Raw genomic sequence first — 72,089 nt, forward strand, 5'->3', positions numbered from 1 at the left:
CTGGCCAACATCCCCTAAACCCCTCCCCCTCCACTACTATATGGGTGTTCCCCTCCCCATTACGGCCCTCCCACCAACAATCACGTTCACTGGGGGTTCAGTCTTGGCAGGACCAAGTGCTTTCCCTTCCACTGGTGTACTTACTAGGCTATTCATTGCTACCTATGCAATTGGAGTCCAGGGTCAGTCCATGTATAGTCTTTGGGTACTGGCTTAGTCCCTGGAAGCTCTGCTTGGTTGGCATTGTTGTTCATATGGGTTCTAAATCCCCTTCAAGATCTTTCAGTCCTTTCTCTTATTCCTTCAACGGAGGTCCCGTTCTCAGTTCAGTGGTTTGCTGCTGGCATTCGCCTATGTATTTGCTGTATTCTGGCTGTGTCTCTCAGGAGAGATCTACATCCGGTTCCTGTCAGCCTGCACTTCTTTGCTTCATCCATCTTATCTAGTTTGGTGGCTGTATATGTATGGGCCACATGTGAGGCAGGCTCTGAATGGGTGTTCCTTCAGCCTCTGTTCTAAACTTTGCCTCCCTATTTCCTCCCAAGGTATTCTTGTTCCCCTGTTAAAGAAGGAGTGAAGCATTCACATTTTGGTCATCCTTCTTGAGTTTCATGTATTCTGTGAGTCTAGGGTAATTCAGGCATTTGGGCTAATAGCCTCTTATCAATGAGTGCATACCATGTGTGTTTTTCTGTGATTGGGTTACCTCACTCAGGATGATATTTTCCAGTTCCATCCATTTGCCTATGAATTTCACAGTCATTGTTGTTGATAGCTGAGTAATATTCCATTGTGTAAATGTGCCACATTTTCTGTATCCATTCCTCTGTTGAAGGGCATCTGGGTTCTTTCCAGCTTCTGGCTATTATAAATAAGGCTGCTATGAACATAGTGGAGCACGTGTCTTTGTTATATGTTGGGGCATCTTTTGGGTATATGCCCAAGAGAAGTATAGCTGGGTCTCAGGTAGTTCAATGTCCAATTCTCTGAGGAACCTCCAGACTGATTTCCAGAATGGTTGGACCAGTCTGCAATCCCACCAACAATGGCGGAGTGTTCCTCTTTCTCCACATCCTCGCCAGCATTTGCTGTCACCTGAGTTTTTGACCTTAGCCATTCTCAATGGTGTGAGGTGGAATCTCAGGGTTGTTTTGATTTGCATTTCCCTTATGCCTAAAGATGTTGAACATATCTTTATGGGTTTCTCAGTCATTCGGCATTCCTCAGCTGTGAATTCCTTGTTTAGCTCTGAACCCCATTTTGTAGTAGGGTTATTTGTCCCCCTGCAGTATAAATTCTTGAGTTCTTTGTATATTTTGGATATAAGCCCTCTATCAGTTATAGGATTGGTAAAGATCTTTTCCCAATGTGTTGGTTGCCATTTTGTCCTAACCACAGTGTCCTTTGCCTTACAGAAGCTTTGCAGTTTTATGAGATTCCATTTGTCTATTCTTGATCTTAGAGCATGAGCTTTTGGTGTTTTGTTCAGGAAATTTTCTCCAGTGCCCGTGTGTTCAAGATTCTTCCCCACTTTTTGTTCTATTAGTTTGAGTGTATCTGGTTTGATGTGGAGGTCCTTGATCCACTTGGACTTAAGCTTTGTACAGGGTGATAAGAATGGATCGATCTGCATTCTTCTACATGTTGACCTCCAGTTGAACCAGCACCATTTGCTGAAAATGCTATCTTTTTTCCATTGGATGGTTTTGGTTCCTTTGTCAAAATTCAAGTGACCATAGGTGTGTGGGTTCATTTCTGGGTCTTCAATTCTATTCCACTGGTCTATCTGTCTGTCTCTGTACTAATACCATGCAGTTTTTATCACTATTGCTCTGTAATACTGCTTGAGTTCAGGGAGGGTGATTCCCCCAGAAGTCCTTTTATTGTTGAGGATAGTTTTAGCTATCCTGGGATTTATGTTATTCCAGATGAATTTGCAAATTTTTCTGTCTAACTCTACAAAGAATTGGGTTGGAATTTTGATGGGGATTGCATTGAATCTGTAGATCGCTTTTGGTAAAATGGCCATTTTTCCTATATTAATCCTGCCAATCCATGAGCATGGGAGATCTTTCCATCTTCTGAGATCTTCTTCAATTTCTTTCTTCAGAGGCTTGAAGTTCTTATCATACAGATCTTTCACTTGCTTGGTTAAAGTCACACTGAGGTATTTTATATTATTTGGGACTATTGTGAAGGGTGTCATTTCCCTAATTTCTTTCTTCCCTTGTTTCTCTTTTGTTTAGAGAAAGGCTACTGATTTATTTGAGTTAATTGTATACCCAGCCACTTTGCTGAAGGTGTTTCTCAGGTTTAGTAGTTCTCTGGTGGAACTTTTGGGATCACTTAAGTATACAATCACATCGTCTGCAAATAGTGATATTTTGACTTCTTCCTTTCCAATCTGTATCCATTTGATCTCCTTTTGTTGTCTGATTGCTCTGGCTAGGACTTAGTAGGGAGAGAGTGGGCGGCCTTGTCTAGTCCCTGATTTTAGTGGGATTGCTTCAAGTTTCTCTCCATTTAGTTTAATGTTAGCTATTGGTTTTCTGTATATGGCTTTTACCAGGCTTAGGTATGGGCCTTGAATTCCTGTTCTTTCCAGGACTTTTATCATGAAGGGGTGTTGAATTTTGTCAAATGCTTTCTTAGCATCTAATGAAATGATCATGTGGTTTTTATCTTTCAGTTTGTTTATGTAGTGGATTACGTTGATGGTTTTCCATATATTTAACCATCCCTGCATCCCTGGAATGAAGCCTAATTGATCATGTTTTGATGTGCTCTTGGATTTGGTTTGCCAGAATTTTATTGAGTATCTTTGCATCGATATTCATAAGGGAAATTGGTCTGAAATTGGTCTCTTTCTTTGTTGGGTCTTTGTGTGGTTTAGGTATAAGAGTGATTGTGCCTTCATTGAAGGAATTCGGTAGTGCTCCATCTGTTTCAATTTTGTGGAATAGTTTGGATAATATTGGTATGAGGTCTACTATGAAGGGCTGATAGAATTCTTCACTGAACCCATCTGGGCCTGGCCTCTTTTTGGTTTGGAGACCTTTAATGGCTGCTTCTATTTCTTTAGGAGTTATGGGGTTGTTTAAATGGTTTATTTGTTCCTGATTTAACTTGGGTACCTGATATCTGTCTAGGAAAATGTCAGTTTCCTCTAGATTTTCAAGTTTTGTTGAATATAGGCTTTTGTAGTAGGATATGATGATTTTTTGAATTTCCTCTGGCTCTGTTGTTATGTGTCACTTTTCATATCTGATTTAATTAATTTGGAGAAACTCTCTGTGTCCTCTCATTAGTCTGGCTAAGGGTTTATCTATCTTGTTGATTTTCTCAAAGAACCAGCTTTTGGTTCTGTTGATTCTTTGTGTAGTCCTTTTTGTTTCTACTTGGTTGATTTCAGCTCTGAGTTTGATTATTTCCTTCCTTCTACTCCTCCTGGGTGTGTTTTCTTCCTTTTTGTCTAGGGCTTTTAGGTGTGCTGTCAAGTTGCTGATATGTGCTCTCTCCTGTTTCTTTCTGCAGGCACTCGGAGCTATGAGTTTTCCTCTTAGCACATCTTTCATTGTGTCCCATAAGTTTGGGTATGTTGTACCTTCATTTTCATTAAATTCTAAGAAGTCTTTAATTTCTTTCTTTTTTTTCATCTTTTTAAACTTGGGTATTTCTTGTTTACACTTCAATTGTTATTCCCTTTCCCGGTTTCCTGGTCAACATCCCCCTAACCCCTCCCCATCCACTTCTATATAGGTGTTCCCCTCCCCATCCTCCCCCCATTACCGCCTTCCCCCCAACAATCATGTTCACTGGGGGTTCAGTCTTGGCAGAACCAAGGGCTTCCCCTTCCACTTGTGCTCTTACTAGGTTATTCATTGCTACCTGTGAGGTTGGAGCCCAGAGTCACTCCATGTATAGTCTTTGGGTAGTGGTTTGTCCCTGGAAGCTCTGGTTGGTTGGCATTGTTGTTCATACGGATTCTCAAGCCCCTTCAAGCTCTTTCAGTCCTTTTCAAGTTTCCTTCAACGAGGCTCCTTTAATTTCTTTCTTTATTTCTTCCTTGACCAGGTTATAATTGAATAGAGCATTGTTCAACTTCCATGTATATGTGGGCGTTCTTCCCTTATTGTTATTGAAGACCAGCTTTAGCCCGTGGTGGTCTGATAGGATGCATGGGATTATTTCTATCTTTCTCTATCTGTTGAGGCCCGTTTTATGACCAATTATTTGGTCAATATTGGAGAAAGTACCATGAGTTGGTGAGAAGAAGGTATATCCTTTTGTTTTAGGATAGAATGTTCTATAAATATTTGTTAAGTCCATTTGGTTCATGACTTCTCTTAGTCTGCCCATGTCTCTGTTTAAATTCTGTTTCCATGATCTGTCCATTGATGAAGTGGAGTGTTGTAATCTCCTACTATTATTGTGTGAGTTGCAATATGTGCTTTGAGCTTTAGTAAGGTTTCTTTTATGTATGTAGGTGCCCTTGTCTTTGGAGCACAGATATTTAAGATTGAGAGTTCATCTTGGTAGATTTTTCCTTTGATGAATATGAAGTGTCCTTCCTTATCTTTTTTGATGACTTTTAGTTGAAAATCGATTTTATTCGATATTAGAATGGCTACTCCAGCTTGCTTCTTCAGACCATTTGCTTTGAAAGTTGTTTTCCAGCCTCTTACTCTGAGGTAGAGTCTGTCTTTGTCTCTGAGGTTTGTTTCCTGTATGCAGGAAAATGCTGTGTCCTCATTGCGTATCCAGTTTGTTAATCTGTGTCTTTTTATTGGGGGAGTTGAGACCATTGCTTTTGAGAGGTATTAAGGAATAGTGATTGCTGCTTCCTGTTATATTCATGTTTGGATGTGAGATTATGTTTCTGTGCTTGTCTTCTCTTTGTTTTGTGGCAAAATGATTAGTTTCTTGCTTTGTCTAGGGTGTATCTTGCCTCCTGTGTTGTGCTTTACCATTTATTATCCTTTGTAGGGCTGGATTTGTAGAAAGATATTGTGTAAATTTGGTTTTGTCATGGAATATCTTGGTTTCTCCATCTATGTTAATTGAGAGCTTTGCAGGATACAATAACCTGGGCTGGCATTTGTGTTCTCTTAGGGTCTGTATGACATCTGTCCAGGATCTTCTGGCTTTCATAGTCTCTAGTGAGAAGTCTGCTGTACTTCTGATAGGTTTGCCTTTATATGTTACTTGACCTTTTCCCCTTACTGCTTTTAATATTCTTTCTTTGTTTTGTGCATTTGGTGTTTTGACTATTATGTGACGGGAAGAGTTTCTTTTCTGGTCCAATCTATTTGGAGTTCTGTAGGCTTCTTGTATGTTTAAGGGCATCTCTTTCTTTAGGTTAGGGAAGTTTTCTTCTATGATTTTGTTGAAGATATTTACTGGTCCTTTGAGTTGGGAGTCTTCACTCTTTTCTATACCTATTATCCTTAGGTTTGACCTTCTCATTGTGTCCTGGGTTTCCTGTATGTTTTGGGCCAGTATCTTTTTCCATTTTACATTATCTTTGACAACTGTGTCGATGATTTCTATGGAATCTTCTGCTCCTGAGAGTCTCTCTTCTATCTCTTGTATTCTGTTGGTGATGCTTGTATCTATGGTGCCTTGTCTCTTCCTTTGGTTTTCTATATCCAGGGTTGTCTCCCTTTGTGCTTTCTTTATTGCTTCTATTTCCATTTTTAATTCCTTCACCTGTTTGATTGTGTTTTCATGTTATTCTTTCAGGGATTTTTGCATTTCCTCTCTATAGGCTTCTGCTTGTTTATTTGTGTTTTCTTGCATTTCTCTAAGGGAGTTCTTCATGTCTTTCTTGAAGTCCTCCAGCATCATGATCAAATGTGATTTTAAATCTAGATCTTGCTTTTCTGGTGTGTTTGGATATTCAGTGCTTGCTTTGGTGGGAGAATTGGGCTCCGATGATGCCATGTAGTTTTGGTTTCTATTACTTGGGTTCCTGCACTTGCTTCTCGCCATCAGGTTTTCTCTGGTGTTACCTTGTTCTGCTATTTCCTACAGTGGCTAGACCATCCTATAGTCCTGTGTGTCAGGAGTGCTGTAAACCTGTCTTCCTGTTCTCTCTCAGCCAGTTATGGAAAGAGAGTGTTCTGATTTCAGGCGTGTAACCATTCCTGTCTACTGGTCTTCAGGTGTTCCTGTGGGCATGTGTATTGAGACCATCAGGAAGGTCACTTGGAGTAGAAAAGTTGGTCTAGCCTCTGGTATCGGGCCTGGAGTTGCTTCTCAGATCCGGGTTTCAGCTCTCCATGAGGGCAGCAACCGGAAGGGCCTGCCCTGCTTTTTCTCGGGACCCTGTGCACAGGGGGCCCAGATGGTGTTAGGCGTTTTCCTCTAGCGTCAGAAATGTGGGCAGAGAGTAGTCTCCTCTGGCTTCCCAGGTGTGTTGAGCCTCTCTGAAGATTTTGCTCTCCCTCCCACGGGATTTGGGTGCAGGGAGCTGTTTGACTGGATCTCTTTCTGTATATTTCTTTATGAATACTTGTCAGCCATTTGAGATTGCTCTGCTGAGAAATCTGTTAGGTTCTATACATCAATTTTTATTGTTTTAAAATTTTAATTAATAATTAATTTATTTATTTTAGAATGTAATGTCTTCAGTTTTTTACCTTTTGAATATTAGCCCTCTATCAGATATATGGTTAGTGAATAACTTTTGCCAATTGTAGGTTATTGTTTATCCTATTGACAGTGCAAGTTGTCATACAAAATTCAGTTCCTTGCGTCCCCCATATATTTATTGTTGACATCACCTGAGCCATACATTTCTGCTTGGAAAAATTTCTCCTGTGCCAATGAATTCAAGATTATTTCCCACTTATTTTTCTATCAGATTTAGTGTATCTAGATGTATGCTAAGGTCCTTTTGCACTTGGACTTGGATTTGAGCCTTGTACAGGGTGATAATTATGGATCGACTTGCATTCTTCTCCATATAGACCTACAGTTTTACCAGCACTGTTTGCTGAAGATGCCTTTTTTTTCTTTCTATGGATTTGGCTTTAATGTCAAAGATCCATTGACTATAGGTGTAAGAGTTTATTTATTTCTGGGTCTTTGATTCTTTTCCATGGACCTATTGCCTGCCTTTTACCAGTACCATTTGGTGGTTCTCAGCAGTGCTCTGTTGTCCTATGCTCCCCGTAATATTGACTCTTGATGATCCTCAGTTAAGGCATGCCTTAAATGGAGTCGTAGCCATGGAGTCATGTATGTGTTTAGAACGTGTCTCTGTACTCAAGTTTCAGCATTCCCTTAATGCTAAAGCTACCTAAGAGCTAGGGTACAAATCCATCATGCATGTTAAGATAATTCAGAAGGCCTTTTGTATATCATAGTAAATTCTATCCATAGCATCACATACCATGATATTTATTAGATCATGTTGAGGTCCTGGGAATGTGCATATTTGATAGGATTGGTATACGGCAGAAACTCTTTCTCCTATGTGCACAAGACCAGCACTGTTGGTGGCTCAAAAATTCACAACCTTTAGTCAGGACCTGAGCCCATCCCTGTTCCTGATAATATCTATGGATATTGGACATTTATATGTTGGATTCTTGCATGAAGACTATTCAGGGGCACTGTTCGTGAGACTGCTGTTCGTTATTTTGTTGGGACATCAGAATGATACTGTGAGAAGTAAAATGCAGAGGTGTTAGGTGCCACTCAGGTGCAAGTTTTGAAGGACTCTGCTGACAAGCCAATAAGGGGAGACGAAATGAAGAATAAGGTAGGGTTGCCAGCCCATGTTTCTTTTTTTTTTTTTTTTTTTTTTTGGTTCTTTTTTTCGGAGCTGGGGACCGAACCCAGGGCCTTGCGCTTCCTAGGTAAGCGCTCTACCACTGAGCTAAATCCCCAGCCCCCAGCCCATGTTTCTTTAAGTTAGAAACAGCATGGATTGGTATGGAAGGTGTGGTTATTAAATGCCTGAGTACCCAGGTGTCAGTGGGAACCACAGAGAGGTGAGAATATTCCAGGGCACTACAATAATTCTGCAGGTTTGAGCGGGTCTGGCTTAGCTTAGGGTAAGTGCCGAGAGTGCAGAGAGGCCTTCTTCTCACAACTTATGCATGACTGTGTATGATGAAGACTTCCCCTCATCCCCAATCAGTGCAGCAGGCCAAATGAAAAAGATGGTCCCTGCTTGTCCAAAAATGTTATAAATGGTGGGGAAGAATGCATCGGTCTTCCTCAGGATGAATACCTGATTAAATATCTTATACATTAATGAATGTTCAGGAATTGAGGCATATTGATGGAATCCTCAGGACCCATCTAGATACATTATTAGCATGAAGAAATCTAGTCTCTATACTATTCGACCTGTTTTCAAGGCCCTATTAGTCGGATTTAATGGTCACCTGCTCCAGGACATGGGTCCTGTCAAGAGAAGTGAACCCCTGCCATCATCTCTTAGAAGATTGGGTTCAGAACTTTTGCTATACCATATAAGTTCTTCTGCATGGTAGCCTGGTCCGCTGCAACACAGGGCAGATTTCATCTGAGCATTGGCATAGATGTGTATTTCGTCATGAAAAACCTGACATAATTTCTGTTGTGGTTTGCCTTGGAGTTATCTGTATTTTGATGCTAATTCCACTGCCCTAAGGACAGTTGCTTAGTCACATACTCAGGAATCAGGTGACTTCACCAGAACCTTCTCCCCATTGAATTCGTAAAATACAGGTGAGGGGCAGGTACAGGATAGAAGGAGGCCTGTCACTGGAGGAGAAGGAAGGATGCGTGGGAGAGAAGTTTGAAGGAAAGGAGGAGAGGCTAGGGAGAGAGAGAAGCTGTGGCAGGACAATATGGTGGGTGACGTTAAGATTCCACGCTGTACCTTTACAGGTTGTTACAAACATTCTTAAGGGATGGATGTGTACTGGGCTTTGTATGTTTAGGTGGGCAATTATATCTTACCAATTAGGTCAAAGATTATTGTGTTGTGTGTTCTTTTATGTGACGATTTGAGTGTAGCAAAGTGTGTAGTGGCAAGAGACACTGGGCCACCGAGGAGTTGGGATGTGTTTCCACCAAGATATCTAGCAGATATCTTGGGGCACTGAGGTGCTGGACCTAGCAAGGTAAAAGACAACAGTACTTTTTAAATTTTTTATATTTTTACAACAACAAATCTCTTCCCCCTTTTTTTTGTACCATAATTCACGATACGTTTATTATGAATGACAAGTGGCTGCAGGAGACCTCCTGTGCTACATAGGTAGTTGCCAGAGAAGGCTCACTGTAAAATACGTACAAAAAAAAAAAAAAAAAAAAGGAAGGAAGAAAGAAAGAAAGAAAGGAAGGAAGAAGAAAAAAGGACCTTGGGATCCCAAATTCAAGAGCTACTTTTCTGGTAGGGTGTTGTTGTCATTTATAATAGATGTTGCTACAAGAACGACAGAAGTTTACCCTTTCTCAATGTAGAGTCCCATCATCTCTTATGCATTTCCCTAATAGTAACCAGAGGACTGAGAAGCTGCCAAGCAGGGTTGAGCATCTAGAGACATCTGTGATTTAATTTTTCCTCTTCAGAGTTTAACACCATACCCACAAAATACCTGGCACTATACTTTAGTTCATCCATCTTGAAGAGAATATTAAAAACCTGTTTATTGCTGTGTGGACAAAGAGGCATGGCAAGATTCAGAGTTGTTCCAAGTTTATGAAATGGAAGAATTTGTTAAGCTCTTCAAAGAAGTAAGGTGTGTGCAAGTCAAGGTATGGATTTTACTGAGGACCTTTTCGTTAAAGACAGAAGACCAAAAGAGCTATCCTGGGAGCATGGGGTGGGAGCCAAGGGAAGTGTCCTCTTATCTGTTGGAGAGTAGAATCCAGTAAGCATTGTCACACACACACACACACACACACACACACACAGATACACACACGCGTGTGCACACACACACCACTCACATACACACACATACCACATACATACATATATAGTCACACACACACGCACACACAGACATGCACATGCACATGTACACACACACACACACACACACACACACACACACACACTACTTAAGAAAAAAAGCAATAAACACGGGTAGCTTCAGGAAGTCTTCCTTTCTCCCAAGGCTAATATTCCTATTGAGGTATTTATTCTACACACTGGCCAGCAGTGTTGTGAAATGTGAAATGTGATGGTGCTTGTCGGATTTTGAGATGAATTCCCAAATAGGGTACTTCCTGTTCCACTGTCTGAATTGAGTGAAATAATGAGTGAAGTTCTGTGCTGTACTGCAGAGACAAGCTTTACAGACATGAACATGTTCTCACGAACACTTGTGCTTGTGTACCTTATATGTTAGATGAAATTGTGGTTTTAATTTTTTATCTATTAGTAATATATTCATTCTTCATGCCACTGCTACATCTTTCTAAAGACTTTTACAGAAATGCTAATGATTTAAACACATTTAAAACATCACCTGCTATAATTTAGTTCATCTCATGGGTACAGGGATGTTTCAATATACAAAGAATTAATTATAAACCAACATATAAAAGAGTGAAAGAAAAAAAAAGAAATTACACGATCATCTGAATTGATGCCAAAAAAGCCTTTGACTAAAATCTAACACCTCCACATGGTAAAAGTACTAGAGAGATCAGGGACACAAGGTTCATGATGAAGCATAATCATATCCATAATACAGCAAGCCAATATCTAACATTAAGGTAAGTGGAGAAAAATATAAAGAAATTCCACCAAAATCTGGGATGAGACAAAGCTGCCAACTCTCTCCCTTTGTATTTTACAATTCTTTTTAAATTTTCTGACCAGAGCAATAACACAACTAAACGAGATAAAGGGAATACAAATTGGAAAAGAAGAAGTCAAAGTAACACTACTTGCAATCATATTATAGTATACTTGAGTAAGCAATTATTTTTTGCAGATAACCCCAGCAGCTGTTAAACACTTTCATCAAAGTGCAAATTTGATATAAAAGTGACTCAGAACTACACCAATTACCCAATTAACCAAGAAATCAGTTGCCCTCCTTCATACAAATGATATGTGGGCTGAGAAATAAATTAGGGAAACAAAACACTTTACAATATCCACAGATAATACACAAATATCTTGGCAGGGGTGTAACCAAGCAAGTGAGAAATCTGTATGACAATAACTTTAAGTTCCTGAAGAAAGAAATGGCAGAAGATATCAAAGAATAGTAGGATTTACAGATTAAAAATGGCTGTTTTACCAAAAGGCATCCACAGATTCAAATCAATCCCCATAAAAATATCAACACAATTTTTATGTATGTAATTTATGTACATAATGTATTTTTTAATTATAATTCTTAAATTCATATGGAAAAAGTTAAGGATAGCTAAAACAATCCTAAATAGTAAAAGAACTTTGCAGAAATCACACACAGACACACACACACACACACACACAGATGCACACAGACACACACAACACACACACAGACACACACAGACATACACCACACACACATACACACACACACAGACACACACCACACACACACACCCAGATGCACACAGACACACAGAACACACACACACACACACAGATGCACACAGACACACAGAATACACACACACACACCCAGATGCACACAGAATACACACACACACACACACACACACACACACACACACACACACACACACACACACACACACACACACAAAGAGGTGGTAACCTGGGGCACACAGTGTGAAATCATCTGACAGCGTCCGGATTCCAATTTGTATGCAGAGCAAAGCGCACCTTGCACTACCAAACCTTAGAGGCTGCGCCGGCCCCATGCTCAGCCACTGCGGGTTCGGGGCCGGGTCTGCCTTGGCTCCGCCCTGTTCCTGGGCCCGCCACGCCCCGCTCTCACTGAGCGGACCACGCCCCCCACTTCCCTGCGCGCGGCCTTGTGGGTAACGCGGGGCCGCCAGGTGACGGCTCACGGCGGCGGCCGCCTGACGCGGGTGGTCGATCGTCGGAGCGGGGCGGAAGGGGCGCAGTCGGGGAGATCGGGGGTCACGGGAGCCGCCGGACCTGACGCGTGATGGACAGGCCGGGAGCGGCGGCGTCGGGCTGCGAAAGCGCTGCGGGCCCCGGGCCGGGACCGGGCGCCAGCTGGAGACCCGCTCGTGTTGCGGGGGGCGCTTCCGGCAGTTCCCGACACCCCAGCATGGAGACCCTGGACAGGTGAGTGGGGCTCGGGTGACACAGCCCCGCGGTGCCCAGATCGAGGCCCGGCGTCCCCTCCTGGCTCGGCGGCGACTTCTAGTAGGTTTCCCTGTCCCCATCTCGGGCCGCTGCCTGGGACTGGCTGCCCCCTTACTTCCGCCCGACAGTTCTTGGCTTCGGAGCTTACTTTCCGCCCACAGTTCTTGGCTTCGAAGCATACTTCCGCCCACAGTTCTTGGCTTCGAAGCTTACTTCCGTCCACAGTTCGTGGTTTCGAAGCTTACTTCCGCCCACAGTTCTTGGCTTCGGAGCTACCCCCTTCCCCCAACATTTCTCGGCTTCGGAGCTTCCCTCCGCCCGGCAGTTCTCGGCTTCGGAGCCGTCACACCCACGCCAATGCCTGTTCCCCTTTTGTGCGTCCCTGGCCCGAGCCGAGGATCGCCCGGGGGAAGCCACGTGGCTTTTTATTGTCACCTTCCTGTGTAAACGGTGTGATTTTAAGATCCACTTCCGCCGCCGCTGCCGCCGCCGCTCGAGGCGGAAGCTGAGTTCCCCCAGGTAGTGGATTTGTCCCGGATGGTGGTGGAGACACACAGATTTGAACACCTGAGAGGGAGGAGTGCGTGAATAAACTGAAGACCAGGACTCCCTGACAAACCTGTGCAGTTAGAGGAGGAAACTCAGAACAAGATGGGTTCCTGTTTAAACATCGTGACTTTAGGATTTTTTTTTTTTTGCACTTTAACAGAGATGCGCGTTCAAACCTGATGCGACAGAACCCTAAAGTCACGGTGTTAAACACGAACCTATTTTCCTGACGCGTACTCAGTGAGTGTCTGTGTGATTGACACTCTGAACGGCACAGTTTGTTGTTGTTGTTGTTTTGTTTTGTTTTCCTTTTAGGGTTTTTTAGGTACCCGAGTCCCCCCACCCCCCATCCCCCCTATCCCCGCTTCCGAGGTAGCTTTAAGTATGTGAGTTCGAAGCCATATCCGACCGGGAGAGGCCGCCCCCCAATCGGGTGATGACAGGAGATGTCCGCGACCTCCGAAGACGGGCAGTGGGGTGACAGGCAGCGCCCTCACCTTTCCACTGAGGCGCCATCGCAGCGCATTGTCATTTATCGATCACGGAAAACTGACCGCAGAATAAATGATCAATAACAAAGAGACATCTGAACGGCCAGGCCGCAGAGTTTTTCACTTTCCCTGGGGAAGCAGCTGCGGTCCTGGGAGAAGATGTGGCTTCCCGAAGGTCACAGACGCAGCTGTTCAGAGAAGCAGGTCCTGAGCCCGGACTATTATACCCCAGGTTAGCCCAGACCTTTTATATCCCAGGTTAGCCCAGACCTTTTATACCCCAGGTTAGCCCAGACCCTTTATACCCCATGTTAGCACAGACCATTATACCCCAGGTTAACCCAGACCATTATACCCCTGAGCCTATTAAACCCCCGTGTGACTCTCCTGGACCAGGCCATTTCCTGTTGTAGATGAGAAAATGCATGGATACCCATCACCCACTCCTCTCTCCAAACAGCACAGTCAGCGCTGAGACACAGAGGAGATTCTGTGGTTTGCAAACAGCTCCAGGGGGGAAGGGTGCAGTCAGGGGTGGTAAATATAGTAAGTTATATAATAATAATAATAAGTTATATAACAATAAGTTATGTAATAATTATAAGTTATATAATAAGTTAAATAGCAAGTTAAATAATAAGTTATATAGTAATAATAATGATAATAATAATGATAACTTATAATAACAAGTTCCAGGTCAGCCTGGGCTACAGAATAAGGCGGTCTCTGAAAAGAGACACTGTGGAAAGCAACAGGATATATAAACTATATATTACTATATGTCTTATCTATACATCCGTACCCAGGTCTAACCGTGCCGTCCCCTCAGCCCCGCAGGGTCGCACGTGGAGTGGTGCAAGCAGCTCATCGCGGCCACGATCTCCACACAGATGTCAGGCTCGGTGACGTCAGAAAACGTGTCCAGGGATTACAAGGTGAGTGCCCTGGGGCGATCGATCGCTGTCGGTGTAGAAATTGAGCCTTTGATCCGTTATTGGTATAGAAATTGAGTGATTGATCCGTTATCGGTATGGTGTTTAATCTGAAATGTTGGTGGAAAACACCGCCCATTTTCTCTCTCTTGCTCATTGATTTGTAATTGAGAGAGAAAAAATTGTCCCAAGGTTTCAATCAAAAAAAATTTTTTTAAACCGAGCTCCATTTTATGAGAAACGGTTCATGGGCACATCGGTGCCGCCTGCCGTGTACATGCCAAGCACAACTCACAAATTATAAACCTCATGCCAGATTTGCAGATTTAGTCATAAATCATGAATTTTTTTTTGTGTGGTGGAATCGGTTCGTCCTAAAACGGTTACCGGGCGCTTTTCTTAGGAAGTGAGATTCTTAGGCCCATTGGAAATCGGGGTCTCAGTCCCAACATTGGATCAAAGGCAAAACCTTCAATGGATCACTCATGTTTCGTAACTAAATCTACAGATTCGGCATTAAATCTATAATTTGCGAGTTGTTCTTCTTTTCAGAGAAATATATTTTAAAGAACAAAAGCATGAAGTCATCCTAAAGCACACAGACTGGTATACGCACAACATGGAAACTTGGAGCGACCATTTTGGGCCTCGGGCATAGAAGCCAAAAGGTCTAGGATCGAAGTTCCAGCCGTTACTAGAAAAGACTTATTTGTAAAATTAATTATTAATTAGTAATTAATAATACTAATTATCGTGTGAATTCCCTCCTCAAGACGCACACAGATGAGATGGAATTGCGGAATGACAGGTACTTGCCAGGCATTGCCGTAGCTGAGTGGGCAGGCGGGTAGGACTAGTTAATCCGTGCTCACTTTATTATTACTTGCTATTAACTACCAACCCATCCTAATATTAACTTGCTAATGAACATCGTTAAAAGAAACGCGAGAATTTTTTTTTCCCCTTTCGTTTACCCTCCCCTCGCCAACTCAGTTGCATTCATTGAACCAGGCCAATGTATAGGAAAAAAAATCTTGGGGTCGTTTTATGAATAAGATCAAAATACGTTGTATGAAGTTCCCGAAGGATTAATAAAGACGTCATTTTTAAAATTCTTGCCCTTGAATTTATTTTTTAAAAATAAGACTGTCAGGCTGGAAAGGTGGTTCAGTGGTTAGAACACTGACTGCTCTCCCAGAGGTCCTGAGTTCAGATCCCAGCAACCACAGGGTGGCTCACGATCATCTGTCATGGGATCCGATACCCTCTTCTGGTGTGTGAGGACAGCGACGGTGCACATAAATCCATAAATCTTAAGAAAAAAAAAGACTGTTATCTTCCTGTATTTTTCATAGATTAGATAAAATAATATAGTTAGAAATCACAGCAAAATATTTCCAGTGCCTCTATAGAAATGGTACAACCATTATTACACAATACACACATACACACACACACACACATACACATACACATACACACAATGCACACACATACTCATGCATACACACATACACACAGAGGCACACACACACATACATACATACACGGGCACACATACACGTGCACACACACGTACATACAAACATACACATACACGCATACACAATACACACACATACACACACACACACACATATGCGCACACGCACGGGTAAAAAAAACAAGTGTGACTTGACTGGAAGGAGGGATTTTGTTGGGTAGCACACATAGTGCTGGCTGTGTGTGATCACTGGGGTCACAGGGTCACGGCCGGAGTTTAAATGTTTACCTGCCTTTGTTTCTAGAATGTTCCACCCAACAGTGTGCTATGGGGACACCTTGCTTCCTCTGGCTGTGGAATCATCGCTGTGATGTCCCCATCCCCCGTGGCATTTGTTTCCCTTCTCGTTGTGTCTGTGGCCCTGGCTCCATTTCTTTGCAAGGTCCAAACTGAATTTTTCGAAAAATTTTCAAAAAAACTTGAATGTCAGCTCCGGCGTTTTCTTCCTTTCTTAGTTTGCATTTTCTATCCGGAGAGGAAATTCTGCTGCTGTGGAACTGTGTTCATTTCTGGATCCTCCACAGAAATTTCCGGAGGAGCTTTTTTTTATTTTATTTTTTTCAGGATTCACTATCCGACCTGAAAATCTAGGACCATCTATGCCTGAAAGCCCAGCTTTATGGGTGACTCATTATTTGTAGACTGCAGACTTGGGCATCTCCATAACAGAGAGGGCAGATATAAGAGAGATATGCAGAATCAAGGGTCCGATACGCCCCATAAACCCATTTTTACAAATCGGGTTTCCTTTTTCATTGCTGCGCAATATTCCAATCGTTCTTATAAGTATACAGTGCTATCTCAGCATGGCTTTAATTTATGCACGTCTGCGCTTTACCCCTGTTATTCCATGATACTGAAGGACTTTTTGTGATTTCCTCCCTTGCTCTGTAGCTTGTCAGCTCTTGGGTACGGAGACCCCCAGCCGCTTTCTCTTCATCGCTTCACACTTTGGGTTGCTCTTATCTTTTAGACAATTTGTAGATATTTTAGCTACTGTTGACATGGAAAAAGTCTGTCTGTTCTGCCTTTGCAGAAACAGAGAGAGCAGGTCCCAGTATTTGAAAAAAGTAATTCTTTTTCGTGGAATGTTCATCTCCTCTCACCCATTAAGATATTTTAAACCGGAAGACATTGCTCAAACAGACGGCGATCGGACTTTGTGAAATGTCCTCCACCAAAGAAGTACATGCAGACGGTGGAGGAAATCACGAAAAGTCCTTCAGTATCATGGAATAACAGGGGTAAAGCGCGGATGTGCATAAATTAAAGCCATGCAGAGATGACATGGGCCGGGGTCGCACAGGGAACTCCACACAGGCCTCATCCCCCAGAAGGGCAACTCCAGCTTGGGTCTTGGGACCATTTGCTCGGAAATAAAGTCAAGAAATTTAAATGAAACAGAGGAAGAATCCAAGATGATTCAGACTTAGGTCCAGACCTCGGATGGACCATGGTAGCCCTGTCAAACATAGGGGTGAGGAAGAGGGGATAGAATATAATATAGTATACAATATAGTATATATAATATAGAATTTATAGAATATAATATCACATATAACATGTAATATATATAATATAGAATACATAGGATATAATACAGTACATAATATAGTATATAGTATTATATAATATAGAATTTATAGAATATGTAGAATATAGTATATAATATGCATAATATATAATATAATATTTGTAATATAGAATATATAGAATATAAGTATATAATATATAATATATGATATATGGAATATAGAATATATGGAATATAATATATGATATAGTTTATGGAATATAGAATATATGGAATATAATATATGATATAGTTTATGGAATATAGAATATATGGAATATAATTAATATACAATATATGATATAGTATATATAATGTAGAACATATGGAATACAATATGGTATATAATATATAATATAGTATATATAATATATAATATATATAATATACATTTAAAAAAAACACTGACAATGGATTAAAGTTAAGACATCCAGAAACTTTAAACCGTTAGAGACCAGAAGGAGGTTGTAGTCTGTTTGTTTTTGTTTTTTCTATTCTGAAGTTTATTTTCTCATCTGAAAGCACAGGTCACTAAGGAGAAACCGGGTTACGTTTTGTGATTATCTTGCTGTTAGGATACTGAGTCCATACATCGCTGAATTCATACAATACCTCCAGTCTTTTTAAACAGAAACATCACTTACTTTGGAAATGCAGTCCGCTCGCAATCACTCGTGAAAATGCGTGCTGTAAAAGGCGTGTGTTTAGAAAGTTGGGGATGAAGGAGATGCGTTTCTTCAAATCAGACACTTCCCTGGAAATTACGGGACAAACGTGTCAGGCATTGATTTGATATTAAATAAAACTTCAAGAGTAAACATATGGTGGAGGATTATATTATAATAATATGTAATATGATATTTCTTTGGGACTAGACTGTTGAATCTAACAGCATCTTTCACAGGTCATCTTTCCGTGATATCATATAATAATGTATAATATGTATAATATTTCTTTAGGACTAGACTATTATAGAGGATGATAATATTATAATAATATATAATACATATGATATTTCTTTGGGACCGGAAAATCGAATCTAACGGCATCTTTTGCGGGTCCATAAGAACATTTCCGTGACCATGATGATGTTCTGTATTTTAACTGACAGGTTTTCAGGAGACCAGATACCAGGGTAAGGATATTCGGCTTTCGGCAGATGGGCCTTCCACTCGTATATGTCTGTGTTTTATGCACACTTGGTTTGTACACGTCCCTCTGATCAGCGTGCTCTGCCGTGTTGCAGCTTTAAGTGCTTACTGGAGATGCTTTGTCTGCTATGGGTTTTTAAATGTGCGATTCTTTAACGCGTTAAGGTGGGGAAAATTGTTACCAGTGTGATGTATGGTCTTTCCTCAGACCATATGGATTCTGACCCAAGGGATGGTCACAGCCAGTGCTGTGTTGGCCTCTTTTAAAAAAATATGCTTTTAATGGAAACAAAATTGTATCCCTTTTGTCCCTCTTCTCTAATTATGATTGTTTCACACGTACATAATACATATGTAAGTGTATGTATGGTCCGTGTGATTCATGCTTGCTGCGTGGTTCACGCTAAAAGAACTCAGCAACTCAAAAAGCGACCGTCTTTTGTCCGTCCAACCCAAGTACGATTTTAAGTCATGCTTGCGTTTACACGTGCAATGCAAAGTAAAAACAAAAAAACAAAAAACAAACAAACAAAAAAAAAACTTGAAGCACTAATCTTGGAGCAAGATTTACAGAAGTCGGTATTTTTTAAACGCAGATAGAGCGAATTACAGCTTTTATCTTCCTCATGATTTTCCTTCTGTTTCAGAATTTTCATAAAGCAGGACAAAGATTGATAATTTGCACACATTTAACTCCTGGTGTCAGATGTGGAAAAATTAACTTATTTTCGTTACACGCAGACAATCTGGATTTTCATAGCTCAATCGAATTATTTCAGTGTGAAATCTGTAACCTTCTTGCAAAGCCAGGGACGTGGTATGGAAATGACCAAATTGAGCAAAACTCTTACCTCGTTTCCTTTGGTTCTTGAGATTTATTTTCTTTCATCAATTCACACAGTTCAATATCTGCGTTTGGCTCACACTTGTATGGACTTTGAAGCACTGTGAGAATTCGTTCTGAGGAATCACTAGTTTTTCCGTTCTGACATTTTAAAAGTCACACAGTGAGTGATGCTGTTGTTCACGCATGTAAAAATTAGAAATTTAGAATTTTTTCCAGTGCCATTGGAACCGATTTCATATTAGTTTTAATATTTTCACGGTTAGAAATCTGATGCCACTTTAAAAGGGGGTTATAATCCTGTCACATCGATTCCGTGAAAGTTAAGAACCGTGTGCCTTTAAACAAAAAGAATGAAATGAATACCGTGAAGCGTTGCGGTCTTTCTTCGAAGCATGTTTTCGATATTATAGTTGGAAATATTTAACGTGATGTTGATTGTAAGTCACAGTGGTTAATTAGTAATAAGTAATAAACTAGTGCACATATGTATTTTTATATATGTGTATGTTATCTATAAAATCTTGAGCATGTGTCATGTGCACGTATGCAATGAAACTTATCCCTGGGTAACATAACAACCCTTTAGGATATGCAAATACTCACTCTGTTTAAAATACTCATGTACAACTTACATGTATTGGCGTGACTCTGCCTTTCATGTGGTTTCCATGATGTGCTTTACGAGCACACAATGTGACTGTTGGCGTTCTTTGCTGTTTGCTACGGTGTTGCTTAGCCTTATGAACCCAATGCATTGTTCAAAATCCACGCTTGCTTTTCATTTTTCTACCCCAACACAAACACGGAAAATAGACAACCGCATTTTAGGTCAAGGATGCTATAGGTGGTACACACGTTATTTCCTTAACCCAAAGGGGGCAGGTGTGGTAGTTTGCAGAGCCGTGGAAGGCATGTCAGCTTTTCCACGCTCACTGTCTCCCAAGGAAATTCTGTCTGTTCACCTGTGTGTTTGCACCTGTTTCTCTTTCTCTCCTCTGCCCTTCCTCGTCCATGTACCCGGTGCTGTGCAGGAGCTACAGGAAGAACACAATGGCTACCCTTCTGCAGCTGAAGCTGATCAGGTGGCAAGTTCTCCATGTTCATCTGTTCATGGCTGCAGACCATGTATCTAGATGCCATTTCACACTAGATATCTCGGCCATAAGCAAAGCTTTTTGCCACCATAGTAGTGCTCTCCCATCTGCATCTGGCAGATCCCACTGCAACATTATTTGCAAAAATTGGTTTATCCAACATTGGTCGACTAGAAATGGGTTCATCCACACCTCCAGGTTACCCAAGATAGGGTTGCGTCACCTTTACCACTGTAAGATTACGAAGTGTTTGTAACAGGGACCTAGAGGGGTGAGCACACAATGTGACAGGTTCTCTGCAAGGGTGTGAACTTTTCTTTACTCAGAGCTGAGCGGTGAAGCTGAGGTGAAAAGCACCAGCTGCTCTTTAAATTCCCGGCGTCCACATGGCAGCTCCAGTTCTAGGTAATCCGGTGCCTTTTTTTCTGGCCGTGCAGCCACAAATGTATGCACATGAAGGCAAAACACCCACACGCATGAATTAATGTCATATAAATTTTAAAGTTACGTTGCATGTGCCTAACAGGGCACGTGGTCTTTTGCATGTGTGGGATGAGCAAAAGCATTTTATTTTTATCAATCAGAGTGCAGAATCCTGCTCTTTGCGTCATACTTCCAGATGTTCTCCAGGTTCACGAAGCAGTGATGTGCTTCCTACTGTTGCTATAGAAACCAAATCATTGACCCCCAGAAGCATCTTTTAGGACTGTCAGAAAATCACTTCTTGGGCATGCAGCTGTTACGTAAGCTGTCCACCTGGGCATGCAGCTGTGCATGCAGCTGTTACATAAGCTGGAAGTTTGGATTCACGCTTGTAAAAAACCGGAAAGGTCAGAGGTCATTTGGGCAGGTTGGATCCCTCAGGGACAAAGCTGGGTGGGGAGGGTTGTTGATGTTACCTAGACATTCGGAATCGAAGCACCGAGGTTGAGATGAGGTCACGGGGAGTTGTTCAGCCGGGCAGAAGAGGCACGTGCTCCAAACAGGTTGGATAAATCAAGGGTTAGATTGTGTCCTGTGCAGCTCAGTGGTCGCAGTCAAAGCTCAGTGCAGCGCAAGTGTGAGTACCATCTCCTGACACACCTGTGTTTAATGATCATTAGTGTAAGTCTTGTATCGACACACATATAAGTATTTCCTGTGTCTTTATACTTTCAGAATTATTTTCCAATAATCATCAATTTTTCTATGAGTATTTTCTGAGTCTTTAAATCTTGAGGAATATCGTCCACAAATAACTTCAAATTTTTTTCTGAAATATTTTTTCTGTTTATTTTTTTAATTTCAGGGTTATTTTCTGAAAAACATTGTTTTCTGAAAATATTTTCAGAATGTTTTTATCAGAAACTTGAATTATTTCCCTTAAATACCTCCTGAGTCTTTAATGTTTTGAGGATTATTTCGTATTTTCAGAATGATTTTCCACAAAAAAGTCAATATTTTTCCTTAAATATTTCCATTCTCTTCAATATTTTGAGAATTATTTTTTTCCCAGGACGATTTTCCTAGAAGAAGGTCAATGTTTTTTACCTAAATATTTTCTTCATCTTTAAGTTTTGAGGATTATCTTACAAAAGAAATCCAATCAAAAAAATTTTTAATATTTATTTCTGCATCTTTTATGTTTTAAGGATGATTTTCTGAAACATAAAATGTCTCATAAAGGGGTTGGGGATTTAGCTCAGTGGTAGAGCGCTTAAGGCCCTGGGTTCGGTCCCCAGCTCTGAAAAAAAAAAAAAGTCTCATAAAACGCACAGATATTTCTAGTCGTATTTGACGACCAACAATGGGACAAGAAGGCAACCAGTCGTTCCCTACTGTTTAACTTGAAGTAGCCTCGTGGGTGGTGCTGGGGGGTTTCACTGTCCAGTCCAGGCTGGAAATCTTGAAAACGTTTGATGTGGTTGCTCTGAAGCTGAAAAGGCATCATCTCTTCCCAAACCCCATCTAGATGCTATGATGAGAGAAGCCTGTTTTCATAAATAGATTCCAGAATAACTCATCCCCAGTTATTTTTTTCTTAAAGATTTATTTATTTATTTCATGTGTGTGGGTGCACTTCACACACACCAGAAGAGAGTGCCAGATTCCATCACAGACAGTCGTGAGCCACCATGTGGTTGCTGGGATTTGAACTTGGGACCTCCTGGAGAGCGGTTGGTGCTCTAACCAGCAAGCCACCCTTCCAACCCCCTCAGTATTTTTAAATATAAGCTATGGAATCTCGGTCTATATGCTGCGATATTTGCTCAGTCAAGTGAAGCCTCAGATCGAGGCTCCTGTTAAGGTCGTTGGTATTTTAGTGTTTGTGAAACAAATTGTTTAAAAGTATGTGTGCCTTATGGAATAAAAAGCACATTTATGCCTTATGGACTGAAAAGCACATTTCCAAGCCCGATATAAGTAAAAGGGAATCTATATATGGGGCTAAGGGTGAAGCTCAGTGATGAACCATGCTTAATTAAGGCCTTGGATTCGTGTGTATACATATATATATATTCGTGTATATACATATATGTATATGTATAACATATATACATATACATATATGTATAACATATGTATATGTGCATATACATATATTCATTTATGTATATATATAATGAAATGACTGTAAAATTGGACATTAAGTGGAAAAAGTCAGCCAACTTTGTATGTAAACCTGAGATGTGACGTTAAGATGGGGGCGTGGCTTGGTGACAGCACACCCGCTTGGCACATCCAGTGTCTTAAGCTTGATTCCCCGGCGCTATAAAATCAAAATCTCACAGGTACTTTCGGTTAATTAAAAAGAAATCTGTACCGAAAATTAAAAATTCAAATTGAATGGATTATTTGTCTATGTGATTTTAACTTTTTGATAAGGAAACAGTGGGCCGTATAATCTTCTGCCCCCCGGTACAAGAGACACGCATACCATACCCTTGATCAGCATTGCACACCCCGTTTTCTGATGGACGTTAACGTTTTCCCAAGTGTGCACAGGTATTTCTTCCGGAAAGGCATTATCACTGTGGCTGATGAACTTAGTGGCTCCTTAGTTTCCTTGAAGGGTCTGAAGTTAGTTATAGAAATGAATTGACCCTGAGAATCATGATGAACACACCCTATCCTACGGTATACACACGCTATAATGCACAGTGTACATACGCTATAATGCACAGCGTACATACACTATAATGCACAGTATACATACACTATAATGCGGTGTACATATGCTATAATGCAGTGTACATACGCTATAATGCAGTGTACATATGCTATCATGCACAGTGTACATACGCGATCATGCACAGTGTACATATGCTATGATGCACAGTGTACATACGCTATGATGCAGGTCCAGTATTCTTTATCTTAAATGTTTGGTCCACGTGTTCCAGATTTTGTGACTTTTCTTATTTTGGAGCATTGGATGGAACCCAAGCCTAAACATGAATTTTGTGTGCCTTCTACATGTCAAACACGTAAACTAAGGGGGAGATTCTATATAGTACTTCTTAGTGTGTGCGTGGTGTTGTGATATCTACTAGTATCATCTTGTAGCCTAGGAGAATGAACGTTGGCGTTCCCATTCTTTATGCTCCCTGTCATACACAGACACACACATGCACATGCACACACACACTTACACACATGCACACACACACAGACACACACATAGACACACACACTTACACGCTTGCATGTATCCGGGACTCAGTGCCCAAGTGCAGGACTTTGCTAAGTTGTGCACTGTTCTGACCCCATTCCCCAGTTCTATTCCCTGGTCTCCTATTCAGAAGGCGACGCCTGAGCTCATTTTCACACTTAATGTCTGTATGGCGGTTGTAGCGATCTGTCCGTCCCGCCATTTCTGCATTCACGCCTTCTACCTGTCCTCCGCACGTGTGTCGCAACCATGTGCTAGAGTGCGCAGCATGGTGTCCTGTGGCGCTGAGCTTTGAGATTATAATTATGTTATTAAGGGGTGGGGCAGATGTCTCTTTTGCACGTCTCTTTTGCATGTCCTTTTTACACGATTCCATGTATTTCTCGAGAGACCCCGAGAGACAGATGGTAAGTGAGACCTGTCTCTGTTTGCTTTCTCGCCAGGCTCTGAGGGATGGAAATAAACTGGCGCAGATGGAGGAAGCTCCGCTTTTCCCGGGGGAGTCCATTAAGGCCATTGGTGAGTTCGACTTGGCTCATGGGAGTCTACGAGACGTGGTTTCTGTGAGCGTGGGTTGTATGTAGTACGTAATGTATATACATATATATACATATACATATATGAATACGTATATGTATATATAGTACGTGTTTGGGAAGCCATTGCCACTCTCATGGTGATGAAAATCTCCAAACCCTAAAGTAGTTTCTTTTTTTCTCTTCTCCTATTTATTCCTTGATCCCCCAAAACTATAGACTACTTTATTTCCTTGCACTTCCCAGAAGTGAATTCACAGTTTTTTTTTGTTTTGGCTGTACTTCCAATCAAATAATTGTTTGGATATACCACCAAATTGTGACATCGGTTAGCAACCGTCTTTTTTTCGTTGCTGCATACTATTCCGTCGTCAGAGTCCATTCCTATGTGGATGTATGTCTGGGTTGTTTCTGCTGCTTTTTTTTTTAACTGATTATTGTGCATTTATTTATATCAATCTTGTAACACACATAGAAAGATATACATGAATACAACTGAATCATTCAACCATCAACTATGAAATCCCTTAAGGCCTTTCTTTCCTTTTTTCTTTCTTTCATTCTTTTTTTTAAAAAAAAAATTATTAGACATATTCCTTTACTTACATCTCAATCGTTATTTATTTTATAAATAAAACTGTTATGAATTTATTCACTGTTTACGATTGGTGATTTACCCACAAAACCCCCTGGACTGGGACGTAAGTCACTGACTTGAGATCTCCCTCCAATCATTGCTCTCCACGGCCTCTTGAATTATGATTTCTGTTTTCCTGACATTTGATGCTTTCGATTTCTTCTTGACCCACACATGACTTAAGGACAGGTTGTTCGTACACACACTCAGGAGCGGAGGCAGGAGGATGAGGTCTGAGCTCACCTACAGTGATATAGGTTGAGATCAGCTCACAGTTGATGAGGCCTTGTCTGAAAAACAAGCAAAAATGCTAGAAACACAACGTGAATTTCGTGATCTGAATTTACCCCAAGGCTTGTATTATGGCGCAGAAGATGGTCTTTTGAGCGCTGTGTATACAGTAGAATTGAACACGTGTTCTGCTATTATTGATTGTAGAATTGAACACGTGCTATGCTATTATTGCCTCCTTTATTCCTGGTTATAGACTTTGCTCTGAAAATCTTTGTTTGATTATTATTATGGGTATTATAGCTTTTTCCTGATCAGTAGACCTACTTTCAATATTAAAGTATTCATGTCGCTCTTAGCTTTGTGAATTTGCCCACAGTAGGCCTCATTCTGCTTCCAGGTCACACACATTCTTTTGCCCTCTTTTTCCCTCTCAACCCCTACGACCTTTTCCCTTCCATGTTATTTCCCCACCTAGTTTCATGGTCTGTCTCCATAGACATGTGAGACACACATGTTAAAGTCTAGGATGTGCATATAATAGGAAGTATGTGTGTGTTTCCGAGTGTGGCTTAGTTTACGTTACTCTCCAGCTGCATTCGTTTTCCTAAAAATATCATGATTCCACCTTCTTTATGGTAAACATGGTACCACGTATGCATTTACTGTGTTTTTGTTCATTTTCGTATGTAAAGTGGGTTTCTTTCTAGCCACCTATAGTCGAGGTTTTTGGTTTTTTTTTTTCTTTTGTCTGCAATTTGATAACCTGCGCCTCGTGTTTAGGCTGCTGAGGTCATTCACGTGTTACACTCATATGATTAATTTTAAAATTGTTCTCTCGTCTCATTTTTTCTTATGTCTTATTTAGCTCTTGCTCTCTCCTTTGCCTTTTCGGTCATGTTTTAGTTTCATTGAGGCCTCTTTTCTTCTTGTGTCCCAGCCCTGAGGACCTAACTGAGAGCCTAAATGCTTGTCAGGCGAGTTCCCAGCCACTGCGCTCTCCCCTAATTAACTGAATGCGTTTTACCTGTCTGCACGATTCATGTATGATACCTTATGTCATTTTATACTTTTTTTTTTTTTTTTTTTTTTGGGAGCTGAGGACTGAACCCAAGGCCTTGCGCTTGCTAGGCAATTTATACTTTCTTTGAGACAGGTTCTCATTATGGAGTCCTAGCCGGCCTAAAACTTTCTATTTTGCCTAGGCTGTCCCTAAACTCATAGAGATCCCCACCCCCCAACCCTGTGCCTGCTTCCCCAGTACCAGGATTAACTGTGCTGTAAACGCTCTGGATGTTGATTTCATTTTTATCTTTTAAGGATGGCATTACTAATGGCGGCCTGACGTTCTAGACATGCACTTATCGGCACATTCTCTGGCTGGCTCCACGACCCTTTACCCCCACTGCAGCTGTAGGAGCAAACATAGGACAGTCAGCATATCAAATTACAGAAAAATAAGGAGAGTGCTTTGACCACTGAGCCATCCTACCATCATGCCTTACATCTGTAACCGTGCATGTTCCGGTCACTCCACACAATCTTTATGATAGATGTGAATCTTTTAACATCAGCAGGAATTAAATATGCTGTGGAGACTCGGTAAAGAACAGAAAGTTAGCTCTGATAAGGAATTTTCTTTTTGTTTTTGTTTAGAGGCAGAGTCTTTTTTTTTCCACTTCCCAGACAGCTTGCAACTTTTCTATTGCTATAAGGGTTTTTACTTAAGCATCTTTAAGTAGGCAATCAGAGTTTGGAACTATGTCGGGAAACATCTGTGCTATCATATAGAATATATATATAATAATTGATATAATTCCTTAAAATTTTAAATTCCCAGAAGGCCGGACGGTCCAGGTGTGTTGTGGATATCACGGAAGCACACGCGTGTGAGAGTCACAGAAGCACATGTGTGTGAGAGTCACCGCTGCTTTGGTTTTGTTCTTTCAGTGAAGGACGTCATCTACATCTGCCCGTTCGCGGGAGCCGTGAGTGGGACCCTGACAGTGACGGACTTCAAAATGTTCTTCAAAAACGTGGAAAGGGTGAGTCCTTAACGCGTGCTCGGGTGTTAAGATCTTACCATAATGTAAATAATTTTATGTCATTGATTTACCATCACGTAAATAATTTTACGTCATTGATTTCCTGTTTGCTGAGTTGTCACTGTGGTTTGGGTATTGACCTCCTGAGGTCTATGATTACCTCTCAGACGCCAGTTTCTTAAGTGCAAACACAACTGCACTTCACAGTAAATAGACACACAAGTGTGCAGCGACGTAAGAAGTGAAAACGTGAAAAGACGTGATAGGCGTTTAATTGTCATCCCCAGGACCCGCATTTCATCCTCGACGTCCCGCTTGGAGTCATCAGCAGAGTGGAGAAGATCGGTGCCCAGAGCCACGGGGACAATTCCTGTGGTATAGAGATTGTGTGCAAGGTAGGCTGCAAACACCCGAGAGCACCGGCGCCAGGCAGACCGTGCTGGACTCTGCTCACTTGTGCCCCTTATGGTCTTGCATCGTAGGAGTGATTTATACTGCTTGCAGGGGGCGTTATTATTATACACACACACACACACACACACACACACACACACACACCACACACACACACATATACACTCACACATATATACACACACACACACACATATACACACACATATATACACACACATATATACATACACACATATATACATACACACACATATACACACATATATACACACATATATACATACATATACACACATATATACACATATATATACACACATATATACATATATAAACATACATATATACACACACATATATACATATATATAAACATGCATATATACACACACATAATACACACATGTATACACACACTCATATATATATACACACACATATATACACACACACATATATACACACACTCATATATACACACACACACATACACACACACACACACACACACACACACACATATGTATACACACACACCCCTTGGTGAGTTGATAGAAACATTGATTGGGAAACCATTTTAAGAAATCATTATTAAGAAATAGTGTTTATTCTATTGACACAAAGACTCGCTAAGGCGACTCACAGTGAGTGCATAGGGGAAGCACCGTCTGCACATGAGTGCATAGGGGAAGCATTTGTAACATTCCTTTTCACGGATGACTCGTTCAGCAGCTTAGCCTGAACAATAAATTCCACTTTGGCCAGGAAGTGCACAGAATGCGGTTGTACATCTTATGTGAGCAAACATTATTTTTAACTATCCTGCTGACTCTCCTTCCCAATGTTTACGTCCCCTTTATTCCATTTTTCTTAACTTTTTTCTTTTCTTTTTAATTTTTTTCCTTTTTTCTCCATTTTTTCCTTTTTAATTTTTTTCCTTTTTTTTCTCCTTTTTTTCTTTTTTATTCCCTATTTTTTCCTTCTTTTTTTTCTTAATTTTTAAAAGCTCACTGGGAGTATTCTTGTTGACTTGTCTTCTGTTAGTTGAAAAACTGTAGAGTACAAAACAAGGGATGAATAAAAGTCTTCCGTGTGTGCTGTGTCAGGGCGTCTGGCTAACAAGTGCTCATTCCATGTTGAATAGCTGAGCTTTGTTCATCGTTTCCTAGGACATGAGGAACCTGAGACTCGCGTATAAGCAGGAAGAACAGAGAAAACTTGGGATATTTGAGAACCTCAACAAGCACGCTTTTCCTCTTTCCAATGGACAGGTGAGCACAGCGAAGCAAACCTTCCTTGGGTGTCCAGCAATTCCACATTTATACATTTCTTTTGGGTTTAGTCCTTATCTCTTTCTGTGACGTAGCTAAATGCAAAAATTTGGATTTTATATCTCTTGCATAATAACTAAATTCAAATATTTTATCTCTCCTGCATAACGAATGATTAAGAAAAGCTTCTATGAGTTCAAGGCCATCCTGGTCTATAGAGCGAGTTCCAGGACAGCCGGGGCTACGTAGACAGACCCTGCCTGGAAAAACAAATTAAAGAAAGAAAAAACAACAAAGAAAAGAAAGAAGTGGGGGCTCCTAAGTTATTACTTTAAAACGTGCAGATTAAAACAGAACCGGTAGCAGAATGAACGAAGGTTTATAGTTTGTTATGGGATAACAAACACTGACGTGCGTTTTGTGGATTTTCGTCTCTAGGCGCTGTTTGCGTTCAACTATAAAGAGAAGTTTCCAGTTAACGGCTGGAAAGTCTACGACCCAGTGTCTGAATACAAGAGACAGGTAGAGTACGTCACTTGTCACATGGGATGCGGTAGTTTCCTTGTCCTTACTGAAAGGACAGATGTGCAGCCACGGAGAAGAAGCTGTGCTTCCAGATGTTTTTGCATTCCAGGCCTCATAAAGAATGGATGAATGAGGATCCACGCTGTCGTTAATTTGATTTGAGGCACCGTTATTTTAATAGCAATAAGCAAGTTATAAACGAATAAATGTGATTCATGGTTTGTTTGTTTGTTTGTTTATTTATTTATTTATTTATTTCCCGTTCTTCTTCCTCTAACGTCCTACAGGGCCTGCCAAATGAGAGCTGGAAAATATCCAAAATCAACAGTAATTATGAGTTCTGCGATACCTACCCTGCCGTCATCGTTGTGCCAACGAGCGTGAAAGATGATGACCTTCTGAAAGTGTCAGCCTTTCGAGCAAAGGGCAGAGTCCCTGTGAGTAATGAGCTTTGTTGTTCAGAAAGAAACAGGCACAACATCTCTATGTGCACTGCTCACCTGTTCTGCACCCACCTCTATGTGCACTGCTTACCTGTTCTGCACCTACCTCTATGTGCACTGTTCACCTGTTCTGTACCCACCTCTATGTGCACTGCTCACTTTTGATCTGAAGAAATACCTCATTATACAAACACTCATTTATTTTATTTCTGTAGTTACATGGGAATGAAATAATCATGCCCAGGAGGAAGGGATGGTTTCTTCAAGTTTACAACTGAATTATTTTGTGTCCTTGGACCTCTGTAGAAAAATGGGAGATCTGAGATATATCTATCTATATATCTATCTATATCTATCTATCTATATATATGTATGTGTATATGTATGTATGTTTTTGATAAGAGACCTCACTGTGCTATTTATGTTATTATAAAGATATGATGTTTTTATATTAGAAAAATATGGAGCTTGACAGTCAAATAGAAATGGGATTAGATTTTAGTAATAGTTCGATTTAAGTTTTATCTTATTTGGAGTGATAGGATTTCAAAGGAGAAAGGGATTTTTAGAATGTCTCATTGTACTTTTTGTCAACTAATTAGATAATATATTATATTACGAATGACACCCCTCAGCGGATATTTATTATTTGTTGCCCTAAAACATCAGGTGTTGTCGTGGATTCATCCGGAGAGTCAGGCCACAATTACACGTTGCGGCCAGCCATTGGTGGGTCCCAACGATAAACGCTGCAAAGAAGATGAGAAATACCTGCAGACCATCATGGATGCCAATGCGCAGTCACATAAACTCACTATCTTCGATGCCCGGCAGAACAGTGTTGCCGATACTAACAAGGTATGTGTTTGGTAGCCTTGGAGAAAACGTGGGGTTTTTGTTTGTTCGCTTGTTTGTTTTTTCATGCTTTCTATAAGTCTTCATCGTTTTAGAACGCGCCATTGAATCTTGCCTTTTTCATAACTTTCCCACAGTTTAGTTTGACGACTCGATGAAGCAAAGCCCTATAGAGAGAACTACGTAAACTAGTGCGTGTTTTAATGAAACCACCACAGGCCCTTTGGAAGTCCCTCTAATAAATTTACTGATTGTTTAACCAATTCATAACTTTAAATAAATATATATATATATATATATATACACATTCAGTATCTTTAAATATATATTCTAAATATATATATATTCAGTATCTTTAAATATATATTCTAAATATATATGTATATTCAGTATCTTTAAATATATATTCTAAATATATATAGATATATTCAGTATCTTTAAATGTATATATTCTAAATATATATAGAGAGATGTATTCAGTATCTTTATGTATATTTTCTAAATGTATATATCCTGAGGATATCATGATGACCTTTAGGGCCCTCTCGAGGTCATCCAAGGTTATCCCAGAGATCTGGTTCGGTTTTGTTTCTCAGATAAGGTTGTGTTCGCAATCAGCAGGGGTTTATTCTGTTCACCTTTAGTGAGGGCCACTTTTCAGCCTACTTTACAGACTTCTCCTGACTGCTGGGTCTTTGCAAAGAAGGCAACCTTGGGGCCTGGAGGGGTGGCTCAGTGGTTAGAGCACCGACTGCTCTCTCAGAGATCCTGAGTTCAATTCCCAGCAACCACATGGTGGCTTACAACCATTTGTAATGGGATCTGATGCCCTCTTCTGGTGTGTCTGAAGACAGCCACAGTGTACTTATATATAATAAATAAATAAATCTTTAAAATAAAAAAAAGAATGCAACCTTATTTGAAAAATGAAACTAAACCACTATACTGCTTGTTCCCAGAACTCACAAAATACGAGAAAATTATGTGGAGAAGACAGACAGACAGACAGAGACAGGAGAAAGACTGTCCTTTTAATTATTTATGACTTTAAAATATTTACTATACTTTTGATTGACTAGAGTGGCACACAGCCATAGTGTGTGTGACGTTTTGTTTGCAGACTTGGGCACGTATAGGTAGTGTCTGCCCGTGTCACCGGTTTCTCTTAGGAACATTGGTTGGCCCTGACAGACACAGGTCTGTCTAATCAATTTTCGTTTTCTAGAACTCTCTCAACCTCACACCCCGCTCCTTAGAAGGCATCGGTTGGTTTCCTTCCTCGTCGTCTTCCTTTTTGTTTTGTCTTGAGACCCCCAAATGGTGGATCCCTGTGTCCTGTTATAGAACTGACGTGCAGTGTTCTTTTCACCCTATAGCCCTGGTGTGATAAATGAGCATCTGTGCATTGCCATAGGTGACCAATGAACTTTGACCCCCTAAGTCCATTCTGATTCTTAGTGTGCACGGGCTGCCTCCGTTCCTCCTCACAGAGTTTCCTCCCCATTGGCCACTGGCTCCCATATGTATGACATATACTACCAATGTATATATCACACTATCAGTGTGTATGTGTACATTATTGTATGTTAATATTTCTACGAATAGAGAAAACATGGCACATCCATACAGTGGTACCGAGTTTAACATAAAGAAGGTGGAATCATGGTATTTATAGGAAAACGAATGCAGCTGGAGAGCATTAGGTAAACTGAGCCACACTTGGAAACACACACATACCACACACTTCCTATTATATGCACATCCTAGATTGTCCACAGAGGCCATTTATGACTATCCGAGTATATTCTTTATTCTCCTCCTCTCCTCTGTCTTCCTTAAATATTGGTCTTCTGTAGACTTCTGGTCTATCCTTCTGTCTGTACGTTACCCGCTGTTCTGGAACGCCATGTGCATTTTCCTGTCTTCCCTTGTCACCCATCCCCATGACAGATCCTCCACACTGATATTCCAATTCCCAGTTTACACTTTTTCTGAGTTCCAGACATCTGTGTCCCCTGCCCCGTAAATGCAGAGAATCATAGGCTTTATTTCCTTCCCGGATGACCCTGTTCCTCTACCGTCTGGCCCGTCCGCTTGTATATCATTCCTTCCCACGGCCTGGTGCGACTTGTGCAAAATTCATCTTCATTTCAGGAAGCACTGTCCTCACCCACCTTTGCGCCCCGTCTGTCTTCGGGGTTCTTGTCTGTACCCTAACTCGTGTCGTCTTCGCTTTTGGCCGTGCAGGTATCCGGTGCCTCCTGTGCTATCCTAGAGCACGCCACCCTCAACCCTGCGCTGCTCTGGATCCTGTTCTCTTCCGCCAACCCTGGCCAACTTGTGCACTGGATAGTTAGTCGCAGGCTAAATTAATACGGCGTCTTCGTGGTACGGAAGTTTACCTTTTTATGGAGATAAAAATTCAGATAACATAAAACTCCTAAGTTTGTAACTTGAAGGACTTCCTCTATATTTACAATATATAATATTTATAATTCCTCTATATAGTATATAATATTTATAATTCTGCTATATTTATAATACATAATATTTATAATAATTACAATACTGTAAAAGTAGCTCTCCTGTCCCATTTCATCTCCCCAGATGGAACTCGGTATCCATTTGCCATCTCCTTCTCCCCTTTCCCCCATTCCCCTTGCCCAGCCTCTGGCCCCAAGCCATATGCTTTTATCTGAGTTGGACGATTCGTAGAAATAGAGTCCCCCGCTGAAGAACCCTTTTGTGTCTGTCTTCTGCCCTTCTTTTTCAAAGTCGGTCCGTTTTGCAGCACCCGTACCTCGTTCCTTTTTCCAGATGAGTCATGTTCTGTCGTGTGGGAGGATGACGTTCTGGTTGCCCACTCGTGTGTTTGTGAACATTTAAGTTGTTTCTCCCCATTGGCTGTGGTGACACAGGTCGTGCACTCATGGGTGTGAGAATCTGGAACAGGCACTCAAATAAAACTTACACATGGATGCTCACAGTCGCTGGAGGAGATGGGAATTCTTCCACCCATTGTTACTTCTGGGGTGTCAGGTTGCCACCAGTTTCTCTGAACTCTCCTCCGGGTGTGTTTTGAATATTGACCTTTGACCTCTGCAGAGTATAAGCCAGCTGCAGACCAGGTTTTATCCTAAGATCACTTGCGTCCCTTTCTGTCATACTCATTTGCTCTTGTTAAGTTGCTAAGATAAGTTTTGCAGTTTCCAAACCCCACATTGTTTTGACAGATGTGCAGACGTGTTGTGACAGTGTGACATGTTCTTGGTGAATACATGGCACCAGCAGAAGGGACCCTGCATGAAGGCCACACGGTCCTGGTTTAAACTATCAGTGCACAGGTGCTCGCTTTTGTGTACAGGTCAGAGGACAACCTTGCAGGATTTGCCTCTCTCCTTCGTCAATTCTCAGTGTCAATCAAATGCAGGTTGTCAGGCTCAGTGGCAAGCGCCTTCCCCACTGAGCCATTCCCTACTGAGCCATTTTGCTGGCCCAACGAGTATTTTTTATAAGAAAAGCAGAGACGAAGGCACAGACAGGGGAGATAAATGGCAAACATGGAAATAGACATTAACTGATGGGATTCAGAATCCTTCTAGACACTTCTAAGGAATTATGACCCCCCCTGACCCCCCTCCCGGCACCCATATTCCAGCCTCCTGGCCTTGAGGTGTGGTGACTGCTGCACTGCAATTAGATGGTGTGTTTCTGCTGGTTTGCGCCACCTCTGTGTGCACTGCTCACCTGTTCTCTGCCCACCTCTATGTGCACTGCTCACTTTGTAGAAGGTGAAAATGCTGGCAACAGGGAAGACTGGATTAGCAGGCTTATCAGATGGATGAACAAAAGCGTTGTCGCCCGTGGTATTTTTATAATCTGGTCAGTTAGTAAAAAGTCACAGCCTGGCCAATTGAAAGAACAAAAAAAAAATTAACATTTAATTAATAGCAAAATAATTAATAGCTATTAATCATTATTAGTAATTAACATCTTAATTAGTATTAGGCCAGCCAGGGCTGCATAGTGAAACACATATTTAGTTGTTATAATTAATAATAATTGATTATTACAATTCATTATTAATTGTAAATATTTATTAATTATAAATATATTAATTGTAAATAAATTATTGTTATTGCTTTTTTTTACAGGCGAAGGGCGGCGGATATGAATGTGAAAGCGCTTACCCTAACGCGGAGCTCATCTTCCTGGAGATACCCAACATTCACGTGATGAGGGAGTCACTCCGTAAGTTGAAGGAGGTCGTGTACCCTGCCATCGACGAGTCGCACTGGCTGTCCAATGTGGACGGGACGCACTGGCTGGAATACATAAGGGTAAACGCGTCCAACCTTTTATCCCATTTCCCCAATCACGTATGCAACCAACCGTGTGTCGTAAATATTTCTGTTTATAAACGTTTTTTCAACATTGCGCATTAACACATCTCAGCTGCATAGGAAAGCTTTTGGACATTCTGGTGCAGAACAGGTGATCAGTGCACATAGAGGTGGTCTTTGCGGGGTGGGGGAGTGCTTTTCTGACAAAAATTTACAGCGTTTTATTTACAGATCAACCGATGAATAAAAGGCAGGGCCACGTAGCCCAGGTTAGCTCCCAGATTTGTTGTGGGGCTGAAGTTGTTTTGATCTTCTGATTCTCCTGACTCCACCCTCCTAGCGGCAGGTTTTCTAAATAGTTGTGTTTTTTTAAAGCTAGGGTTTCGATTTTAATCATACGTGTACGTGGAGATTGGTATATACGTGTATATATGAACACCTGAGCCTGAAGAAAGCCTGAGGTTGCTTCCCCGGTGCTGGGGTTATAGGTGTGCAATAGATACAGTGAGTCAGGTTTTTAGTAGAACTTTCTGATCCTTCAATCAACGACCCGATTTATTTAATCATTTTTATAATTTTAAAAATAAATGACCCAATTTATTTTAATTGTTTCTATAATTTTAAGTGACTTTTCCCGTGGCTTTTTTTGTGGGGGATGACGCGGGGTTTCTCCGTGTAGTGCTGGCTGTCCTACAACTTGCTCTGTAGGCCAGGCTAGCCTCAAACTTTCTGACCCTTCCATAACTGGCCCTATTTATTTAAATTGTTTTTGTAATTAAAAAAAAAAAAACCCAAACCCGATGCTCACATTTCCCAGTGATTCTTAATTTCCTGTTTGTCCTTGTTCCTTTGTCTCGTGTTTTGTTTTGTTTGGGGGACACTGGGGCTAGAACTTAGGAACTTACCGAAATCGAGCCTCAGCCCTAGATAGCATCCTTGTGTGGTTCAGTGATTAGAATGTGCAAACTTTCGCACAGAATTGTCTCGTATATGGTTAACGCTCAGTGTAGCCTCGTCCATTTCACCTTCTTTCCCACAGGTCCTTCTGGCTGGGGCAGTGAGAATTGCGGATAAAATAGAGTCTGGGAAAACGTCTGTGGTCGTCCACTGCAGTGACGGCTGGGACCGCACGCCCCAGCTCACATCTCTGGCAATGCTCATGTTGGACAGTTACTACCGAACCATCCCAGGGTTCGAGGCCCTCATAGAAAAGGAGTGGATAAGCTTCGGACACAGGTTTGCACTGGTATGTCAGTTGGGTCACATATGTGTGTGTGGCATTTGGTAACGTACATTTACAGTCCTGTAGCTGTTTTCTTTCACATACGTGTGTGGCATTTGGTGACATACATTTACAGGCATGTAGCTGTTTTCTTTCACATACGTGTGTGTGGCATTTGGTGACATACATTTACACACATGCAGCTGTTTTCTTTCACATACGTGTGTGTGGCATTTGGTAACATACATTTACACACGTGAGCAACCGTTTTTCTTTGTACTGGATTTGAATTTTCATAATGGAACACCATGGACCTCTGCATTGTATGTTCCCATTAGGCCTTACTTTTGTGTAATTACACGTTTCTGTTAAAATGAGTCAAGTCCACATGACGCAGAATTCATCAACTTAAGGTGCTTAGTGTGCTGTTCTGCATTCACGACGCTGTGTAACCATTACTTCTTTCCAACCCCTAAACCTATTTGCAACCCCAAATGGAAGCCCCATAAACATTAGTCAGTGTATACATTGTCACCCCAAATGGAAGTCCCATGTACATTAGTAAGAGTATACATTGTCACCCCAAATGGAAGCCCCATATACATTAGTCAGTATATACATTGTCACCCCAAATAGAAGCCCCATATACATTAGTCAGTGTATACATTGTCACCCCAAATAGAAGCCCCATATACATTAGTCAGTGTATACACTATTTTCACTCCCTTCAATCCCCAGACTCATAATCTGCAAGACTCACGGGATACCTGCAACCGGTTAATTCCGCACAGCTACATGGGATCTTCTCACTGGCTTTCCTGCTAGCCCCAGATAATTTAGTCTGTTCTGTCAGCGGCATTGATTCTGTGAACCCCACGTCACTGTCACCTGGGCCCTGTGTGCCATCAGTATCGGTCCCAATCGCCAATGCCTTTCCTGGGAAATCCTGTGATCCGTGTTGGCTTCTTTCCAGAGAGTGGGCCACGGTGACGACAACCACGCTGACGCTGACCGGTCGCCTATATTTCTCCAGTTCATTGATTGCGTTTGGCAGATGACAAGGCAGGTAAGGGATTTCTTGCCTATCACTACAGTCTGCTTCAGACATGTCTCACAGTGGAAAATTAAATTCCCATCCATGCTTCATGCAAAACGTGTGTTACATATATCCCTTCCATATGTCCTCAGTGTGGTTCGATTCTCATTCACGTGAACAAAAAATTAGAAACACTTTTCTTCCCTGCTTACTGGTTAGCAATGTTCCGCAGCTTGGTTTTAAATAAGGCTGCTTAGGTTTTCCCATGATTTCTAACATGCATGTGTGAGTTTGGAGTCCCTGGGATAGGAGACCGGGCCAGGAACACGGAATCAGGAAGAAAGACTAAATGCTCCAAGGTCCTGTTCGAAACACAGGAATATGTGTCTGTCAGAGTTTTGCAGAGCTGCCCTTTGTGATGCCATGGGTTCACAGGCTGGGAAGCGCAGTGGTTTGTTTCCGACCTTCCCAGTGCTCCCAACTCTTGAACATGGCTCCTCATGGTGACCCCGAAACACAAAATCGTTTTCATTACTTCTTCACGACTATGAATTTGCTGCTTTTACAGATCATAATGTAAATGTTTTTGGAGATGTTTGCAAAGGGTTTGCCTTCCAACCAGTGGGTGGGGTAGTGCAGTGTGGAGACTATAGATCCGCGGGTGGGGTAGTGCAGTGCAAAGTGTATAGACTGACTTTTAAAAGAGGAACTAGAGCAGAAGATCAAGAAAAGAGAGCATGAATCACATTTTAGAAAACTTACCTTGAAAATTAAATGCAAAAAAAAAAAAAAAAAAAACCAAAACAGTCTGGTCGCTGTCTGCAGGACGTGCACCAGCTTGCTTTACCTAAACGCTTATGAACACACACGTTGGCGTGCACGTGCGTGTCTTTCACTTCAAGTTGATTTCCATCCCTCATGCTGACGAGTGCTATTTTGTGCTGCCTGTTGGTTTTTAACAAAGGAAATAAGGGATTTGGGTGGAATCACTCAGGGGTGTCTCACGACTCTTTGATTCTGTGCATTAAACGTGTGCACAATTTTCCTTAAAATAACATCTGAGCAGGAAATATCAGTGGAGAGTCTTTGGCTATAATCTAATAATTTTATATGTAACGAATCAGTGAAATATAAATATATATATATATATCTGAGTAATGCAATTTGCTCACTTTTCATTTGCACACGGCTGAATTGAGTTCAGTCCGTGTAAAGTCAGAAAAAAAAATCCCAGAATGCAACGCGCCGTTTCATGCATAGATGGTGCTATGGAAAAAAAATCCCAGAATGCAATGAGCGATTTCATGCATAGTCGGTGGTGCTACTTTATATAGGGACAAACCACGACAGAAGGAACTGTTGGAAATGCTCAAAAGAATCTTCAGCATCTCTGAAATATTCTAAGGTGTCTGTAGTTTTAACGATGTCACCTCTACTGCTTTTGTTCCTCGGGCAGTGCAGAATCTCAGAGTGTGTCATGACATGTTTTCTGAGACTATGTTTTAGGTAAATTAAAGGCAGGCAATCAACTTATAGCTTGTAAGTTTTACCTTCTGCTTGCAATTCCCCGGAAGTAACTGGGAACTCTGCTCAAGTCCTTCCTAAATTAAATTTCCCTGCCACGGTGCTCTGTGCCCAATTGTCATCTTGGTTGTCACACTGAAGATTAGACAAGGTAGTGTGCAAGCATCGTTCTGACTGGATATTAATCAATATTAATATTAATTCTGACTTAGTATTGATCCATGCTAAGAAATTAATATTTTTTTCTTCATATTAAGAATCCGTCCTTGGTATGAACCGACTTCTCGTACTTATGTTCATTGGCGTTGGTTCCAGTTTTCTTTGCTTCCTTAGCAGAGTGCATCTCAGTTAACACTCCCTCAGTCAACTCCGTGCACGCCAGCCGCTGAGGCCATTATTTCCAGATGTCTCATGGCTGCTGACTGGCTGTGACCGGCTGAAACCTGTTGGCGGTGGTGATAATAATAAGCTTCACAGAAATTCGGAAAAAAATGCATCATGTGTTGCCTAAGACAGTGGAGGTGACCATGTGGTTTTTATTCTTTAATTTCTTAATATTTCTTTTTTTATATTTCTTATATACATATTTTTAATATTTCTTAATATTGTCATTGATTTCTTTTTAACGTTGGTTTTTACTATGAAACCGGCCTCACATCTTTTTTTTAAGTGAGAAAGAGAGCGAGCTTTTTTATTTTAAAGTATTTTAAAGTATATATATATATTATATACTGTAGCTGTCTTCAGACACACCAGAAGAGGGAATCCAATCTCATTACAGATGGTCGTGAGCCACCATGTGGTTACTGGGATTTGAACTCAGGACCTTTGGAAGAGCAGTCAGTGCTCTTAACCACTGAGCCATCTCTCCAGCCTAAGGCCTCGAATCTTTTTAACATTGATTGATTTTTTTTTTTTTTTTTACTGTTAAACCAGCCTTGCATTCTTATAGAATAAACCAAACTCTGCCACGTTACAATCCCTTTTTCTATACTGCTAGACTCAGTTCGTTTACGCACAGGTAATGATTCAGGAGCTCGAGCTCATGGGATTGTGTTTGTGGGACAGTTCTTAAGTGTGAATAATCTGTAATGTGTGCAGAGCCGGTCATGCTCTCTATTCTTCTTAAATCACATCCGGCAAATGCTGATCTTGGAGGGTCCCTTCCTGTTCTCTGGTAAAATTCATTCATGTTACATCCTGGTTATAGTTGTTGGGGACCCGTATGAAGGCCAAGCTGCACATGTGCTATATGTGTGTGCTATGTGGGGGCGTAGTAGGTGCAGCACGTGTGCTATGTGTGTGTGTGTGGGTGTGTGGGTATGTGTGTCGGGGGGCAGGGCGTGGTATAGGTGCAGCCCACATATGTGCTCTTTGGTTGGTGGTTCAGTCTCTGGGGGCCCCCAAGGGTCCAGGTTTGTGGACTCTGCAGATCTTCTGGGGTTCCGATCCCCGCTGGATCCTCTAACTCTTCCACGAGATTCAGGGGCTGGTTCTCACCCATGGGATGGGTCTCAGGTTGGGCTGGTTGTAAGTTCCCTCGGCCTCGGCTCCATCGTTGTCCCTGCACATCTTGTAGTCAGGATCTATTTTGGGTTGGAGATCCTGTGACATCCGGGTCGGTATCCTTATCCCTCCATCCTCCAATGTCCATTTTATTTCCTCCCCTGGGCCTTCCTCGGTATTTTGTTTCCTTGGTTCTGTGCATGGTAGCATGGTACCTGTAATTCACAGCTGATACCCACTCATGAGTACACACCGTATACATCCATCTGGGTCTGCATTGCCTCACTCAGGACGATATTTTCTACTTTCTTTTTTCTTTTTCTTTTTGGAGCTGGGGACTGAACCTAGGGCCTTGCGCTTGCTAGGCAAGCGCTCTACCACTGAGCTAAATCCCCAACCTCTACTTTCATCCATTCGTCTGCAACATTCATGATGTCTTTCTCTTTTTAACGGCTGCATAGTATTCCACTGTGTAGACAAACTGCATTTTCTTTATCCATTCTTCAGTTGAGGGATATCTTGGTCATTCCCAGTTTCTGGCTACTACAAATAAAGCTGCCGTGAACATAGTGGGGCAAATGTCCCTGCGGTACGGTGGGACATCTTTTTGGGTACATGCCCAGGAGTGGTATACCTGGGTCTTGAGGTAGAACCATTCCTAGTTTTCTAAGAAACCGCCAGATCCCAGCGGCAATTTAAAAATATCCCTCCTGCTCCCTGTCCTCAGTAGCCCTTGACATCACTCAAGATTTCTTTTTTTTAAATCTTAGCCATTCTGGTTCGTGGGAGGTGGAATCTCAGGGTTGTTTCGATTTGCGTTTCCCCGACGACTGAGGATATCAAGGTGCTTCTGGGCCATCAGAGAAATAAATCAAAAAACAAACAAAAAAACCCAAAACCACAAAAAAAAAAAAAAAAAAAAAAAAAAACCCAAAATTGAGCGATATGACTTTGCTTCCGTGATTAAACTTTAAGAATGAACTTTAATTTTTCCTCTCCGTTTCAGTTCCCTTCGGCATTCGAGTTTAACGAGTTGTTCCTGATCGCAATTTTGGATCACCTGTACAGCTGCCTCTTCGGGACCTTCCTGTGCAACTGCGAGCAGCAGCGTGTCAGAGAGGTGAGCGCAGGTCACAGCGCGCTTCACAGCGCACGTCATAGCTATTCCGGGCGTACTGCGAAATCCACGTGTGTCCCTCGGTTTGATGAAACTTTATCAACTTTTAAAAAATATTTTAATTTATTTTATATGAATAAACAGGGTTTTATTTATTCCTATGAATATTTATTTATTTCTGCTAAGTTTTTAATTTTAAAAGGGAGGATTGAATGGTGGGTGTAATGGCATTGGAATCGAATCTCAATGCAGATGTTTAAATCCATCAATCCAGATGTTTAAAGCAGAACAAAACAAACCCACAACAGTGGAGTAAAATCTTTATCAATTTTCGTGACATAAATTAATTCTTCCGCCGACACAGTGAATGTGCTCATCGGAAGCGCAGTGCAGTCGCTGATGTTCAGTTCGGTGAGGCTTTTACCCACGCCTGTGGGATCCGCACGGCACCAGTGACACCCATTTTTCTGGTACCTCAGACACACACACACAGATACACCCAGACACACATACACATACACACACGCACACGTGCGCACATGCACAGACACACACACACAGGAATTAACAAATATTGGCCATTCATATAGAAAGTTCTCGTCCCTCCTCCCTGCAGCCAGTTTCCAGGTGTTGCCTCACTTTGGTGCTGTTTCTGGGGACAGCACATCTGCACATGAGGCTGTGTGCATCCAGATGTCTCAGTGTGTGAACTCAGCTCATTATTTAAAATACGTTTGTGTGAAAATAAGATAATAATAATAATCGCCCTCGGGGCTGCGGTGAGGAACTCACTCCCGTGTCCCGGTTGTTTGTTCCCAGGACGTCTGTGCAAAGACCCTGTCGCTGTGGTCCTACATCAACAGCCAACTCGACGAATTCTCCAACCCCTTCTTCGTGAGCTACGACCACCACGTGCTGTATCCGGTCGCGAGTGTTAGCCGCTTGGAATTGTGGGTAAATTACTACGTACGGTGGAACCCACGGATGAGGCCGCAGGTAATTTTCCGTTTTCTCGTTCTCATAAGGACATGACCTTTCTTCCTGGGCGAGGATGACGTCATAAGATGTATTCATGGTAGACGCTGACGTACTGAGGGTGCACTGCCCTAGGAGTTAGGGTTCCATGTTTTGTGTGTTCTAGAAGGTTCTTTGCCGTTACCAACCCCGCTCCGTTTACTGAGTTAAGAGTTCAAACTTTTTTTTTTTTAAAGATCTATATATTATATATAAATCGCTGTCTTCAGATACCAGAAGAGGGCATCAGATCCCATGACAAACGGTTGCAACCACCATGTGGGTACTGGGAATCGAACTCAGGACCTTTAGAAAGAGCAGTCGGTGCTCTGACCACTGAGACATCATTAATTATTATTAATGATGGCCACACCTGAGTAGTCGGATTATTGTGGCTTCCCCAGGGCCTTTCCGTGCTGACCTTGTCCCTAGCACCCGTGGGGCAGCCTGGGTAGCCGGCAGAAGCTCCGACCTGCAGGGCAGCCTGGTTAGATGTTACTGAAGTCGGTTAACTTCATCTCCGCGGGACACAGATGCCTGCGTAAAACCGACAGTTTAGGTCACCGCGTGGTGAAACTACAATTCCCAGACGCCTCTGCGCTCCGGACTGACGTGGGAGGGCAGTGTTGCCCCTGAGCTGATGGCGCTGGGTGAACTAAGCAGCCTCTTACAGCTCTTCACCACGTCACAAGGAGTGAGCCAGTGAGCAGCACCACACCACGGCCTCCTCTTCAGCTCCCACCTCCGGGTTCCTCCGGGTTCTCGCTCCGGGTCGCTGCCGCAATCTTCCCGCATGACAGCCACCTGAGAGCTGTGGGGTGAGATCAGTCCTCTCTGCCATGAGCTGCTTTCCGACCTTGTGTCGTTAATCCGTCAGAGATTGTCTTCTACGGTCGGGGTTTCTTTTACTGTGATGTTTATTACACATGGTTTGTGAGACCGGGCAGGTAAGCATCTGGGCAGTGAGAAAGCCATTAAATCCTGAACGCTGCGTTCAGAGCAAACTGTGCTTCAACACTGAGCTAACCATTAGGCTATGCGGCTGAATACTGAAATTCAGAGTGAGCACTGAGTGACAGCCCTGTCTCTGCGCAGATGCCGATCCACCAGAACCTGAAGGAGTTGCTGGCCGTCAAGGCCGAACTGCGGAAGCGGGTGGAGGACTTGCAGCGGGAGGCGGCCGCGCGGACCGTCCCGTCGTCCTCTGAGAGGGGCCCCTCGCCGACCCACTCAGCTCCTCCTGTGCACACCTCAGTCTGATGAACGGAGCCAGCGTCCTGGGCCATCTTGCTGCTCTCCTGTCTTCTGGTGGCTCAGGGACCCGGCCATGGACACCATGGTTCCAGCACCGTCTTAGCTCTTAGGCCGGAGACCGCAGCACAGCCCATTGTGCAGCCTGTTCCGGCACTGGAGGTCGCAGCAGGTTCCCAAAGACGCACTGAATGCTTGGTCTTCCAGCCTGCAGGTGAACTGAGTACTCTGCATTTGGCGGCCTCCCGCCATGACACTTCTCTAAAGGGGGAAGCCTCGAAGATGGTGCTGACCTCTCAGCGCCTGTGGAGGTGGCTGGCGCTGACATCAAATCGCGTCTAACCTTGCCTGCTGGACGCCCGGAAGTCTCGTTTCCGTCTGTCGCGGTCTCTTCTCGGTTGGATTACGTCACTTCCAGTCCATCCTTTAAGGCAGTGCAGCCTGGGTGGAAAGCGAGCGTAGCGTGCTCTTCCTCCGTTTCCCCTCGGACCCAGCCTGGGCTAACGCAGGCTTTTCTCCAGTGAGCTCTGCTACTTCATCCATCTGCTTCACTGCCGCCATTTCCATTTCTGGGCGTCGTCAGGTCCGTCCGAGCTGGAGGTGTGTTTGAGGCTGACCGCGTGGCTGAACTTCAATTCCCAGACGCCTCTGCGCCCCGGACTCGGCCAACGGTTTCCCAGCGGCCTCACGGGTGAACGGCTGTGAGAGGTGGCTTCGGTCACCGTGTGGCTGAACTACAATTCCCAGAGGCCACTCAGTCGTGCACATCGACCGCCATCTTCAAAACGTATTCTTAAAGGTTTTTTTTTTTGTTTTTTGTTTTTTTTTTAAATACAGCCACGTACATGGGAAATAGATGTTTCAGCCCGGAACCTTCCGGGCAGGACAGGAAACTGCCAGACCGGAAGTTACTGTAGACATTCGTTCCGGGGAATTTGGTGAGCTGCGCCCGGGTCTCCATTTTTGTCAGGATAAACCGCCGTATCCGAGGTCGGAGAAGCTGCGAGTTCGGGGTCGGCTTTGGCTGACTTCCGGTACACTGGAACCCGGGCTCAAAATCAATGCTGGATAGCAAAGAAAACGTGAACCCCGATATTTTTTCTTCGTATGCTTTTTAAGGCTGGGGGCGTTGCCCATCTCTTTTCCCGGAGACGTCGGGTAATTTCCTGGCAACCCCATGTGTTGCACATAGAGCGGACCGATGGGGTTGGGACAGAAGCGGAGAAGCCATGGCAGCGGCGGCTGCGCGGTGAGGTCGGGTAGCCTGATGGGTGGCTGTGAACGGGGGAACCCAGGTCCCGGTCCAGCCACGTCCCCCAAGCCGCACCCCGAAAAATGTCTCGTCTGAGGCACGGTCCCAACCCGCGAATAAAGCGATGATATTTGCCCCGCCCCCACCCACCCTGGTCTGCGGTCTCTGTGTTGTCGTCACTTCCGCCGTTTTTCACCCCTGAGGAAAATGCGTCCTAAGAAAGGAGCATGCATTGTATGCTCAGGTTAATGTATGGAAAGTGTCAGCGGTTAATGTGTGGAAAGTGTCCTATAGTGGTTGATGTATGGAAAGTGTCCGTGGTTGATGTATGGAAAGTGTGCGATAGCGGCTAATGTATGGAAAGTGTCCGTGGTTAATGGGTGGAAAGTTAATGTATGGGAAGTGTCCGATAGAGGTTGATTGACTCCCTGAGCTGTCAGTGATTCCTTGTGAGTGTCTGGGCCAGGACGGGGAGGCGACCTCATGTGCCCTCATCAGGGACCTTGCAGAAATGTCGGAAGCAGAAAGGCTTGGGGTCGCTGGAAGCGGCCGGTCTTCCTTACAGGCGTGCGCTGCTCCCTTCGGTCCTCGACAGCTCTGTAGAACTGGGGCCTGACGTCATTCATTCATCCGGGGACTTCTTCCGGGTTCTAAACGTCAGTGTGACATCGTAGCGTCTCCTACGTCACCGTTCCTTAAGGGCCTGATGTCACTCATCCTCCATGCGAGTCAAAGCCGTGTTGGCAGGAAAGCCCAGTGTCGGGCATAAGTAGGCGGGGCTGTCTGCCTTATACGTCATAGTAGACGTCATGCATCCCTGGCTCGCTTTTTAGGATTGAGCATTTTTTTTTTTTTAAAGATCTATACATTCTATTTAAGTCGCGGTCCGCAGACTCACCGGAAGGGGGCATCGGATCCCGGCACATACGGCTGCGGGCCACCACGTGGGTGCTGGGACCTGAACCCACGACCTCTGGGCGAGCAGTCACTGCTCTAACCGCTGAGCTTCTGTCATTTCAGATATCTTCTTAGGCATCCTAGTTGTCATAAAATTGAGATTCATCCTGAAAAACCTGGCACGGTTTCTTGTACCTTATTTGTGCCTATTTCATGAGATGCTTCCTATGCATGGCATGTAGCTGCAGGAGAGTTCACCTGTATTGCAATAGCAGCTGTCTGAGGAGGCCGACCGTAAAGTATACAGGGAAACTAAACCACCCTTTGGCTCCAAATGTAAGGGCTGGTTTTCTGGAAGCTGCTACCATCTGTCCTTGGCTGCTGCTGTGTAACAGACGTTGACAGAAGAGGGTCCCAAGATCAACGCTTCCCACTGCCCAGTCCAGCCGTCTTTATGCTTTTCCGTAATAGTGAGCAGAGGTGCAAGGGGCCGCTAGGCAGAGACATCTGTGCTTTTATTTATTTACTTCTCTTCCAAGGTTGACCCCACGCCTGTAAAACCCTTGGCATCGTCTCTTATTTCCCTCACCCTCAAGAGAGCACTGAACACATTTGATCGCTGACTGGAAATGAAAAGCAGGGCATGATCCGGGGCTGTTCGATGTTTGGTTAATGAAGAATTTGTTAATCTCTTCAGAGAAGTGTGTGCGAGCCCAGGTGTGGATTTCACTGAGGACAGAAGACTGACAGGGCTATCCTGGGAACACGGGTTGGGAGCCAAGGGAAGGGTCCTCTTACCTGTTGGAGTAGAATCCAGTAAGCATTGTCACACACACACACACACACACACACACACACACACACACACACAATCACACACCACACATACACACACACACCATTCTCACACAGATACACAATCACACACACCACTCACATACACATACAGTCACACACACACACACACAGATACATGCATAATGCATTCATATACTCATACACAGATATATGCATAATCACACATCACTCACACACAGTCACACACAATACATTCACACACTACACACACACACAGACACATGCATAATGCATTCATATACTCATATACAGATATATGCATAATCACACATCACTCACACACAGTCACACACAATACATTCACACACTCTACACACTCATACACATACAAACACACACACACATACACACACACACACACACACACACATACACACGTGCCTTAAGAAAAAACAAAACAATAAACACAGGCAGCTGTGGGCATCTTTGCTTTCTCCCAAGGTTAATATTCCTCTCTGGCTTCTACGCATTGGCCAGCAGTGTTGTGACATGTGTTGGTGATTGGCAGGTCATTGGAGGTGTTTCCAAATGTGGTCCTTCTAATTCCATGGTCTCGTGTGAGTGAAAGGATGAATTCATTTCTGCGATTTGCTGAGGAAAAACGCTCTATAGACGTGAACATGATCTCATGCACTCTTGTGTTTTATATATATATATATAATAAAAGCTCGTAATACTCTATTGCTTTGTTTTTCCTTTTTCTCTTTTAGTGTTAAGTTAGGTGATGGAGTTTTGTGTTTATTATGACATGTTTTTATTCTTTCGGCCTTTTCTTACTTAGATTTTTCCAGATACAAACATTGTCATTTGTGTCTGACACACTTTTAAAATTCAAGAGATTCAGGAAGACCATGGGACATGGAAGAGGAGCACTGTCAAGACTCCTGCTGTGACCAAAACTGTTGATCATGGGGATGGCTTTGGCTACCTCTGTTTTTTGTCCTGAAACGAAAAGGCAGTTTGTGAGGATGGCTTCTCAGAGGAAGTACGAGCAGTTGTGTCATGGTCCCTCTCTCCATGTAGGCCTTACATCCTGATTTGGTTATAAGGAAACATTAGATTAAATTGTAGTTTGGATTTCATATTTATTAGTAATACACTGAGTCTTTATGCTACTTCTGCATCTTTCTGAAGACTTGTACACACGTGCTCTGTGAATGGGTGAGGAATCTCTAACTCTGTAGATGGATGGTGCCTGCAAGCTTCTCCCTTGTGTTAATCATTGATGATGTCCCAGTGTGGTTTTCCATATTTGGATGTGACATGGTACTCCTTGCTGATTATTCTTAATGTTCGAATGAAGGTTACCCTTGAACATCTTTCTATCAAGGTTTTATGGATAAAACACATGTAGGAAGTGGATATCTCTAGTCTTCAAACAACTTGCTGGGCTGGCTTTCTTCTCTGTCCATTCACAGCTATTGCCAGTTAACATATATGAAATTAAAACACATCACCTTCCCATATAATTGACATTGAAAAAGGCTCAATGGCCAAAATTCCTTGGTTTGGAAGGGAGAGTTGCTCAATGCCTGTGTCCCAGGAGAGTCCTGTAAATGGAACACTTCCCCTTACGGTTGGTATAAGGAGAATATTAGCATGGAACAGAGGCTGTTCCACATGACATAGTCAGTCCCTTGTCTGGACATTCTGTTCTTTCCTCGGGAGCTCTTCATATTCCCTGTGATGTCACCAGTGTTGTGTCAATGCAGACTGCTCCTAGTGCATTCACTTAGGCCCTAGGCTTTCACACATATTAATGTTATAAAGGCTGAAGAGTTTATGAGGACGGACAATCTGGAACTTAGACAAGAGAGAAGAAGAAATGTGGTGTTCCATATGCACAAATAACAAGAAGAAAGATATGGTTTTGATGAAATAGTGAGTCCTGGGAAAGAGAATTGAAAATTCCTGAAGAAGACATAGTTGAGGCTGGTTTCTAAGTAAAGGGTCACAAAAACAGAGCCTCTGTGAAGCTAATGAAATTTTGTTTTACCAAAATTCCATAAAGACAGTAATTCCAGCACAGTTGTTTTCCACCCCAAAGCAGGTAGTTGGAAAGGAAAGCTATTTACTGTTAATTCCTGCCTTTTACTCTTACTGGATTTTGACGTCGTAACATGGGAATAAAAGGAGACCATAAGAAATCAGGAAGGAGATAAGATTGCTTCTTTATAGGAAATCAAACACATTACTCCTAGTTGACATTTTTTACAGTCAGTATTAAGTAGCAGTGACTTGGAATTAAATGTACTTATGCAACTTTATGTTCAGGATATGCAAACTTATGATTCAACCTCTTTAGACAATCTCACCTTGAGAATAACCCACTTAGCTCTCTGAATTGTATGTTCTGGCTTATAAGCATATCTGTAATGCGGCCAAACAACTAAGAATCAGAAACTGGACACATTTTGCCAGTTCAGGTGTGTTTTGGACTTCCACTGGGTGAATGGATCAATCATTTAATGATTGTTTGCCCTTATATGACTTTTTGATTCACAGACATTGGACTCATGTGACATGGTAAGATATCTGTTTATCTCCAAGGATATGAGAGTTGGTGGAATGGGCCATTAATCCCTATCTTCTCTAACCATACAGTTCAGGGTTCTGAAGTAAAGTTCCAACTTATGCCATTGTTAACTTCCTTAAATCAATTCTAGATTGCAAAGCCTTTGGTCTGTACACAAATTCCTGTATATTGTGCCTTAGATTCTGTGAATACATTCCTTCTTGCATTTGCCCTGTATCTCATTGTGTTCTCACTATTTGCCTCTGTGTGTGTGTGTTTCTCTCTTTTTTCTCTTGCTGTCATCTTCTCTTCATTTTCATTTTTGCATATATATTTGCATACTTATACAACCTAGCAGAATGTGAAAGCCATGATTCTGCACTTTATCCTACACATTTTCCTGTTCAAAGTTTCAAGGTACATCCTGTCCTAAAATATCAGATCCCTGTTATACAGCAGCACTCTTGGCTCATGTTATCACCTAAGAGGAATTTTTTAATCCCGTGCAGGATTTAAAGCTCTCCTGTATTGGCTCCCATTCCCAGAAAATGTGCAATATCTGACTATTCAGTAATACTTATCCAGGATTCTAAAATCACTGTTGTGATAACTGGAGAAATAAAGTGAAGTTTTGTGTGGGCACAGACCTGTAGCATAAGCTCCTGCCAACAAAAGGGACTGTAATCCTCAGGCCTACTGAATCATCACTTGCTGACAGAGCATCATCTATTTGAACATATACCCTTAGGTGTCCTTCTGTCTGAATAATGAGTTTTATTATGACCAAAATTTCACAGTAAATAGGATCTATTGTAAGGTGTGTTGAGAAGTACTTTTAGTTTATCCCCAGTGAACAGAGAACAGTAGAGGTAAAATATTTCTGGTCGACTGCTTGTCTGCACAACTTTGGAGCCTGTGAAGGACAGGTGAACCTCCCCTTTATGCTGGCAAGTCAAGACATTTTAATAGGGTAGAATCCATGCTTCTGCATGGTGGATTGTTTGGTTACTCTCTTGTATAGGTCACTTTTTTTTAATGAACTGACACTGACACAGAAATTACCATCTATAGACAACACTGAAAACTAAGTGAGACTAGCATTAGGACCCAGAATTAAGTAACTCCTATCCTGAATGGGCCTCATTTTCCATCTTAATACCTGTAAATAGCCTGGCCCTGGCTATGCCTTTCTCAACTGGGGCTCCTCAGCATAGTTTGCTTTTGCCTTGGTAAGTCATACCAGACAGATAGAATAAATTATCTTTCTCTACAAACACATCTTCTGGCAGATAATAGTTTAATATTAGTATTTCACAAACTACACTGTCCTTAGTGGACAGTGTGGTGTGAGACCTATCTATTTTCTATCAGAAAGATAAACATATCCCATCTTGAAAATATTATAAACAACTCAATCAAAAAATTGGTATAGAACTAAACTGAGAATTCACAACAGTGGAATATCAAATGGCTGAGAACCACTAAAATAAATGATCAAAGTCTTAAGTGATCAGAGAAATGTAAATCAAAATTACTCTGAGTTTCCACCTTACACCAGTCAGAATAGCTAAGATAAAAACCTCAGGTGATAATACATGTCAGTGAGGATGTGGAGAAAGAAAACACTCCTCCATTGCTTAGGATTGCAAACTAGTACAATCGCTCTGGAAATGAATTTGGAGGTTCTTCAGAAAAGTGGAAATACATCTACCTGAAGGACCAGAAATACTACTCTATGGAATATACTCCAAAGATGCCCCACCATGCCACAGGAGCACATGTTCCATTATGTTCATAGCATACTTGTTTGTTATAGACAGAATCTGAAAACAACCCAGATGTCACATGACAGAAAATGATGTTCATTTACACAATGGCATACAGCTCTGTTTTTTAGAATAAGGACATGCTGAGTTTTTCAGGCAAATGGGTGGAACTGGAAAGGTCATCCTGTGTGAGGTAACTTAGACACAAAATGACATGCATGACATGTCCTCATTAATAAGTAGATATTAACAAATAAATAAGTAGAGAATTCACAACATACAGTCAATAGAAGCAAAATGGTCAATAAGCTGAAAGTCACAAGTGAGGATGCCTCAATATCACTTCGGAGGAAGAAGGAAGCACTAGGCGGGATGGGCAATGGAAGGAAAGGGGATTGGGGTCAAGCAAAACAAGAGAAAAAAAAGAAAAGAAAAGAAGAAAATATCCTCACTCATTCACAAAGGACAAGTTTTGGGATGGCTTTAAGAGCAGCTGAGTGTCTTCGTATCCTTCCCTGTAGCTGTTGTAGGAGATGAATGGGGTTATAGGCCTGAAGTATAACTCAGTGTTATTGTATTTCTCTAGTTTGCACAATGGCTTAGAAACAAACTGAGCCATAGGGACTTTTAGGGAAGAAATATTAAGAACTCAATTACATCTGAGTCAAAGACTACAAAAAAGGAGTGTCTTTGTAAAAGCCTTTATGTCACTCTAAATTGCAGTCACCCTACCTTCCCTCCATGGATTCCATTGTTTCCTGTGTGTGTGTGTGTGTGTGTGTGTGCTTTCATGTGTTTGCTAAGGATAACCTGCATCCTTGGGTGGAAACAATCTCTAAAGTATCATTAAAGTGTAGATATATCTATATCTATAAACTATGTCTATTATATATACATACATATATACATAGATATGTATACATACATACATATCTAGAAATATACACACCTGTACAGTTGGAGACAGAGAGGGAGAGACAGAACAACACAGAGAGAACAAGAGACAGATAGAGAAAGAGATAGAGAGTGATGAAAATGTAGCTGTAGGCATTTTCCTAAATGTCATGAATATAGATAAAGAACTATGAAATTCCTTGGTTTAAGGATTTAGATAATGGGATGTTTCAGTAGATAATGATACGTGCGTCCAAGTCTAGAAACATGAGTTAATTCTTAGGAACACACAAGATAGAATGAATAAACTCCCATAAAAATTCTCTAGTCTTCCTCATAACTCAACGAGAATAATCTTCTCTGTATTTTATTGTCAGTTCTGCTGCCTAAGGTCAAATAAGGTTAAGTGCTGTAAGTTGCTATTGGAGACATGTTTGATGTCAGTGATCGTGTCTGCAAACTGAAGCTATGTTGAGGTCAGTGCTGCATGATATAACCAGAAATCATCATGGGGTCCATTATTCCTAGTTCTAGTGGAGACCCTGTGATTGCTATGAAGTGTGCTACTTCTGGAGAACATGTTAAATTCCAAGATCTATACTGACAAGGGAGGTCATATTGAAGAATGTGTTCTTATCTGGCACTTGAGATCAGATTCATGTCTAAGATACTACTTGTCATGAGAAATTCTCTTACTGTCCCTGATGCATGCATGTAGCACCTATTATCAACCATGAAATGTACAATATCCTTACTACAACCATAAGGGCTAGTGATGTCAAAGGTCTATCCTATCATTGGACAAGAGGTTTATGACCATAATTTCTTTTGCCCTCTGAATCAATGCAGAAGTCAGTTACATATACCTGGAAGCATACACCATGATATTGGCTAAGGTAATTTTTGCCAATGGCAACCTCATTGTGAGTGATCCTAGTTGACACTGGGAACAAAGTTAATTTCATTAATGCAAAGGGGTTGCAGAAGCTTGGGTGATGTGAATTCTACATGCTGTCTCTAGTAGCCATGTTGAAATCCATAGTCAGTGTTGCCGCTGAAGACATTGTGGATGTTAAGAATCCCTGAGAACATCAGAATCTACAATGAAGTTCATTAAGAATACTTGCTGTTCAAAGAAGTGCAGGTCAACAGGAACTGGATGTAGATCTCTCCTGAGAGACACAGCCAGATACAGCAAATACATAGGCGAATGCCAGCAGCAAACCACTGAACTGAGAATGGGACCCCCGTTGAAGGAATCAGAGAAAGGACTGAAAGAGCTTGAAGGGACTGGAGACCCCATATGAACAACAATGCCAACCAACCAGAGCTTCCAGGGACTAAGCCACTACCCAAAGACTATGCATGGACTGACCCTGGGTTCCAACCTCATAGGTAGCAATGAATAGCCTAGTAAGAGCACCAGTGGAAGGGGAAGCCCTTGGTCCTGCCAAGACTGAACCCCCAGTGAACGTGATTATTGGAGGGAAGGTGGTAATGGGGGGAGGATGGAGAGAGGAAGCCCATATAGAAGGGGAGGGGGAGAGATTAGGGGGATGTTGGCCCAGAAACTGGGAAGGGGAATAACAATCGAAATGTAAATAAGAAATACTCAAGTTAATAAAGAAAAAAAGAGTACTTGCTGTTTAGGATCATGTTGAGTTACATTTTCTGAGATATGATATATATCTCATAAGACAACTCTGTATGTCCATAATTCTTCAGGCCTGTAGTATCCAATATGTCAGTGATCCCTGTTCTATCTGGTGACCACATTAATATCACTTTCATTAATTGTGAAAGGAATCATTATTGATTTCTGTTATCTATGCTTCTGGACAAAACCTAAGAAGTGTTTTACTATTCATAAGCAATTTGATGTAGCAATACATCCTGCAATTAGTAAAGAGGTGTGTCTACATGGTCATACCTGCCCCGTGAAAGTAAATGTTCCTTTTACTTGCTGGAAATTGACAACATGTTATCTCACAGGTCCTGCCATAGACAAATAGATAAGGAGTAATTCATACGCCCACTTTGGAACAGATTGATGATGTCTCTGATCCCAACTACCAAGGGGAATGTATTGCATTACCAATCCATGATGTCACTGATAAACATGTTGACACCCACAGTCTGAGTGGTCATTAAAAAGCTGCATGATGTTCAGACTACCTGCAACTACCAGAATCTACACTGAAGTTCAGTCAATACAGCTGTCTTGGATAATGTTGAGGTACATATTTTATATATATTATGTTGATGTCATATATATATATACATATATATATATATATTTCCACCAGACACCACTCTATGTCCATGATATTTCAGACATCTATTTAAATCAAACATAAGAATGTTTTGTGAAGTCTATGGTAGGAATTGTTGCCTAAATTCATAATGAGGTAAATGCTATGGGTTGCTACTGGAGACGTTATAATGTCTGAGATCCTAACTGCTACATAAAACTATGTTGATGGCAATGTGGCATGCTGTGACCAATAATCATGATGGACTCCATTATTCCTTTTGCTAATAGAAACCCTAGTTGTGACTATGATTTGTGATGCTCCTTGAGAACATGCAGAAATCCAAGCTCCATGCTGGTGCTGGAGGTCTTGTTGATGTAAGTGTTCTGAGATGACAGGGAATATCAGATGGATGACTGAGATGCCATCTTCCACAGAAAATTCTGTTGACTTCCCCGATGTATGCGTTTTGTGTCTGCTATCATACATGTAATTTACATGGTTATGACTCTCCTAGAACTGTGCTGTCAAGAATCAATTCTGCCAAGCTGGAAAGAACCCAGATGCCTTCAACAGAGGAATGGATACAGAAAATGTGGTACATCTATACAATGGAGTACTACTCAGCTATCAAAAAACAATGACTTTATGAAATTCATAGGCAAATGGATGGAACTGGAAAATATCATCCTGAGTGAGGTAACCCAATCTCAGGAAAAAAAAAACACATGGTATGCACTCATTGATAAGTGGATATTAGCCCAAATGCTTGAATTACCCTAGATGCACAGAACACATGAAACTCAAGAAGGATGACCAAAATGCAGATGCTTCATTCCTTCTTTAAATGGGGAACAAGAATACCCTTGGGAGGGAATAGGGAGGCAAAGTTTAGAACAGAGGTTGAAGGAACACCCATTCAGGGCCTGCCCCACATGTGGCCCATACATATACAGCCACCAAACTAGATAAGGTGGATGAAGCATAGAAGTGCAGGCTGACAGGAGCCAGATGTAGATCTCTCCTGAGAGACACAGCCAGAATACAGCAAATACATAGGCGAATGTCAGCAGCAAACCATGGAACTGAGAACGGGACCCCCGTTGAAGTATTCAGAGAAAGGACTGAAAGAGCTTGAAGGGGCTCAAGACCCCATATGTACAACAATGCCAACCAACCAGAGCTTCCAGGGACTAGGCCACTACCCAAAGACTATGCATGGACTGACCCTGGGTTCCAACTACATAGGTAGCAATAAATAGCCTAGTAAGAGCACCAGTGGAAGGGGAAGCCCTTGATCCTGCCAAGGCTGGACCCTCAGTGAACATGATTGTTGTGGGGAGGGCAGTAATGGGGGGACGATGTGGAGGGGAACACCCATATAGAAAGGGAGGGGGAGGGATTAGGGTGATGTTGGCCTGGAAACCAGGAAAGGGAATAACATTTGAAATGTAAATAAGAAATACCCAATTTAATAAAGATGGAAAGAAAAGAAAAAAAGAATCAATTCTGCCACTGGAGAACTTTATGACCATAATTTTTTCTACCCTTTTAATCTATGTGGATATCATAGATATATAAGTAACAATAGACACCATGGTATTGCTGAAGATCCCTACAGCCATTGGCCTCCCTGTTGTCAGTGATCCCTGCTACAACTTAGGAATATATCAATGTCACTAATTCAAAGTGCATCCAAGAACTCTGAGGATATCCGTTATTCAAGCTGCCTCCTGTAGCCATGTTTAAACCCATATTTTATGATGCTTCCAATGATATGGTTAATGTCCAGGATCCCTGAGGCCAGCAAAACATTAGGTGCAGTGTGTTAGGTCATACTGTTCCTTCAGTCCATGTTGAGTTCCACCTTCTATATTATATCGAGGAGATTATATATATATATATATATATATATATATATCCTCAATACATACATATATATCCCATATATATCCCCCGCCTCTCTCTCTCTCTCTCTATCTATATATATATATCTCAGCATCAGATACCATTGTATGTTCATGATATTTTATTCCTTCAGTAGCTACAATGTAAGTAATTCCCTGTTGCCTCTCTGGATCTCCTTAAAATGAGTGTCTCCAACTGCCAATACAATCTATATTGATATCAGTTATCCATTTTTTCACAACAAGAACTTGTTATTTATAAGAAGTCTGCTGTCATCTGTACAAATTTGATAACAAGGATCCATCCTGTCACTAGAGAAGAGTTTTCTGTACATGGTCATTACTGCCCTCTGATATATCTTGAGGGCTCTGGTACTTTCTGACAATAGACAAGGTGCTATATCCCAGATCCTTGCTTCCATAGGCAACCAGGTCCTCAGTGGTCCCTATTATCACTTTGGACCACTTAATGACATCAGCGATCCCAACTGCCAAGTTAAGTGTATTGATATTGTATGGATATAATGCAACTGGTAACCATGTTGAAATCCATTGTTAGTGTTGTCTTTGAAGAGTTCTGTGCTGCCTGTGATCCTTTAGTGTATAAAATGTCTGTGATACATGCATGAAGCCCCTGTTGTTGATTATATTATGTATAAGATCCTCACTGCAACCAGATGAACTGATCAAGGTGTCAAGGATCCATCCTGTCAATGGAGATGTTTATGTTAATATTCTTTCTTGCCCTCTGAATCTACACTGATCTCAATTATATTCATAAAATTAGATACCATGATATTGCCCAAGGCGAATATTGACACAGGAAACCTTGAATTCAGTGATCCCTGTTAGAAATGAGGACCATGTTAATATCACAGATTCAAAGTGCCACCAGAACCAATGTTGATGTCCACTTCAGTGATGACACTGGCATCTATGTAGAATGCCATAGTCCATGTTGCTTCTGAAGAGACTGTTAATGACAAGAAACCTTCTTTCTACTGGTGTTTAGGGTGAAGTTCCTAGTCAATGCTGCTAACTAAGGTTATGCTGAGTTACCTTTCCTGTGATATCTTGAGGTCAGTGATGCATTGTGGCAACAGACATCATTGTATGTCCTTGAACCCTGATACTACTAGCATCCATGTTAGAGATAACTGGTGACACATGAGACTACATTAATCTGAGAGATTCCGTCTGCTACCAGAATCTATACTGATGTCAGTGATCAAATGGACTGCCCTCTGAAACCATGTTATATATGAAATTTGTGATGCGTGCTGTACCCTTTTTGATGTCAAGAATCCATTCTGCCATTAGAGAAAATGTTTCTGTCCATGGACTGACCTGGTTTCTGAAACTGCATCAATGTTACTGATATCTCCTGGAAGAAAACACCATGGTCTATCATAGATCTCTGAGGGCTCTGGGCCACCAGCAACAATGATGGTGTTCATTATTCCTATTGAGGTCTTAACTGCCACAGAAAACTATTGTTATGTCTGTGATGTATGGTTATAGCCCCTCTGTAGAGCATGACATGTATAAGATCCTAACTATCACCAGAATAACTATTGATACAAATGGTCAAACCTTACAAATACCTGTCAGTATAACTATTTTCATGTTGAGGATCCATACTGCAACTAGAGATGATGTTCCAGTCCATGATCTGACCTTCCAGTTAAACTATGTTGTCAATGACAACTCCGTGCTAATAAACTTTTTGGTATATTCCTGATCAATGCTGCCAAAAAACTGTAGGATTTTAATGAACCCAGGTCACACTGGACCAGAATGATTCTTTTAGTGATCCAACCCACCAATGGGAGCAATGCTGACCTCAGTACTACCTGTTTCCACAAGCAAACAAGATGAGCTCCTTCATTGCTATTGAGATTCCACCTGCCAGAGAAAAATGGTGAGCTCCTTGATGTATGCATATATCCCTTACTATAGACAATATTGTGTAAACTACCATGAGAAGTAGTATTTATGTTAGTAAGCAGTCCTGTGACTAAAAAAATGATGTATGTAAATAACTTCTTTCTCTGGGTATTTTCTGATGTCACTGGCATACCTTACAAAATATATGATGGTATAGCCCTAGATGCAGTGTTCTCTCCTGCCTCTGGAAATTATACTAATATCACCAATCTAAACTGCTCTCACGAATTATGTTAATATCTATCACCCATGCTGCCAAGAGTACATAAGTTAATACACATAGTCCATGTTGCTTCTGAAGTGATTGTTAATATTAATGAGTCTGTGACCACCAGAATTTACTCTGATGTTCATGGTCAATGCTGCTGCTTGAGGTCATGTGAAAAGCTTTGAGATAAGTTATAGTGAAGGGATTGATATATTTTGGGAAAAATACCATTGCATATCTACAATCTCTGATGCCAGGAGCTGTCAGCATGGCACTGTTCTCTGCTGCCAATTGGAATATTAATATGAATTACTCCAATTGCCATCCAAATCTATACCAAACTTTTGCCATCAGTCAATGATACAAACTTCTGCCATCTCACACCATGATATGTATTTGTGCTGCCAGTTGTAAAGAATTTCAGGTCAAAGTTTTATCCTGCCACTTGAGAAGAAATTTCTGTCCATGGTATAATATACCTTCTGAAACTGCACACATCATTTATGCCTCCTGGCAACAAACATCATTGTTTATCCCTGGTGATGGGTGCTACTAACCACCAGGATATTAGGGATCCCTGCTGCCACTTTATGCCATTATATCATTGATCTCAATTGCAAAAGAAAATATATTGATGTTACTTAATCCTCCTGCCTGTGGTAACTTTGTTAATATCCTTAGTCAGTGTTCACTTTGAGCACTATTGCCAGAAGAGTTGATCTTCAAGTTCATGGACAATACTGCTGCCTATTTCATGCTAAGGGCTCAGACTGCCATCAGAGAGATATGTGTGATAATACTTGCAAGTGGAAACTATAATGATATCAATGCTGCCTGCTGTGTTTAGCAAACAAGATGGTGTCCATGGATATTATTGAGATCCTACCTGCCACAAGAAACTATGATGATTTCCACGATTCATGCATGTGGACCACAATGTAGAGCATATTAAGTAAAAGATACTTTTTGACATCAGATATATATATATATATATATATATATATATATATGTATATATAATTTTTATTAACTTGAGTATTTCTTATTTACATTTCGAATGTTATTCCCTTTCCCGGTTTCCGGGCAAAATCCCCTAATCCCTCCCCCTCCCCTTCTTTATGGGTGTTCCCCTCCCCACCCTCCCCCTATTGCCGCCCTCCCCCCAACAATCATGTTCACTGGGGGTTCAGTCTTAGCAGGACCAAGGGATTCCCCTTCCACTGGTGATCTTACTAGGATATTCATTGCTACCTATGAGGTCAGAGTCCAGGGTCAGTTCATGTATAGTCTTTAGGTAGTGGCTTAGTCCCTGGAAACTCTAGTTGCTTGGCATTGTTGTTCATAAGGGGTCTCGAGCCCCTTCAAGCTCTTCCGGTTCTTTCTCTGATTCCTTCAATGGGGGTCCTATTCTCAGTTTAGTGGTTTGCTGCTGGCATTCGCCTCTGTATTTGCTATATTCTGACTGTGTCTCTCAGGAGAGATCTACATCCGGCTCCTGTCGGCCTGCACTTCTTTGCTTCATCCATCTTGTCTAATTGGGTGGCTGTATATGCATGGGCCACATGTGGGGCAGGCTCTGAATGGGTGTTCGTTCTGTCTCTGTTTTAATCTTTGCCTCTCTATTCCCTGCCAAGGGTATTCTTGTTCCCCTGTTAAAGAAGGAGTGAAGCATTCACATTTTGATCATCCGTCTTGAGTTTCCTGTGTTCTATGCATCTACGGTAATTCAAGCATTTGGGCTAATAGTCACTTATCAATGAGTGCATACCATGGGTGTTTTGCTGTGATTGGATTACCTCACTCAGGATGATATTTTCCAGTTCCAACCATTTGTCTATGAATTTCATAAAGGCATTGTTTTTGATAGCTGAGTAATATTCCATTGTGTCGATGTACCACATTTTCTGTATCCATTCCTCTGTTGAAGGGCATCTGGATTCTTTCCAGCTTCTGGCTATTATAAATAAGGCTACTATGAACATAGTGGAGCACGTGTCTTTTTTATATGTTGGGGCATATGTTGGACCCAAGAGAGGTATAGCTGGGTCCTCAGGTAGTTCAATGTCCAATTTTCTGAGGAACCTCCAGACTGATTTCCAGAATGGTTGTATCAGTCTTCAATCCCATCAACAATGGAGGAGTGTTCCTCTTTCTCCACATCCTCGACAGCATTTGTTGTCACCTGAGTTTTTGATCTTAGCCATTCTCACTGGTGTGAGATGAAATCTCAGGGTTGTTTTGATTTGCATTTCCCTTATGACTAAAGATGTTGAACATTTCTTTAGGTGTTTCTCAGCCATTCGGCATTCCTCAGCTGTGAATTCTTTGTTTAGTTCTGAACCCCATTTTTTAATAGGGTTATTTGTCTCCCTGCAGTCTAACTTCTTGAGCTCTTTGTATATTTTGGATATAAGCCCTATATCTGTTGTAGGATTGGTAAAGATCTTTTCCCAATCTGTTGGTTGCCATTTTGTCCTAACCACAGTGTCCTTTGCCTTACAGAAGCTTTGCAGTTTTATGAGATCCCATTTGTCGATTCTTGATCTTAGAGCATAAGCCATTGGTGTTTTGTTCAGGAAATTTTTTTCCAGTGCCCATGTGTTCGAGATGCTGCCCTAGTTTTTCTTCTATTAGTTTGAGTGTATCTGGTTTGATGTGGAGGTCTTTGATCCACTTGGACTTAAGCTTTGTACAGGGTGATAAGCATGGATCGATTTGCATTCTTCTACATGTTGACGTCCAGTTGAACCAGCACCATTTGCTGAAAATGCTATCTTTTTTCCATTGGATGATTTTGGCTCCTTTGTAAAAAATCAGGTGCCTATAGGTGTGTGGGTTCATTTCTGGGTCTTCAATTCTGTTCCATTGGTCTGTCTGTCTGTCTCTGTACCAATACCATGCAGTTTTTATCACTATTGCTCTGTAATATTGCTTGAGTTCAGGGATAGTGATTCCCCCTGAAGTCCTTTTATTGTTGAGAATAGTTTTAGCTATCCTGGGTTTTCTGTTATTCCAGATGAATTTGCAAATTATTCTGTCTAAATCTTTGAAGAATTGGATTGGTATTTTGATGGGGATTGCATTGAATCTGTAGATCACTTTTGGTAAAATGGCCATTTTTACTATATTAATCCTGCCAATCCATGAGCATGGGAGATCTTTCCATCTTCTGAGGTCTTCTTCAATTTCTTTCTTCAGAGTCTTGAAGTTCTTATTGTACAGATCTTTTACTTGCTTGGTTAAAGTCACACCGAGATACTTTATATTGTTTGGGTCTATTATGAAGGGTGTCGTTTCCCTAATTTCTTTCTTGGCTTGTTTCTCTTTTGTGTAGAGGAAGGCTACTGATTTATTTGAGTTAATTTTATACACAGTCACTTTGCTGAAGTTGTTTATCAGCTTTAGTAATTCTCTGGTGGAACTTTTGGGATCACTTAAATATACTATCATATCATCTGCAAATAGTGACATTTTGACTTCTTTACCAATCTGTATCCCCTTGATTTCCTTTTGTTGTCTGATTGCTCTGGCTAGGACTTCAAGAACTATATTGAATAAGTAGAGAGAGAGTGGGCAGCCTTGTTTAGTCCCTGATTTTAGTGGGATTGCTTCAAGTTTCTCTCCATTTAGTTTAATGTTAGCAACTGGTTTCATGTATATGGCTTTTACTATGTTTAGGTATGGACTTTGAATTCCTCTTCTTCCCAGGACTTTTATCATGAAGGGGTGTTGAATTTTGTCAAAAGCTTTTTCAGCATCTAATGAAATGATCATGTGGTTTTGTTCTTTCAGTTTGTTTATATAATGGATCACGCTCATGGTTTTTTGTATATTAAACCATCCCTGCATGCCTGGGATGAAGCCTACTTGATCATGGTGGATGATTGTTTTGATGTGCTCTTGGATTCGGTTTGCCAGAATTTTATTGAGTATTTTTGCGTCGATATTCATAAGGGAAATTGGTCTGAAGTTCTCTTTCTTTGTTGGGTCTTTGTGTGGTTTAGCTATAAGAGTAATTGTGGCTTCATAGAAGGAATTTGGTAGTTCTCTTTCTTTGTTGGGTCTTTGTGTGGTTTAGGTATAAGAGTAATTGTGGCTTCATAGAAGGAATTTGGTAGTGCTCCATCTGTTTCAATTTTGTGGAATAGTTTCGATAGTATTGGTATGAGGTCTTCTATGAAGATCTGATAGAATTCTGCACTAAACCCGTCTGGACCTGGGCTCTTTTTAGTTGGGAGACCTTTAATGACTGCTTCTATTTCCTTAGGAGTTATGGGGTTGTTTAACTGGTTTATCTGTTCCTGATTTAACTTTGGTACCTGGTATCTGTCTAGGAAATTGTCCATTTCCTGCAGATTTTCAAGTTTTGTTGAATATAGGCTTTTATAGTAAGATCTGATGATATTTTGAATTTCCTCTGAATCTGTAGTTATGTCTCCCTTTTCATTTCTGATTTTGTTAATTTGGAAACACTCTCTGTGTCCTCCCGTTAGTCTGGCTAAGGGTTTATCTATCTTGTTGATTTTCTCAAAGAACCAACTTTTAGTTCTGTTGATTCTTTCTATGGTCCTTTTTGTTTCTCCTTGGTTGATTTCAGCTCTGAGTTTGATTATTTCCTGTCTTCTACTCCTCCTGGATGTATTTGCTTCTTTGTTCTAAAGCTTTTAGGTGTGCTGTCAAGTTGGTGACATATGCTCTCTCCTGTTTCTTTCTGCAGGCAGTCAGAGCTATGAGTTTTCCTCTTAGCACAGCTTTCATTGTGTCCCATAAGTTTGGGTATGTTGTACCTTCATTGTCATTAAATTCTAAAAAGTCTTTAATTTCTTTCTTTATTTCTTCCTTGACCAGGTTATCGTTGAATAGAGCATTGTTCAACTTCCATGTATATGTGGGCATTCTTCCCTTATTGTTATTGAAGACCAGCTTTAGCTTGTGGTGGTCTGATAGCACGCATGGGATTATTTTTATCTTTCTGTATCTTTCGAGGCCTGTTTTATGACCAATTATATGGTCCATTTTGGAGAAAGTACCATGAGGAGCTGAGAAGAATGTATATCCTTTTGCTTTAGGATAGAATGTTCCATAAATATCTGTTAAATCCATTTGGTTCATGACTTCTCTTAGTGTGCCTATGTCTCTGTTTATTTTCTGTTTCCATGATCTGTCCATTTATGAGAGTGGAGTGTTGAAATCTCCTCCTATTATTTTGTGAGGTTCAATGTGTGCTTTGAGCTTTAGTAATGTATGTTTTATGTATGTAGGTGCCCTTGTATTTGGAGCATAGATATGTAGGATTGCGAGTTCATCTTGGTGGATGTTTCCTTTGATGAATATGAAGTGTCCTTCCCTATCTTTTTCAATGACTTTTAGTTGAAAATTGATTTTTTTTGATATTAGAATGGCTACTCCAGCTTACTTCTTCTATTTGCTTGGAAAGTTGATTTCCAGCCTTTCACTCTGAGGTAGTGTCTGTCTTTGTCTCTGAGGTGTGTTTTCTGTAGGCAGCAGAATGCAGGGTCTTCATTGCGTATCCAGTTTGTTAATCTATGTCTTTTTATTGGGGAGTTGAGTCCATTAATGTTGAGAGATATTAAGGAGTAGTGATTGTTGCTTCCTGTTATATTCATATTTGGATGTGAGGTTATGTTTGTGTGCTTTTCTTCTCTTTGTTTTGTTGCCAAGACGATTAGTTTCTTGCTTTTTCTAGGGTGTAGCTTGCCTCCTTATGTTGGGCTTTACCATTTATTATCCTTTGTAAAAATATGGAACGCTTCACGAATTTGCGTGTCATCCTTGTGCAGGGGCCATGCTAATCTTCTCTGTATCCTTCCAATTTTAGTATATGTGCTGCCGAAGCGAGCACTTGACATCAGATTTGCTTATGATGTCAATTATCCATCCTGCCAATTGAGAATAGGTTTATATGCATGACCTTATCTGCCCTCTGGATCTAGGATGATATCTCTGATATAATTGGAAGTTAACACTATGGTATCTATACTAATGTCAGAGCTACACTCTGCTATATATGAGGGGGAGGGGACAGTCTCATCCTGTTTATGCCAATTGGTTGGTAGTTCAGAATCTGAAAGTCTCAATGGCCCAAGTTAGCTGACTGTGTTGACCGTTTATTGAACCTCAAATCCCATTTTGGACCCTCAATCCTTCCCGCAACTTTCCCATAAGAGGCCCTGAGCTCATTTCAGTTCTCTCTGTGGGTGTCTGTATCTGACCAAGTCAGCTTCTGGGTAGAGTCTCATAGAGGGCAACATACTTCTGTCTGAAAGCCTAACATAGTATCATTAATAATGTCAGGGATTAGTAGTTGCTCATGGGATGGATCTCTAGTTGGGGCAGTTAATGTTTTGCCATTGCCTTAATATCTGCTCTATCCCCCCTTCCATGCATTTCTGGTAGACAGGAAAAAAGAAAAACTGTTCAAACATTTTGTGAATGTGTTGGTGTGACTATAGCTTCACTGGAGTTCCTGCATTGTTATAAGAGGTGGCCTCTTTATGTTCCAGAAACCCAATGTTGTGAGTTGCAGATAAGGTCACCCCCATTGATCCTGGGGTGCCTCCCTTATCCCAGGTCTCAGTCTCATTCTCAAGATACCCCGGCCCAAAACTACCCATCCTGGTAAATTTTAGATTTATATTCATAATCATACCGATCTGGAAAGTTGTCCTGCCCCTCCCCACACTTGATTCTGAACACCTCAATTACCCTACTCATTTTTTTCTCACCTACTTACTTCTTTGTAGTTTCATGAGGTTCCATTTCTTAATTGTTAATCTTAGAGGCTGAGCCATTTATATTCTCTTCAGGAAGTTGTTTCCTGTACCAGTGTGTTGAACATATTTGCTACTTTTTCTTTCATGTGATTCACTGTATCTGTTTTTATGTTGAGTTCTTTGGTCCACTCAGACTCAAATTTTGTGCAGGATGATAGGTATGAATGCATTTGAATTCTTCTACATGCAGATATCCAGTTAGAGCAGCGCCACTTGATGAAGATGCCTTCTTTTGTTCCTGTATATCCTTGCCTTTTTTGTCAAAAATTAAGTGTCCATTGGTTTGTGGGATTATTTCAAGGTCTTCCATTCAATTTTATTGATCCTTTGATCTATTCCTATATCAATAAGATGCAGTTTTTAATATTATTGTTCTGTAGTATATCTTGAAGTCAGGGATGGTGATAGTTCTGGAAGCTTTTTTATTGTTAAGGATTGTTTTATCTATTCTGGGTTTTTGTTTATCTGTATGAAGCTTAGAATTGTGCTTTCAATGTCCATAAAAATAGTGTTGGAATTTTGATGGGGATTGCATTGAATCTGTAAATTGCTTTTCATCAGAAGGTCATTTTCAATTTGTTAATACTACTGCTCATGACCATGGGAAATCTTTCCATATCAGTTTCTTTCTTCAGGGAATTGCAGTTCTTCTCATACAGTTAATTCACTTGCTTGTTTAGAGTTACACAGAGATATTTTACAATGTTAATGATTATTATAAACTGTTTTTAATTTCTTTCTTGAACCATGAGGGATATTGATTATTATGAGCTAACTTTATATTCAGCTGCTTTGCTGAAGGTGTTTTTCAGTTTTCTTATGTTTACTATCATATCATCTGCAAATAGTGATACATTGACTTCTTCTCCAGTTTGTATCCATGTAAACTCCTTTAGTCATCTTATTGCTCTGGATAGAACTTCAAATACTATATTAAATAAATAGGGAGAGAGCGGGGAGGCTTCTCTTGTCCCTTATTTCACTTTCTCTACATTTAGTGTCATGTTGACCATTGGCTTCCCATATACTGCTTTGATTATGTTTTTTTTTTTTTTTACATTTTATTTATTTTTTTATTAACTTGAGTATTTCTTATATACATTTCGAGTGTTATTCCCTTTCCCGGTATCCGGGCAAACATCCCCCTCCCTCCTCCCCGTCCTTATGGGTGTTCCCCTCCCAACCCTCCCCCCATTGCCGCCCTCCCCCCACCAGTCTAGTTCACTGGGGGTTCAGTCTTAGCAGGACCCAGGGCTTCCCCTTCCACTGGTGCTCTTACTAGGATATTCATTGCTACCTATGAGGTCAGAGTCCAGGGTCAGTCCATGTATAGTATTTAGGTAGTGGTTTAGTCCCTGGAAGCTCTGGTTGCTTGGCATTGTTGTACATATGGGGTCTCGAGCCCCTTCAAGCTCTTCCAGTTCTTTCTCTGATTCCTTCAACGGGGGTCCTATTCTCAGTTCAGTGGTTTGCTGCTGGCATTCGCCTCTGTATTTGCTGTATTCTGGCTGTGTCTCTCTTTTTTATATGTTGGGGCATCATTTGAGTATATGCCCAAGAGAGGTATAGCTGGATCCTCAGGCAGTTCAGTGTCCAATTTTCTGAGGAACCTACAGACTGATTTCCAGAATGGTTGTACCAGTCTGCAATCCCACCAACAATGGAGGAGTGTTCCTCTTTCTCCGCATCCTCACCAGCATTTGCTGTCACCTGAGTTTTTGATCTTAGCCATTCTCACTGGTGTGAGGTGAAATCTCAGGGTTGTTTTGATTTGCATTTCCTTTATGAATAAAGATGTTGAACATTTCTTTAGGTGTTTCTCAGCCATTCGGCATTCCTCAGCTGTGAATTCTTTGTTTATCTCTGAACCCCATTTTTTTTTATTAATTGAGTATTTCTTTTTTTCATATCCTAGTAAGAGCACCAGTGGAAGGGGAATCCCTTGGTCCTGCTAAGACTGAACCCCCAGTGAACTAGACTATGGGGGGAGGGCGGCAATGGGGGGAGGGTTGGGAGGGGAACACCCATAAGGAAGGGGAGGGGGGAGGGGGATGTTTGCCCGGAAATGGGAAAGGGAATAACACTTGAAATGTATATAAGAAATACTCAAGTTAATAAAAAAAAAAATTAAAAAAAAAAAGAAATACTCAAGTTAATTAAAAAAAAGAAATAAGGGAAAAGGATCAAGTAACAGACTCTCAAAGCACACATTGTTGGAACTCAGACAATAATGGGAAAGGGAATAACACTTGAAATGTATATAAGAAATACTCAAGTTAATTTAAAAAAAAGAAATAAGGGAAAAGGATTAAGTAACAGACTCTCAAAGCACACATTGTTGGAACTCAGACAATAATGGTGAGAGACACTTGATCTTTGACAATGCAGTTAAAATCATGCAATGGAAAAAAGAGAAAGGAAGGCTATGTGTCCCATAAGTTTGGGCATGTTGTACCTTCTCTTTTTAAATGAATTACAAAGTCCTTAGTCTGTCTGTCTGTCTGTCTGTCTCTCTTTCTTCATTTTTCCTTCCTTCTTTTCTTTCTTCCTTCCATTCATCCTTTGTTTTTCATTCATTCTTTACTCACTCCTCTCTCTTTCTCTCTGTCTCCTTTCTCTTTTTCTTTCTTTCTATTTTGGCCCCATGGTCATCGAGTAGGGAATTTTTCAATTCCTATTAGTTTGTTCCTGAATGTTGTTAAAGTTCATCTTTAATACATGGTGCTATAAAATGCTGCAAGAGTGTAATACAATTTCAATTTTCTGTCTTGCTGCTTGCTTTGTGACTGAGTTTATGGTCAATTTTGGGGAAGGTTCTGTAAACTTTTGAGTGGAGTCTCTGTCTCTCCCTCTCCCTCTTTCCCTCCCTCACTCTGTGTATGAGTGTACATGCAATTTGTTTAGGTGAAATATTCTGTAGATGTTAGTTAAGTCCATGTAATTCCTTATGTCTTTTGTTTTCATTTTTCTACTGTTTGATATTTTTTGATTACCTCACTACCGATGATAGTGGGTATTGAAGTTTCCATATATATATATATATGTATATATATATATATATATATATATATATATATATATATGTTGGCTTGGATGTGTGCTTTGAGCTTTAGTAATGTTTCTTTTATAAATATGTTTGCCCCAACATTTTGGCATATATACTCAGGATTCTGATGTGACCTTATGGTTTTTTACTTTCATGAATATGAAGAATCCTTCACTATTGCTTTTGATTACTTTTTATTGAATTTCAATTTTATTGAATGACTACTTCAGCTTGTTTTCTGGGTATGTTTGCTTGGAAAACCTTCTTCCAGCCATTTTCTCTAGTGTAGAACATATCTCTGTTCCTGTTTTTTTCTTTTATGTAGAAAAATGATGAATCCTTCTCTTGCATACACTGTAGTAGCCTGTGTCTTTTTACTGAGGGCACTGAGTTCATTTATGTTGAAAGATAGTAATGACCAATGGTTCTTAATTCCTACTATTCTGAAGTTGGTGGTAGCATTGTGCATGTGTGTGAGAGAGATTTCTCCTTTTTTCATTTTACTTGTGGGAAATTATTCATTTCTTGTCTTTTCTTAGTTACCTTCCTTCATTTATGGTTGGTTTTATTGCGGATTATTTGTTTGCTTCATTGATGATTGTTCACTGTTTTGATGGATATTGTTTCTGGCCTGACATTTGTGTCTCTTTTGGTTTGAAAGATATCTGTCCAGACTCTTCTGGTTTTCAAGTTCTCTGTTGAGAATTCAGGTGAAATTCAAATACATTTTTCTTTATATATTTCTTGACCTTCATTACTTGCAAGTTTAATTTTCTTTTCTTTGTACATTTAATGCTTTGGATATTATTTAGAAGGAAGGGTTTTTTTCCCCCTCCATTCTATTTGGTGTTATGCAAGCTTCTTGTACATTTAAACCATATTTTCTTTAGGTTAGGAATTTTTATTTATTTATTTATTTATTTATTTATTTATTTATTTATTTTTTTAACTTGAGTATTTCTTATTTACATTTCGAGTGTTATTCCCTTTCCCGGTTTCTGGGCCAACATCCCCCTAATCCCTCCCCCTCTCCTTCTTTATGGGTGTTCCCCTCCCCATCCTCCCCCCAGAAAAATGTATTGCCGCCCTCCCCCCAACAATCACGTTCAGTCTTAGCAGGACCAAGGGCTTCCCCTTACACTGATGATCTTACTAGGATATTCAATGCTACCTATGAGGTCAGAGTCCAGGGTCAGTCCATGTATAGTCTTTAGGTAGTGGCTTAGTCCCTGGAAGCTCTGGTTGCTTGGCATTGTTGTTCATATGGGGTCTCAAGCCCCTTCAAGCTCTTCCAGTTCTTTCTCTGATTCCTTCAACGGGGGTCCTGTTCTCAGTTCAGTGATTTGCTGCTGGCATACGCCTCTGTATTTGTTGTATTCTTGCTGTGTCTCTCAGGAGAGATCTACATGCGGTTCCTGTCTGCCTGCACTTCTTTGCTTCATCCATCTTGTCTAATTGGGTGGCTGTATATGTATGGGCCACATGTGGGGCAGGCTCTGAATGGGTGTTCCTTCTGTCTCTGTTTAATCTTTGCCTCTCTATTCCCTGCCAAGGGTATTCTTGTTCCCCTTTTAAAGAAGAAGTGAAGCATTCACATTTTGATCATCCGTCTTGAGTTTCATGTGTTCTAGGCATCTAGGGTAATTCAAACATTTGGGCTAATAGCCACTTAGCAATGAGTGCATACCATGTGTGTTTCTCTGTGATTGGGTTACCTCACTCAGAATGATATTTTCCAGTTCCAACCATTTGCCTACGAATTTCATAAAGTCATTGTTTTTGATAGCTGAGTAATATTCCATTGTGTAGATGTACCACATTTTCTGTATCCATTCCTCTGTTGAAGGGCATCTGGGTTCTTTCCAGCTTCTGGCTATTATAAATAAGGCTGCTATGAACATAGTGGAGCACGTGTCTTTTTTATATGTTGGGGCATCTTTTGGGTATATGCCCAAGAGAGGTATAGCTGGATTGGTTAGGAATTTTTTTATGTGATTTGGTTAAAGACATTTTCTGGAACTTTGAGCTGAGAATCTTCTCCTTCCTAATATTTTTAGGTTTTGTCTTTGGGCATTTGTCTGATGGGCATTTGGTATAAGGTCACACCCATTGAGTTTTTAGAATCTTTCACCTTCCAGGTCTGTGGTAATTTCTAGAGGGTCTGAGCAGAATGGAATATTAAGGTAGTTTTAACTTGTATGTCCCCAATGACTAAGAACTTGGAACATTTCTTTTTTCATTAGCATTTTATTCCTCATCCTTGTCTTCTGCCTCTTCTTCTTCCTCATATCTTTATTTATTTATTTATTTATTTATTTATTTATTTATTTATTTATTTATTACCATCCAGTCATTATCCATTTCTTGGACTACCGTACAACCATTCCTCTTCCTATTTCTCCTCCCCCTGTCTCCAAGAGGTTATTCCCACACACACACCCTGCCATGCCTCCACATGCCTTGGAACCTCAAGACTCAAAAGGATTATGTACCTCTTTTCTCATTCTTATCAGACAGTCCCCTGATATATCAGTATATCAGTTGGGGACTTCATACCAGTGAGAGTATGCTGCCTCATTCCTGACTCAGTGTCTGAAATATCTCAGGGTTCTGGGTTAGTTGAAACTGCTGGACTTCCTAGGGGGTCACCCTCCTCATCTTCTTCCATTCAACTTTCCTCAATTCAACTACGGTGATCCTCAACTGTAGTCCATTGATTGCATATAAGTATCTACATCTGTCTCAGTCAGCCACTTGTTGGCCCTCTCTGAGGACAGCCATGCTAGATATTCATCTTTTATTGGATGTGTGGATACTGAAGAATTTTTTTCCAATCTGTTGCCAATTTGTCCTACTTTGTCTTTTGTCAGAAGCCTTTCATTTTCATGTGATGACATTTATCAATTGTTGATCTTAGAGCCTGAGCCATTTTTGTTCTGTTCAGAAAATTTCTCCCTGTGCCAATGTGTCTGGGGATCTTTTCTACTTTCTCTTTATTAGATTTAATGTCTCTACTTTGATGTTGAGGTCCTTTGTAGGCTAACTGGGGAGCCTGTGTCTGCTCTGTGTTTCTCAGTGGGTCTCTGGAGTCTTCAGTCAGATGAGGTATCTGGAGGAAGGCAGCTTTATTGTCCCAGGCAGGTCTGAGGAGATGGTCTTCAGTCTCTGCTGGATCTGTTGGAGCAGCATTGTAGATAAGCCTTTAGATTACCCACAACAGAAAAGCAGGATCTCAGAAGAGGGATGACTGTATAGGGTGGGTGGCCTGTGTTAAGCCTGTGATGGTTTTCTTGGGGATATATCATAGTCTGTTTTTATGATCCCAGAAAAGCGAGAGTGTTAAAGAAATTTAGTTCTGGAAGGCATCCTTTAAGTCTGGTTTGAATGGCTGAGGAAGAAAATATCTTGTTAATTGTGTATCTGAGATAGTACAGTTTGTCTGTAAAAGGAAACTGGTTGTCAATTAAGAATTAAATAATGGTTATCAGTATCGTTGGTTTGACCTGTAGGAATAGTTTAGATGAATTTTGCAACTTCAAATAGATCTCAAACAAATTAAAAATTTTTGTACATAAGTCACAAATATTAGGGAGAAAAGTAAACATTTAAATAATGAAGCATGAACATTTTGGTTGAGGATTGTCTTATGTGTTCCTATTAGGGAGAGCAAGCATTTAAACAAAGCCTGAAAATAT

At 41.2% G+C, this 72,089-nt stretch overlaps 1 protein-coding gene and 1 non-coding gene across 14 annotated transcripts; one reads left to right on the plus strand and one right to left on the minus strand.

The window, feature by feature from the left end:
- The first annotated feature begins 11,951 nt into the window (after positions 1-11,951).
- Mtmr1 (myotubularin related protein 1) lies at positions 11,952-45,459 on the plus strand. Of its 13 annotated transcripts, none has more exons than XR_015642379.1 (17): positions 11,952-12,232; positions 14,123-14,228; positions 18,453-18,476; positions 24,529-24,604; positions 27,440-27,534; positions 27,822-27,929; positions 29,121-29,222; positions 29,661-29,744; positions 30,035-30,184; positions 30,860-31,048; positions 33,293-33,433; positions 35,200-35,385; positions 36,428-36,634; positions 37,584-37,676; positions 41,683-41,796; positions 42,613-42,789; positions 43,903-45,455. XR_015642379.1 is itself a non-coding variant. In XM_087593023.1 (16 exons), exons 2-16 carry the CDS (start codon positions 14,184-14,186, stop codon positions 44,065-44,067), a joined length of 1,815 nt encoding a protein of 604 aa, XP_087449149.1. In that variant the 5' UTR covers positions 11,952-13,525; positions 14,123-14,183; the 3' UTR covers positions 44,068-45,455.
- Positions 45,460-64,310: 18,851 nt separating this feature from the next.
- On the minus strand, positions 64,311-64,417 carry LOC120098427 (U6 spliceosomal RNA). The gene has a single exon (XR_015643202.1). It is a non-coding gene; the product is annotated as a U6 spliceosomal RNA (small nuclear RNA).
- Positions 64,418-72,089: the final 7,672 nt, after the last annotated feature.

This window comes from Rattus norvegicus, chromosome 18 (genome assembly GCF_021556685.1).
Source record: "Rattus norvegicus strain SHRSP/BbbUtx chromosome 18, alternate assembly SHRSP_T2T, whole genome shotgun sequence".
In the NCBI taxonomy this organism is placed as follows: domain Eukaryota; kingdom Metazoa; phylum Chordata; class Mammalia; order Rodentia; family Muridae; genus Rattus; species Rattus norvegicus.

Excerpts from the sequence above, each read along its gene's own strand:
- Mtmr1 (XM_087593021.1), top strand. The coding sequence starts at position 12,090 with ATGGACAGGCCGGGAGCGGCGGCGTCGGGCTGCGAAAGCGCTGCGGGC. Across the intron at positions 24,605-27,439 it reads GGAGTCCATTAAGGCCATTG|TGAAGGACGTCATCTACATC; the intron begins GTGAGTTCGACT and ends TTGTTCTTTCAG. Across the intron at positions 37,677-41,682 it reads TTTGGCAGATGACAAGGCAG|TTCCCTTCGGCATTCGAGTT; the intron begins GTAAGGGATTTC and ends TCTCCGTTTCAG.